Raw genomic sequence first — 63,214 nt, forward strand, 5'->3', positions numbered from 1 at the left:
TACAAACCTGAATGTTAGATTACATTCATTTAGAAGTTGATTTTGTGCTTTTTTTATTCAAAATGTATGTTAGTGTATTTCATTAACTTGTATTTCATGTCTGTTCATCCCCAGGATGACTATTTTGTGACATCAGACCAGACCTGGGTTCCCTTACGCTGGATTGCTCCTGAACTGGTTGATGAGGTTCATGGTAACTTACTGGTGGTGGACCAAACCAAGGAAAGCAACATCTGGTAAGTACCTTCAAAAGAGGCTACAGCACAGAGTAAATTCTTTCATCTGTAGAACATACATCTAGTGTTGAATTTAGGCCTTTATTTTGCAGTTTAAGAAAGATCATACCGCCTCCTAAATAAATAACCTTTATTATAGATATCAAATCATTATTGATTGATGCATGAATTGCTGTTAGTTACCAAAATTTCTCTCTGTACATAGGTCACTCGGTGTAACAATCTGGGAGCTGTTTGAGTTGGGGAATCAGCCGTACCGCCATTATTCAGACCGACAGGTTCTCAGCTATGCTGTAAAGGACCAGCAATTGAAGCTGCCCAAGCCACTTCTTAAGTACCCTCTTTCTGACCGCTGGTGGGTGTCTAATAAACTTTATATTGCTCTTCTTACTCTTTTTATTAACCATTACCTAGAGTTAGAGCCTTGAATTTTTATTTTGCTAGAGCCTTTCAATTTTCTCCCTACTCTTTTCAAGTCCTTGCCTTTAAAACTATTTAAATTTTGTTGTTTAGATAGTTTGGCCATAACACAATGTAGCTGTATTTTTGTGTAAATTTCCAGTTAAAATTTCTAAAAATCCTTGAAACAAAATAAATTTACTCTAGGTCCAACACTGCATTAGATATTAATAGTATACTGTATATAATCGATAAAACCTTATTGTAATATCCTGTATTTGTGCAGTGTTATTTTGATAGAAATACATGAAATACTGAGTCTCTTTTTGTTACAAGATTTTATGCTTTTATTTTTTTTTCACACAATACACAAATATTATGAAACACTTAAAACAAACAAGAAATTGAAATCACCATTAAATTATATGGACACATTGGAGTCCAAACATGTTGTAATTTTGATTTATGTATTTTTGCATTTAAACGTGTAAATATACAAGGTTTTAAATATTTTTATGAGCACAATAAAGAAAAATGTTATAGAATGAATACAATAAATTTACCATTCTCCACTACCATTAGTCTCTAATCAATTATATTGATATATATTGTTTATAGATTAATCTCAATCTGTAAAATGCAATCTATAAAAAAATCTTGATATTATATGCAGTGTTACTTCTCAAGTAAATGTATCTTGTTTTAAGGATGTTTAGATTTCTACTGAAAAATAGATTTAAAAGAAAAGCTCATTAAGTCACTTTGGAAGTGAAAATTTTAGTAACAGTTGCCCTAAAAGTGTATGTTTGTGTTTCTGTATCACCAGGTATGAAGTAATGCAGTTCTGTTGGCTTCAGCCTGATCAGAGGCCCAATGCGGAAGAAGTTCATCTGCTGCTTAGTTACCTATGTGCCAAAGGAGCCAGTGAGGCAGAGGAAGACTTTGAGAGACGCTGGAACTCCATGAGACCAAACACAAGCCATGCTAATGTCCATGGAGCTGGTGCACTAGCAATCGACATGCCCATGTCATCCACCACTTCATCATTCCCCCTACTGGAACAGTTCCCCACTGGAGATGGCTACCATTCAGAATCTGGAGATGACATCTTAACGGTTACTGAAACCAGCCATGGCCTCAACTTTGAGTACAAGTGGGAGCAGGCACAGGCTGAACAACACTACCATTCTTCATCCACGTCAGGCACTTTGGGTCAAGGCAATCCCCATTGTCAGGAGGTCTACTACCCTCCAGGTGGAATAGTGGGGGGCTGTGCTGTTGAAGGACTCACCCTAGGGGTTTCTCCTTCATATTATGAGTCCAAACAAATACACACCCCTGGTGTGGTACCAGTTCTGAGTGCTCACAGTCCATCAGTGAGTAATGAGTACTACATTCGCATTGAGGAGCCAGTACAAAGCAATACTGATATGAACTTCACCCTGTGTGCTTACAGTCCAGAGTTTGGGGGCAACAGTGGAAGCTTTCTAACAGGTAGTGGAGACTCTAGGGAGTGTATGAACTGTCCCCCTGAAGCTAAACCTGACATTTATTGGTCAGCGGATATCCACAAAAGCAGTGCCTATGATTCCGACACCAGTCCTGCTATGTCTCTAACTATGGGGCCTCTTTTGGGCCATGGTAGCCCTCTTAGAGCATGGGAGTCTGGTCACTATGTCTCATACAAAGACAGGGATGGAGGTTACTACTATGAACCATCACCTCCTAAGATCATGGACCGCTACCTGATACGAGATCCAACAGAGGCTCCACAAGAGAGCTGGGGGTCTCGAAGCTTAAGACAGGCACTTGGGGAACTGGAGGAGCCTTTAGGTGTCTCCCCATCACTTGGAAGTCCTCCACAAGGCTATGCTGATCCTTACTTGGAGAGCATTCAAGGCTCCATTATAGTAAAGAACGTTACGGGAGGATATTATGATATGATGGGCTCTTTGAGGAAGACTATGCCAGGTAGCCACTCAGTTTGTATTGACATGGCGTCAGGTGGTGCTATATTTGTAGGACGAGATGACAGCGACTCTGAGGAAGAGGAAGACATCTTTGTGGAAAGGCGAGCAAGAAGCTGGTCCACCAGCAATCCAACAAATACAAACACAAGGACCTTGCGTCAAAGGCAGGGGTTTTGTATCCAAGATTCGTATGCAGATTTCCACTACACTATGCCGATGACTGACGTTGAAGATACATGGCCAGAAGAGCAGACCCTGCTGTACCATATGGCCAAACCGGTTGACTACTTAGAGGCAACAGTCAAAAGCAACACTTGCCTGGTGCATGGAAGACATGTACCTTCAAACCCTTCACCCGAGTGCAGCTCGTATATCCATATGTGCCATGAACCCAGAGAGGCTGAAGTATATCCCGTGCCATGTTGTCAAGCTTTGAGCAGTTCACATTTTGTAGATCCTCTAACAGGAACACTTGTGAGGAACTGCTTCATGATTGACTGTATTCCAGGGAAACCAATGACATTGCCCAAAAAAGACCAACATCTAGGCCAAGCACCTTTATCTGCTGGACATATAGTTTCCAAAATAGAGCCATCAAGGGAAGGTGCCAAACAGTTTGATGTCTCACAGCAGTATGTGGATGTTAGGGTAGGAGAAACAAACTTGAAGCAAGAAAAAGCTTTGCATGAAGATGTATCTCTAATGGATCCCAAAACTGAAATTATTGCCATCACTCCACAATTGGAGAAATCCCAAGCAGAGTTACCCAAATCAGAGCCAGAGTCAGACTTAAGCAAGACAGCGGACAGCGGTGTGGACCATGGACGCTCTAGTATCAGTCTGGTGGAGATTGATGACTGCAGCGACGATGACATCACTGACGTAACCTCAGGGATTTTTGGTGATTTCACCATTGAAGTAGAAACTGTTGACTACATCAATCCAACATTCAAGTCATTACAAAAGCAGGTTGGTACCCCAGACTCCATGGACTCGATTGACATACCATCCACAGCATGTTCCAGCGAGACACTCAGTCCTGCCTCCATCCATCCGTCAAGCTCTCCCAAGACAGTGGACAGTGGATATGACACCGAAAACAATGAATCTCCAGAGTTTGTCCAAAAGGAACCCCATGAGCTACAAGATTCTAGGGTTTTCATCCAACCCTTGGGAAAAGTGATATCTGGGTCTAACTTTGAACAAGAGATTATAAGCGCAGAGGATGAGAAGCTAGAGGACAACGTTGATACTGTAATGGCATTGACAACATCTGAAAGCAATGATGGAGAGCTGAAAGCACTGAGTGATAAAACTCCATACAGAGATTCGGCCTACTTCTCTGACTATGATGCCGGGAAAGATAAAGAAAGCGAAGAGGACATCGATGAACTCGAATATCAGAAAGATGGAATGGAGGAAATTATAGATAAAGAGGAGCTACTTCCTCCAAAAAAGGAGGCAGATGAAGATGAATATCTTTTGCCATCTACAAAGGAAAGTGAAAAAACTCCTGAAAACTCTCATGATGCAACTTCAAATGTTCCATCAAAGATCAATGAAGGTATGTCTGGTTGTGACACAATCAGTAGTGTGTCTCTCTCATCTCCTGATAATGAAGTGTCTACCATAAAAGGTCATTTTGGCCATAATGAAAATCTTGGTGTAGATTCAGATCTTTCTGCAGAACTTGTACCATCAGAATCTGAAGGATCTAATTCAGATGCTTTGCTTGGTCCCGACGTAAAGCAAGAGGAATCTTTCAAACAAGTAGGCAGTGAAGATAGACTGTCTCTCGACCAAGTAACTTCTGAGGGTGATGTTGCAAACACCAATATTCCAGAGGTCCTTATTGATGAGAATGAAGAGGGCATAGTCAAAGATGTGAGCTGTATCATTTTGTCCGAAGAGGAACTAGCATCTCAGAAGGAAACAGCAGAAAGGAACTTTTCCCCTACACATGAGGGACTGGAATCCAGGAGTAAGGACTGTGAAGAAGGAGGACGCAAAAGAAGCTCCACACGTTCTGGCTCTCCTCCCCCTCCACTAGAAGGACGGGTATCTCCCACAGATGGAGAGGAGGCAGATGAGGAAGATGGCGACTCTGAGGATAGCGATGAGTCCGATGAGGAGCTGCGCACTTACAGTATCCAGGAACAGAGCGAAGAAAGCGAGGACGAGATCTTGACCGTACCTATCATTGTGAGCGATTGCAGTGATGCACACAAACTCAGAAGTCTCCTTAAGATACCAATGCTGCTCAGTGATTCACTGTCTGACGAAATGGAGAACAAAAAGAAAGTGGTGTCTTTTTTCGATGATGTCACTGTCTTTCTGTTTGACCAGGTATTTATTGTCCAGTTATTTCAAGAGGCTTTCAAAGATATATTGAATCACATTTGAGTACTTTTGAAGTTTAATATAAAATTATGTCAACCCCACCAGGAAAGCCCAACCAGAGAGCTGGCAGATCAAAGTTTTCCCTTGGGTGGAGAGTCAAGCAAACCGAGTGCAAAGGGTAAAGCACAAGACCAGCAGGAAAAGATCAATGCCTCTGATGACTCTTCTGATGGAAACATCTCAGAAGAGAGTAAGATACTTTTTCCCTCTTTTTTGCCCATCTTTTTTCAAGAAATTTTAACACTAATTATTTACCGTCCTGCTTTCTCTTTGATCTAAGGTGCAGGGTTTGAATGGGAAGATGATTTCCCATTGTTGCCCCTTCCCACATCTTCTAAGGGGTCTCCACTGGACATCACTCCAAAGCCGAGCCTAACGAGTGGCAGTACTAAACCTGTGGCACAGGTCTCCCGTTTTACCGTTTCTCCATCCAGTGTGTCACGTTTCTCCATCACACACATCTCAGATTCAGATATGGATTCTGCAGGAGGTGAGACAGCACATGTTTGAAGCAGTGTTCTTATAATAAACTTTTTCCCCATCAGCATTTTTTTTTTTTTTAAGTTGCAAGCCAGTACCACCATTTTTGATCATTTTCACAAAGTTTTCATGGTCCCTAGAATATTTAGTTGTATGAATATCTGAACATGCGATATATCAAAAAAAGAGTTTTGTGCTTTTGTCAAAGACTACGCATGTTAGCTTACATGTGTGCGAGCAATGCTTCTGTTGCTTGTTTTTGCTTCTTCACTTGATTTTGCATCTAGAGATTCTGTACTATTTCAGAAGATGCACAATAGCGCCCCCTAATGTATATCAGTGAAAACATGGATTGCCAGAACATTCTGTCAATGGTTCAATTTCATGACTCCTAAACAAGCTAAAATGAAAATGTGCACAAATTAATGTTAGTTTTAAAGTACATTATGTTTTGATTTTTTTTACGCGTAATATATTTCACATGATATTGTCTTCGAACAGATTTGTTCTACAGAAAAATCAGTTTTTATTTTCCAAATACTTTAGATACTCCTGTGATAATTTTGCATGTTAATTAAACAAAGCTAATATAAATTTGATGTTTTTTCCCTGTTTTAAAGGGAGCAGTGAAGATGGGGAAAGAGAGTGAATCACCATACTACTGCCAACACTGAGCAGCACTGGCAGACACTTATTTATTTTTGTTTATTTTTTATTTTTTTTATTGAGTAGATCACAATAAGAAGGAGATTTTGATCTCTTTGGAAACCGTTTTGGATCCCCTTAAAGACAGTGCCTCTTAATGTCAGCAAACACTTCAGAGCAGCCCTTTCAAAAGGGTCCCAGAAGAAAAAAAAATATGTGGGAATGACTAAAACATAATAGGAAACAAACAAAAATTAAGCGTATTATAAATGAAACAGAGTTTGGATGGATCTGCTTAGTTTATATGGACCTACTGGAAACTGACTGTGACTGTTTACAACATCAGATACTCTGTTCAGCAGATTGTCAGATACAAAAATTGAATGAGCGAAATGTAACAAAACTAAACTGAACTGATTTTTACTGTGAAATATCAATGCAGTGTTGTTTGTCTATAAAAGGAGGAGTTTTAAAAAGGAGAGGTTATTTAAGTGTTTTTATGACTAAAATGAAGTTCACGACACACAGCTGCCTTGTGTTTGTCACCTGCCTGAGAGTAGCATTGTGTTATGGTGACATGGCATTCTGAAACCACTTTTATGATTTTATTAATAATCACACTAGGATTATTATTATCGATTCTCTTTCTTCGTGATTTGAATGCTTAGTGTTTTAGATCATTTTGTTATTTATTTACTTATTCAGTGCTTCAATTTAAATCAGTTTGCACATGATATGATTATTTGTCATTGTTTGCTATTTCCGTTCATAGCAGAAATCATGTTTCACAGTTTGACTTTGAATATCTGCAGTTAAATCCATAAAATAATAACAAAAAAGATGACCTTTTTTAATAGTGAAGTTTTAACATGCAGTAGAAAAGTAGAAAAACTACTCAAAATAATCTCAAAAATAAATATTAAACCATATGTAATTGACAACCTATTATGTAATGGAGGATTTGATGATTTGACATATATTTAATAATGTATTTAGGGTGACTACTGGTGAAGAGGGACACTTAAACTCAAGCATCATCATTAATATATTGTAGCCATTTGAATCATATTATAAAACATGATTACAAATGATCAGAAAGTGTTCCAGTTTACCTGTATTCACCCTATTAAATGATGCTGTACATGCTTGCTACCTTTGAAGATTGAAGCCAGGTTGTATTATGATCAGGGTGTTAATCATATACTTAAAGAGTGTTATTTATTAGTCAACATGTTTTATATTTCCTTGAACTTTGAAGAACAGATCAATGCTTTTCAGCATTGCAAGCTGCAACGCGTCATGTCTAGTTGTTGGACTTTATAAAAATTTACTAATAGGAGCAATTTTAACTGCTGAACAAAATGGACATATGATATTGTGATATTTTTTTTTCATATGGTTGGGAAACAACAAATTGTACGTGATCAAGGAGGACGAGCCTGCTGATGTGACTGAGAACCGTGTACAGTACAGAGGGACTCGATGCTACCTGCACACTTCTGTGTCCGACCAAGCATAAATCTCAATACGCTACTCTCCATATGTTCTGTTCGTTTGCCTGTGAAGGCGTTTATTCTATGTAATCGTCTAGCTTAGATTGAACTAGACAACAGTCTGTACTATTTTTGTATTTGATTCAACAATTTTAAACTGCTGAAAGATCAAATGGGCACTTGGGAGGTAAAGGGAAAAGATGTGTTTTCTGCCAAAGAAATGTATCAGTCGATGTGGCACAAGCCGGATTTGCGTCCCGTAAATCATTCTGATTCAGAGCGGCGGATTCACAGATTTTTCTTGGGGAATTTGCCCTTACGATGGTTTTTAGTCGCAGTATAATGTTAAGCGAGAGTGTATGTAATTCTGTTCCTCAAATGTGTCACAAATTTAGTGAGAAAAATAAAACGATTCTGTTTGGCGGTTCTCTCTTGCAGTTTTTGTTGTTGTTTTAATGTATAACTTTAATTACAACACATTAAAAGCAGATTCAACATAATAAATGCTAGATGACAGCATAACTGTAACATGTCATATTGATGATTTAGCAGGATAAATAAGATACATACACAGGTAACCCTCACTTTTATACAACTGGCTGTTTTATTAGTCTGTCTACACATGTGATTTGTTTAATATGACACATACAAGTACAAAAAACAAAGAAAATGGAAGAAAATACAACTGGTGGAAAAATATATAATTCCAAAATGGATCATACAATTTCTCTGTTTTTCTATTCTCACTCTGTTCACACACAATATTTACATCATATACATACAGTAAAGAACACACATAATCACTATACAGTGTTCATAACTCAAATAGCTTCGTCACGCCAAAGAGGATGCTTACAGAAGTGGGGATAAAATCTTGTACAACCAGGCCAGGAACAGACTAACAAAGGAGATCAGAGTGGCTAAAAAAAACTACTCAGAAAAGCTGAGAAAAGAGCTTTCAGCAAATGATCCAGCGTCAGTATGGACTGGTCTGAGGAACATCACCATGTACAAGACACCACCCCCACAGAATCAACAACTGGCTGACGATCTGAATGTGTTTTACTGCAGATTTGAAAAGGATAGTCTACCACCCCCACATTTATCTAAACAATTACTTTTGTTCCTATACTTCTATTTCTGTATATAGTACATTATTCAATTTTTCTTTTTTTTTTATTATATTAGTGTTATATTACATCCCTACTGTGTTATTCCTATGCATGTCTGCACTATCATGTATGTCTGCACTATGTTTGTACTTTCTTCTACACTGGAAGCTCCTGTCGTCAAGTCAAATTCCTTGTGTGTGTAAACATACTTGGTAATAAAGCTCTTCTGATTCTGATTCTGATTCTGATAAACAGTGAGTATTGCTACATATTTTCATTTGGAAGTTACTCTGGAAAACTTTTTCTTTCTCAGTTTTCTGGTGCTGTTTGGTTCATACAACCCACTAATTAACTAATTGATGTGGATTGGGCTAATGAGTGAACACAGGTGATACGTGTTACTGAAAGGCTTTAAACCCCTCAGTTTGTGGCACGCATATAGAAGAATTAATGAGAGAATAAGTGAGAGTGAAGTTGTTTGTGTGGCAATGTTGAAGGAATGCGTGTGGTTGTTAAGAAAGTATGAATACCGAGTGGATTTGTGTTGAAAAAAAAAGATTAGGGAGGAGGCCGTGTTTGAAGAACCATCTTTGTAATAGACAGTTTAATTGAGATACAAAAGAGAGGAGAATAGCTTTAAGACATCCTCTTGACCCTTTTTATGAGATCTTGAAGTTTTGGTATCTGCAAAAATGATATCAATAAGTGATCTTGCTTGCTACATTGGAAATGTGGCTAAAAGAATATGCTCACTATTGCCGTTTAGGAAAGGCTGCCAATCTTGGCTGTTTGCTACTAAAAGTGCAGATTACAATGTGTTAAAAAAATTGAAATTTCACTGTTCTTTAACGAATCACCTCTTCGTAAGTTAAATATGTTCATGACGCTTGATGTGTGTTTTTCTTGTTCTGTGGAATACAAAAGTAAAACATTTAGCAGACTTTGCAAACCATTCTTTTACCTTAAAATAAATACTCCAAAAGGAGAAAAAAGTAGAGCTGTTGTATAGGTCTTCTGAAGCCATATGGTTTACGTCGCATTTAAGTCATTACTAACCAAAAAAAATGGCACCTTTTGCGTTTGACACGAACAAGCACCAGAATCATGATAGTGATATGAAATTACAATCTCTACAGTAAGATCTACAATCTTAATACTTAATATATCATATAAAATGTGTTTATATCAAGTGAAGAGGTGCATTTCTGTTCAAATATAAATTCAAAAGTTGTTTCTCTCTTTTTTGGAGGCTGAACCTTGATTCAAAGTGCAGCAGACCCTAAACAAATGTATGGTAGCAAGAGGGCAGCAGATTTCTACAGAACCTTACATATATGTCTTGAATGAGACAAAAACACATCAAAGAAAAGAATCATGCTTATATTTGGTCATTTGAGTAGTTTTCCTCAATGGACCAAACAGACGTTCTTGAGGTCTTCCAAAAGTAAAAAGTTCTTACTAAATGTTTTTACATTTGTATATTTTTATATATACAAAAAACAAATCAAGCTTAAAATGGATCATCAATTAGTAGCAATGGCGATACTTGAATGATCAGAAGCTCAGAGCATCGCCTTCTGTTGCTTTGACTGAGGATTGTGGGTAATTTGCTGTAAGAAAGTTCTGTACAGTATAGCTCTAGTCCATGTGACATGCAAAAATGTGTTTGAAACATTGATGTCCTAATAAGGGAGTCGAGATCCTAGGTCTTCGGTTATAATGAGTTTGGGTTTCTGCTTGCTGTTGGAATTGCTTTGTCTTTGGCGAGATGTGAGCGCAAATGTGGTGAATTGGAGAGGATCCGTCACTCTAAAAAATAAAAATACAAACCATAACATTATATAACGGACTGACGTGCTGTTCTTTTTATGCATGCTTAAAAGTTGTTACCAAAAATCTTGGACAATATAACATGCAGCATGAATTTTAAAAAGGAGGTTTGAAGCCTAACATTTGAGGGAATAAAAATGGAAGGAAATTAAAATTTGAGATTATTCATGCTTTAAAATCAGTCGTGCTGATTGTAATTCAACTTCAGTCTCTTCCCTGCGTCATTTACACACACATGGCTGCTCAAAAGATTCATTTCAGAGTCACTATATTGACAGTCATGTCAGGAAATGATCACATCATATTCTGCATTCAAATATGAAATTGTGCATGTAAATTGAATTCTTTAGAAAGCTGGAGCTTTGTCACAGACTGAGGAGGAAAGAACCTGAAACTGAAGTAAAATCAGGCCTAGTTATAAGTCTGACGTGCTATACATAATATACAGAGACCCAAAAAGCATTTTGAACACTAATGACTGAATAATTGTACAACCATGAAGTATCACAATACATTTTATGCCATATTGTTATATATTTAAAACTAACAAACTACTCTTTGCTTAAAATATTACTACTAAAAAAATGATACGCATTTCCATTTGAAATTAAGATATTCAATTAAGTCAGAAGCATGCGATTTTCTTTCAGTTTTTTTCCGCTATACATTAAAATGATACATGATCATGGAGATAAAACCATAGTTTACTCACTCAAAAGCGTTCAAATTCAGGAACCACACTGAAAAAATGAGAACAGGCCTGGAATTTGGCTATTTGCCTTATTTAATGTAAGAAACTATACTGTAAATGGTTATATGAATTTAAAAAGAAAAGAAAATCAGTAGCCACTTTCACAGAAAATGGTACAAAACGGTACAAGATCATCAACTTCAGAAGGACAAACCAAAGGAGAGCAACTTTTTACAGTGAACTGAACATCAGTTCAGCAGATTGTCAAAATTATGACATCTGATAGTTTCAAAAATGCTTCAAATTATGGGATCAAATACATTTGTTAGATTTTTTTGTAATGTTAGTGTTGTTAAAAATGGCCAGTTATAAAATAGCACTGACTACACTGTAACAAGTCATAATAAATCTACCATTTTGCAAGTATTTGTAAATATTTATTATTGAATTTAGTTCATCATTAGGCAGTATTTATTCTTTAAAAAGTACTAAAAGAAATACGAAACCGGATTCATGAAATTGTTTTACAATTCCTCTCCCTAATTTTGTGCCCATGTACATTAAATATAATGCGGGAACAGTAGTATGTTAGTATGTTATTCTGAACATTTCATTGACGTATAATTCAAAACCTGACCATGTTTAATAAGAGTAAAATGAGTAGCACAGTGAAAGCTGCGTTCTAAATGAAGAATGTAATAGTATTACATTTCAGATTGATAGTGTCTGCAGTGATCAATCTGAGCATTATGACAAGCACAAAAACTGCACAGATATTACACAATTACAGATCAATTTAGAGACAAATGAATTCAATTGTCGACAATCTCATATTCTATTCATGGCAATAACCATAAAGTCACAAAATTCAAGCTAAGAAATGACTACACCGCTTTAATCTGAAGAAATGTTTATTCATCTTTTCAAGAGTAGAAAGTCACATGGTCATTTAGCAACATTACACTGTTCTGATGTCGCCCAAAGTACATGCATATTGGAGTGTATATACTTCGCTGTACAATTATTGTACTTTCTCTCCTTTCACATCCAAAAAGTGGGCATTCCGGAAGAGAACGACATAAATATCATGACAGAGGTGGAGCTCTCTCTGAGTGTCGCGGCTGTGCCATGGTCTTTACTCTAGTGCAGAAAGAAACACTGGCACTGGCTTCCAGTCCTTGACACCTTACTGCGTTTGTCTCTAAATTCATCAAAACAGAGATGGAGCGTGTTGGCAGAGCTACAGCAAGACGTTGGTTTAGTTACACACAGAAAAAGACAAACAGTGCAAAAGCAAAAAAAAACTATAGCCGGAGGAGAGACAGACAGACACAAAGAACCTGGCAGGATCTTTGGTGCGGGAAAGCATGAGAAAAGTGAAAGCAAGTGTACAATCTGGACGTCTCCACGCATACTTTGTGGTAATAATGAAGGTGCTTTTTATTTAATTGTGCATCACCTTCATGTACAACAATAAATCGACTTTTCAAGCACAATACAGAGAAAATATAGAGCAGTGCACCTTTAAACAATTACTAGACCAGACAAGCAATGTGGTGTTTCTATCACATCAGAGAAACATTGTCTCTTTTATAGCTTAATCATAAGCATTTTGTTTCTATGAAAAAGGCTATTTCAAAGCATTTAATCAGTTCCCTGATTACATTACAACACTGGAACTAAAAGACTTCAGCTTTCACTCCTGTGAAAAAGGCTAAAAAACTCACACAAGTGGTGTGTAAGTGAATTATAAGCATAAATGATCATATTTAAATTGATACTAAACCAAAAAGTATGGTATCAAATTTGATTATTGCTGTTTTTACATATGTTTCGAATCTAAAAGCTGTACAGGGATCCGCAGGGATCTTGTTGAACCAAATTAAACAATGCATCCATGTCAAAGAAAAAAAATCAGAAATACTCCTGTTTGCAATTTAACATTCGATTATCAGTTATAGTATTTACAAATATTGTGTGCTATGTACAAGGCACTGGATCACATGGATTATATTAATATTAAGACTCGGCACATCATTAATATGGATGAATCGCAACACAAACATCAGTGGATAGTTCCGATTCTAAAATCTGATTGGATGAGCTAAACATTCTACATTAATAAATTTGAGATGTCTCTTGGCAACCGTAACTGGCCTAGACCAAAACTATATTGTTCATTCCTTTCTGTTTTTATTCATACAAGCAATGAACCGCTCGTTACCATGTGTTACAGTGATTTACTGTACCATGGTTAAGAGGGATACACCTCTCATGTGTGGTGAAATCACTAACACACAGCTTCTCACTGCTTGTTGCTTCACTCGTGGATGGTGATGAGACATGGATATGTAGGTACCAGTTGTCTTTTCTTTCATGCATGGACCATGAATTCCAGAAACAACCCATTTTTGTCATTTATATTTAAAGAATTTGTTCCAATTCAACTTCCAGGCTTTCAAACGCAATCTTCACTTGAGACCCAGGGAAGGTCAAGTGTGTACTGCACATCAGAATTCACCGTCCTGATCTACAACGCTTGATGCATTTAGAAAACAGATACTTCATTGAAGGGACTCCAGGTGAGATATTATGAGATCACAGAGACCCTTTACATCAGCGATATAAACAATGAAATGGAAAAACACTGAAAGTTGTGATTAATTAATTACATCAGTTTCATTCAATTGTACAATGTAAAAGGAATAATTAAAAAAAACACCTGAATATATATACTGTATATATTTTTAAATATGCAAACTTACCAATGTACAGAATACGGTCTTTCTCAGCTGAGTTTCATTATTAACAGTCATTTATACTTGGATAAACCCACAGGTATTGTTACAAACAATAAATGTAATCATATTACCACATTGGTTTTCATTTAAGATTTTTTGTTCAACAAAAAAAAAATGTATTTACTCGCCTTCGTGTTGTTCCAAACCTATACAACTTTTCTATTTTCCACAGAAACAAAACAAAACAAAACAAGAAATTTAGATTTCTGAGCTGTTCTCTTCCCTCAAGTGAAAGTGAATGGGGTCCAGTTGCTGTCAAACTCCAAAATGACCCAAAAACAAAACAAAACAAAAAGCATTTTGTTCAGAGAAAATCTGGTCACCATTCACTTTCATTGCAAGGAAAGAAAATACTTCTTCGATCTCATAAATAAGTCTTTTTGTGTTCCATAGAAGAAAATAATATAATAAAATCATGTAAACAACAGAATTTTCATTTTCATGTAAACTATTCCTTTAAATCCGTGGACCCCTGGATGGCAAAAGTTATGCATTTATACATTGTTGACATGTACATGCATGAAAGACAGGCAAGAGATAGACAATTCAACATGTTTTCTAAAGTAAGTTCAACATTCTCATGTTAGGAGCGTATAATGAGGAAGGTCAGCATGGAATACTCAGCATTCCGGTTCCGTTAGGCTGCTTCCGACTGGGATAAAATAAGGGAACTAGAAGGTGGGAAGGGTGGATCTAGATCCTCTTCCTCTGAGGGTGGAGTGAAGGGGGATGGATTGTTGAGAGATAAAGGAAGACAGGGGAGTGTGTGTGGATGGAGGTGAAGGTGGTGTCTCTGTGTTTGTCTGTCCTCTCACACTGTCGAAATCAATTTGCCCTCCGCACTGTGGAACAAAGAGAGGGAGATGCTGCCAGGTTGGCTTTGGACACAGACACATTGAAGCACAAAGAGCATAAAGCACTGATGTTCAAGGAATAGTTCACCCATAAATGAAAATGGTCATCATCTACTTATACGTTCCAAACCTGTGTGACTTTCTTTATGTGGAACACCAATGTACTGGTGCTCTCTTTTTTTCCCAGGTTCATTGAACGAGGACTGCAGCTTATCGGGCAAATTAGTCCATACGACTTGTGCACTATACTGCAAGTGTTCTGGATCCAATTACGTCAAGTTTGGGTGAGAAACAGATGGAAATTTATACTGTGCACTGATAACCTTTCCCTTCAGAGTTGAACTCAAGAACCAGATCAGTCAGATTCATTGAATAGGGTTCAAGAGATTTATGAATATAGGAATTTTTTATTAATTTTTTTACCTTTTTTGTGGTCCCAGGAAGGGTAAGAGTAAAAGATAACTTTTTTTTTTTCATTTTTGAGTGAACTATCCCTTTAATATTACTGCTAATACTAATCTCTATTAATGGACGTTACAAACAAGTGATGGGCTGCATTTCCTACAAGTCACGTGTGTGTGTGGTTCAGAAGTAAAATGTAAACAATTCAAATGTGTTCTAATCAGAAATCAGAAAAAGCTTTAAAACCAAACCACACACATGTATTGTGAAAATGGAGCCCATTGTTCTAAATGCATCATGGGGGTCAAATCTAAATGGTGTACAGCAAGGTATAAAGTGAACTACAAGTATTGAAAATATTGGGGGTAGCATGTGGAACACTGCTTCTCATGAATTTCCCTACAGGAATTAAAATGGGAAAAAAAGACACTAAAAGACTAATTAAAGGGGTGGTTCACTGGGTTTTTTCTAGGCTTGATTGTATTTATGGGGTGCAGTCTAACATGTGTTAATGCTTAGTTAAAAAAAAAAAACGCATTATTTTTCACATAATTTACCTTTACTCCACACAGCTCTGTCCCTTCTCTGAGAAATGGGCTGATCTTTTCCTGTTTTTATGAAGCCCCTCCCTCAGAAATACATGATGGGCTCTGATTGGTTAGCTAGCCCAGTGTGTTGTGATTGGCTAAACCGCCTCTAGTGCGCGTCTAAGTGTCCCGCCCCTCACCTCAGCGGCATGTGCTCTGGTTGTATTGTAAACAAAGGCGTTGTTAATATCGCTTATCAGTTTGAGCCTGATTGAGAAGCAGAGGATATTATTGAAGAGGATCGTGCAGAACCTGTGCAAGCAGGGCTTTTAATGTTAGGCCTATGTTTTTTGTTTGTTGTTGTCTCATGCTTTTAGATATGCTGTTATTTGTAAATGCTACTGCTTATGTTAGATTTTAATATAGGGTTTTATCTTGATTAAAGCTTTAATACAGTACGGCAACTGAAAGCGCGTCCATGTTTAATGCTTCTCTTAGCTATGTGAAAATAAGTGTATAATTGGAAGTTACAGTTCTTTGTTGTGGAGCTGAGCTGAATGAGAGAGAGAGAGAGATGCAGAGCAGGGGAACGTGAGGAACAGTTTTGAAAACCACTGCTTTTGAACATTGATTTTGAAACCTGTGAATCCATTAGAATCGTTAGAAGACAGAATCGCGATTCATATATGAACAGATTTTTACGTGCACCTCTAGTTTTCTCTTCCTCTTCTCTAAAGCAGCGCAGCATGGCATCGCCCCCTTTGCTGCCTTTTCCCGAGGGCGGGGTTTATCTGGGTTTGTGATGTCACGAACCCGGGAAGTAACTTGTTGTAGTCCCTACCAGCCGTTTTTGTAGGCATTAAACTGCCAGAATTTTAAAAGACGATATCTCCGTTTGCATTTAACTTTCAGCTTCGTAACTTTGCAGATATTGTTTATGCTCAAACAGCAACATTACACACTAACTAACGTTAAAAAAGTGAAATCGCAATGAACCACCCCTTTAAGACAAACACACATGGACAGCAAAAGCAAGAATGGAATGGTAACTTAAATGGAAAAATAAAACATTTTAAAATATTTAATCTATATCTACTTTAAATTGTGATGCTAAAGGAATTTGGAATAAAAGCTGGGAATGGTCTTCCCCATAGATGACCCAGAAGGGTTTATTTATTTATTTATTATAGTGATGTCACACAAGGTGCTTTGTACAATACAAAAAAAAAAGTTCATTCAAATTGATAAAGTATGGCTACACCATGTTCAAGAGAGTAGGTATGGCTCTCATCTATGGGAAAAGACCAAAAACGAGTAACTACAGTATATTATTGCGAGGTTTATGAAACCCATTTAAACAATCAGAGGTTTCTGCCTTGTTCAATATGGGTTTAGGTGCCGTTTGGTCACCCGCCCACCTTATGTTTGGGCTAGACCTTCAGAAACGTCAGCTATGTTCGTCTGTTCCGGCTGCAGGTCAAGCAAACAAGACTTTTTTTGCTTGCCATAATCAAAATTCAAAATATGTGGGATTTTTAAATTCAAACAAAACCAGAGAAGAATAAGTCAAATAAAAAGAAAACAAAGAAAGAACTTACAGACAAACTAATATGCTTTTTTAAATACTGTTTCTGTTCAGTTGGCAGTAAAAAGTAAAAATTTAGGTCTTACCTCGTTTGGAATCGAGACTCGTACTCCTCCAACCCTTGCTGTGAAGAAAAAGAGAACATCTTTTAGTCATCTACTTTTCCTCAAATGCCCAGTAGACGGCAGTAGAAGAATGCATAACACTTATGAACTGCAGTATTGATGATAGTTAAAGCATTTTGCTGTAACCAGGAATAAAAAAGGAGGTCATTGAGTGCATCCTGAACCGGAACCAATTGAGCACTGACTCAGAACAGAGAAACACAACAGACATACACAACATGTCCTTTTTTTCCCCAATCAAAACTTAATTAATATTGAATGCACTAAGGAGGGGACCCGGGGGTAAGGATGAGAGAGTTGAGATGAGATGTTTGTTGCTGGCTTTGTTACATAACAAAGCCCTACTTCTTTTAATACTAAAAAAGTATTTGCATGCTTATTCATGCATATTTAAGTAATTGCAAGCCATTGCAAGTATAATTATTTCAGTGAAGTGTAGTACACAAACATGTTTTTCATTCAAACCATTCTCAAAAATAAATGATGGTTTTAAATGCCAAAGACAAACACTAGATTTTGTTTGTTTGTAACTCCATGCCAGCTTCTATAGCTATTTTCCTGGTGAAATCCAGGTTGAAATATTGAAACAAATACATTTGAAAAATAGCTTAAATGTTCTAAGGCTGCTGTATGTATCTGTACCTGTATAAAAATGCATTTAATTTAAAGTGAAGACCTCCACAGACAAATACCCGCTCTCTCACTGCAGTCGTTTCTCTTTGTTCCCACTCCAAACCCATCTATTTGTAAATGTCCAAAATGGCCTCTCAAAGGGAAGTTTAATCAAACAGGGCAGGTCTTTTCTAATGTGGGCTCAGGCTGTTAAAATAACACATGGTCACAGGTGGAAACTGATCTCGGTTTAGGGTAATGTCCTGGAACGTCCTCTATGCAGTTAGCTGGAGATTGGGCTGCATTAATCGAACTGTCGCCCTGCTATATTTCAGCATGTCTGATAAATGTCTACATAAGGTGATTAATGCTTCAGTACTATTAACATTTTTATAGAAAGCTATACTGATAACTCCATACATCTATCAAGGTTAATCATTTTGTATTGGATGTAGAATGACACTGCATTAAGAATAGGCAGGATGTGTGTGTGTGCATAGCCTACTTGTGAGAATCCTGGCACTGCCACGCTGTATGGTCTCTGTCGGCTGTGTGGTGTGCTCTGCTGCTGGCTGAGGAAGCGTGTGGGCATGCCGTAATCAGGTGTCGGCAACGCCATCTCTCTCTCCAGAAGATTTCCTGTGCTGCTGCTCCTGCTATGCTGCAAACTACAAACACACACATATACACACTATTAGTTAACGTGATTTCATTTCTGTAACGTGAAAAATTTAGGACTTTATTTTATCCATTGGGAATGACTGGATCAAGAAAGTGGGCGTTGTGTACTAGAATAGAGCCAAACGTAATGCACAATTGCTCAAATTTGACCTAAATAGCTAATTATAGCATTATGACAATATTAACATCATCCAAGTGACATTAGTAAAAAAGGAAAATCGTATCAGAGGAAGAGCAAGGCATTTTATTTTGAATTAAAGGTTACGAAGGCTGTTCTCTTTGGAATAATATGCACTGATGAATCAATCACAACAAGACTATGCATGTGCATGAATAAAGTAAACAAGGTCAGGTTTGATTGGTCATGTCAACAGTAAAGCCTTTCTCAGTTGCATGCTTAATGGTGTTATGCAGCTCATGACGTAGTTCTCTAAATGCATTTCATAGGTTGTGCCAGCACAATATTAAATGGCATTTAAACATTGAACGGGCTTTTGTAAACGCATTAATATTCAAACAGACTCACCTGACGTGGAGTTTATTGCTGTCTGGTTCAGGAATCACGCGGGTATAGGAGAACGGGAACCAGCCTCTCCTGATAGGACACATACAACGTGGAATTTGAAGCAGTTTCTCTGGTTCATCAAATTCTTAAATTAAAAATGTGCTTGTTTTTCTGTATGCATGGACAAATTGTATTGTGAAGTTAACCACAAGACACGTACATTCTGTTTTTCTCGTTTTCGCCGTAGTGCCAGCCGTCCCGGGCTTCAGGCACCAACAGTGTAATGATGTCTCCTTCCATAAAGCTGAGGAGTGTGCTGTTGTCCCCGGCGGCATGAGAGAAGAGGGCCTGAACGCGTGTCCGTCCATTTCTCTCCAGCTCAGCTGCCATTGAGCTAGACCTGGGGAGGGTCTGTGTCTCTGCTGGGGTCAGAGATTAGAAAACCATAGTGAGCAATTTTTTATAACTATGCAAGAAGAAAAATGACAGAAAAATTACGTACATTTCATTCAAAACGTATCGTACAATCCAATAGATTAAAAATTAAATATTGGACCTTATATTTGTTGTATTTTTGCATTTAGAATGTTTGTTTTAACATAATAACGTCAAACTATTGGAATCCATTTAGGACTACTTGAGTTGCCTTATAAAATTCTACCTAAAGGTCGTGAACGCCGCTCATTAAGAACTTCGTTTCCGCTCCTTCTTAAAAATACTTCCCTCGAAGAGAAACTATACCCTTCACCTATTTTCTATCCATTTTTAAAGCTGTCCTCTCTATTCCCACCTGCTCTGCCCTGTTTTCATTTCCAGCAGTGTTTGCCCTGTTATTGTCCACTCACTAGAGGAACACTCACTTCTTTCACAAGGAGAGAGTGAGAGAGAAACGCACAGGTGCACAGACACTGACACAGCTATAAATACAGACGGCGGATTATTAAGTCATATAGAGATTCTGGGTATTGAATAAACAGCACTGAAATCTTCCAGATGTCATGATCAGAGAGTTACTGTTTGCATTGTCGAAGGTAAGTCCCTTAACTTACCCAAAGTATTCTTGGGCTTTACAGGCGCAACTTTGCGGACAGGCAGGGTGTTGGAGAAGGTCTCTCCACCGTGTCTGTGGGCCGGTTTCTCGTGTGCGGCTCTGGTCTCCATCCAGCGTTGGTAGTCTTCTCCCCCATGGACCCCTGAGCCATTCACCATGGGAACACCATCTACTCCCATCATCCTCTGCAAGATGCAATTCACATTTTTAGGAACAAATAAGACACCTAGTTTCCATTTATACTTGTATAGTATACATGCATTTCTCTGCATTTTGAGACAAGTAAAATAAAAAATACCATCAAGCATTAGTCGCACTACTCCCAAATGAGATTTAAATGAATGTCCTTCCTTATAAGATGCAGCTTTTTTTTTAACGCATGTCTTGTACACAGTTTTAACCATTTGTGACTTGATATAGTACAATCTCTCCCATGTAAATCAGAGATTTGGTCCTATGCAGTTGCAAACACAATGACAGAGAAAACTTGCAGTTATGCCATCTGCCACTTTAAATGCTCAAGCTCTTTAAAACAGGATGGATTCTCATTGGCTGTCAATATTTTGATCATTTATTATTAGCTGGAAAAAAATATTTTGAAAGCGATTCCATTGATATCGTTCCTCTGTGCTGTTATAATTAGGTTGTGGTGTGGACTAATATTCTTTGAAATGCATAATAATTGTTACTGCACTGTGATAAACTGTAAACTAAAGAGAGCTGTAAGTGCCAGCAGGTTTCTGATTATTCTTTTCACAGCATTGTGGTCATTATGGAACTGTATTTTAATGACTTTATATCCATCTATACTAAATTTGAGAACTCTCTCATTCCTATGGCCGTGAGTGCGCCCCCTACTCTACAAAGTTGAGTACATAAGATGTAATTATACTCATCATTAATGCAACCATTTACAAATTATCTTGCTGAAGTTAAGACACTGTATTATTTTGTGGCTCACATTTTTTTTTATTTGGGTCGGACTGGGATTCTAACTCACCGTCTGTTGGTTCCCCATGAGAGCTGCGAGCTCAGGTGGCACAGGAAGTGGCTTGGCCCCAGGGATGGGGTCTGAGATGGTCAGGCTAGATTTAGAGGTGTGGTGGACACTGGGTCCCAGTGTCCCTGACGCTCCTGAGCCCATTTGCTGAGCTAGAAGCATTGCCCGCTCTGGGAGTTTATTTGGATCGGCACACGCTTGTTGCCACAATGGGATCTTTTGCGTCAGCAAGTCTCTGCCCTAAAAACAAACAAACAGCGCCACAACTAGTATTAGCACCTAGCATAAGTGATGCAAGCTTTACACAACTGCGAGAGAATAATTTAGATTAGTCTAGAAAACCCATGTTGGCAAATCAAGGATAACAGACCAAATACAGACTCTCTCTGTGAATATATAGCTGAGGTTTCAGGGGTGAGCTCTTCAGTTGATGGACTGATAGGGAGAGGGAATGCGATAAAGTGTGATAAAGTGATCCCTCCTCACCTCGCGTTCCTCTGAAGCTCTGAGACATCCCTCTCTATCCTGACAACCTCCCCTCCCTGTAGGTTGAAGCCTGAAATTGCCTCATTACACTGCCCTATGCACAGGCAGTGAGCCTGGCTGAGCTCTACGACCAGTAAGAGAGATGAGGAACGCCTGGAGACCTCTGAATGTAGAGCACAGGAAGTGCAACTTTATCTTTGAACTCTTTTCTGTAATTCAGATCATCTGTTTGAGCAGTACATGGATGCTTATTTAAAAGACCGAAGAGCCAAATTTCAAATAGATGTGACAAATGAAAAGTTAATCAACAATTTGACGTGTTGCAACAGTTCACCTAAAACTTACACTAAAGGTTACGCTAAAAATCTACCTAAATCCACCACATTTTGGTTAAGTGCAAAGTTTCTTTAACATAAGTGTGGTAAATGTACTACACATTGCATTGGATGAAAGGTCTTCTAAATGCCTACACCCTTGTAACATGCCAAAATCTTTTTTTCATCACTCTCCTTTGCTCTGTACTTATAATACCTCCATAGTCTGTTTTTGACTGGCACAGGTCAGTACTACTGAGCCCCTACGGTCCTTTTCTAAGTCACAACCACATACCACCCTACACAAAGCAATTATCACCTGCCTGCATGTCTGAGCACCTGCAGACTGTGTCACGACCTCATCGGGTTCATAAAAGCAGAAACGCTAACACTCTTCATTTGCAAACTGGCAAATCTTAGTCACCATGAAATTAAAATGGACAATTCTTATTTTTATGAATATTGCAGTGTTTATTATAAATTAAATATCCGTGTACATATTTTTTAAATATAAAATTAACTGCCCTTGTGATAAAAACAAAAAATTCTCCTCCCCTTCGCTAAGGCATGTCTTCTCTGATGATGTGTGCACCGACGCAAAAGGTGGGACAATAATCTCTCCCCTCTAGCAACCCGTCACTCACATGAGATCGCATGATTTTGCAAACAACAACAATCCAATCGATTCCTAATGGACAAAATCAAGTCCAACCCTACATTTTTTTTTAAGAAGCCATTTCACTCTGATATATACGTCACAATAGAAAAATAAAAGATGAGCGCAGTTTGCGTTTCATCCGGACTTTATGCTGATCCAAAAGTTTCAAGAGTAGCAGGACAGATCATGTGTATAGTCATAAGATTCAGTAGCCACAGCTTATTAAACTACTGAAGCCAACCTGAAGCATTTGCGATTTTAACATTGTTTTGAAAGGACAGTTTAGCTAAAAATGAAAGTTCTGTCATTATTTACTCGGTCACATTTTGTTCCAAACCTGTATGACTTACTATCCTTGATTAAACACTAATGTATACTAATATTAAAGACCCTAAATATCTTGTTTCTAGCTCAAACCCCTCAAACAGTAATGCACTTGATCTCAAGTTGATCCATGAGGAATGACCCTGCAATAAGTGCACAGTGAATTACTTTGGATAAAAGCATATGCTAAATCTTGCTAATAGGCAGTTAGCAGTGGTCTCTGAATTGCATTTGTGTGAAAGGGCATCACACAAATGCAATTCAGAGACCACTACTAACTGCCTATTAGTTCCCGAGAAATCTGTGAACCATTCAAACTTGCAAATTTCATTAGGTGTTTAAAAGGTTTCTTTTCAATTTTCTTCCCAGTGGTAAAATCTCTTAGTCATCTGAGCATGAGAGAGTTTTTATCCTCTCTTTGTTCCTTCTGCCATCAGTTGCAGACGAGTGAGTGAGTAAGTATCAAGTACCATGACTGTTGTGGGTGACGGTGTTAAGATCCAGCCATGACAAACTCTGGCAGATGGTCAGTTTTGTTCACGTCACTTCACTCTTCCTGTTCTCACAAAAGTGGATAATAAAGTAGCACTACATAGACTAAACCCCAATTTAATTTTCCACTGTGAGGTAGTGCCTCTTTGTCTTTGTCTAAAATATTTTTGCAGTTGCCTGCAGAGAAATTTCTTCAGTATGAGTCTTCCTACACACATACATGAAAACAGTGATTATCATCTGAACAGTCTGTTCTTGTAAAAGTGGGCCATTCTCTGCCTGGCCCTCCCTTTTTCTTCTGCTTCTCTTGCCATCATTGCTCCCAACGCTCTGTCTATCACCAACTCTGAAGCGTGGGCGTCACAGTAGAGGAGTGAATCTCGCTTACGCGGGAATGACTGGTCTTCTTCTGCATGCTGGTGAATCCACCAGATACCACCAGATCTCTGCTCTATTTTTGTTCAGTGTGAATGTAATGTTCTAAAAAGAATAATCATCCTTCACCCTTGTGTTTTATATATTGGTGGCACCACCTTGATTAAATCTCTTTGATTCAATTGATAAGCAATCAAATGTAGTCTTGGTTATAAATCATTTTGCATTGTATACTGTACAAAACACAATTGTACAGCACAAGCATTTACATACAGTGCATTTTAGACCCAAATTAAGAAACTTTCTCAAAATACACAGTATAGCACATTCTCTAGCAAGCATGGCGGAATGATCAGCACTGAAATGGAATGAATGACTGACTAAATGGGACTTGGGAGCAGAAACAACTGAAAACAAAGTATGGAGTTGTCCAAGTATATAATTTATGGATACTTATTATTTATAGTATATGATCTGAATTAATACATTACATGATTGATGGTTAAAGACAACATGTAATCAAAACTTATATCTTTGACATAAGGCTTTATCAATTTAACTGACCAAGTCATCCAACCAAATTTGTATTAATTATTAAATATGTCATAATGTGAAAGCTAAATATGTTGTAAATGGCATTTCATGTTGTCTTTAACACATTTAAATGTGCAAATAATGGCTAAAATGCATGCTTAACACAATTTTTACTTAAATTAACTGAATTTCAGTGTTTCTGCGACCCAAAATTTCTTCAGCATGATGTGAAATCTCACCTTGGTGTGGTAGGCGTTGCTTGTTTTGGCCAATGCACATTGACGGTCAACGAGGAAGCAATACCTCCGTCTCTCTTCGGACAGAGCGTTCTTGTAGCTCTCAGAGATGTAGTTATCCAGCTCATTTTGTTTGCTGCTGATGGTCTCGACGTACTGAGGGACAGGGAAGGTGGCGTAAAGCAGACATAAAAAAACGACAAACAATGCCCCAGTTTGACGCAGCCTGATGTAGTGACGACCATGCTAGGAGAAACCGTACATTTCAAATGACAACCATGTAGGCTTGCTGTTACTCTCATTGTATGAAAGCAAATGGGAATGCTAAAGCTCAATGATCCATAGCATGCAAAGCTGGTGAGGGCTGAATTTAACCGGCCTGTTTGTTTTGATCAGAGAATCCAAGTAACAAAGAAGGTCATGTTCATCATTTAGCATTCAATAGTAAAATGATAAAAAATCCAACTCAAGTATGTATCACAACATAAAAGCTACCAAGGCTGCTGCCTCTGTAAAGATTGCGCCACAGCCAAAACATCATCTAACAAGGACATACACCTTGTAGGAACTGGATGTAATCCAAACTGCACGCACACAGTGACACTCCGTAAGGTTATTCAACCTGTGTAGGTATCGTGGTATCACAGTGAGTTATGCTGATTCTTCCTACCAAGTGTTAATGAACAAGGCTGGAATCACTGCTTGCAAGTCTATTATTAGTCTCAAGTTAGAAAAGGTCATTGCATCATGCAAAAATGTGTTATGGGTTCACAGTAATGTATGAACGTGTACAATATGTTCACTCAGACTCTCAGTCTTTGCGTTTCATGGGTTTTGTGCCTTGCACAACTGAAATGAATAAAGCAATGCTTCATCCAGAGTTTAAAACTCATTTGGTACACATCTGGTCTTAGACACCAGTACCAGAACACATAGTTTTGTAGGTTTAGTTGCTCTAATGTACATCAGATAGACTTGTTTGTAATACTTTTGCATTAAACTCATGTGGGAAAGAATGTGAGAGATGAAAGAGGGGAAAAAACAACAAAATGAAGAGATTCTAAAAACGCCTCAGCATTGAAACAGATGTTGTAGTGTCAAATATAAAAGCAGGTAATGAGTTCTCAAGCTAGTTTAGATGTAATAAGCCTGTAGGTAAAACACTAGATGTAAAATGTAGCATTTCCAGGATTCTCTCTGATCATGAGTGGGAATTTGGACACACTGCTGACAGGTAGCATGATCAGCACACCAAAACAGCTGCACGCTAAATATTTTTGCACATGGCATCAACCCAAAGAGTGAGCCACATCATTTTATCAAGCTTGAAAAACTTCTGCTTGTGACTTGTAACTAAAGTGAACTGAGATTTGCTTAGCAAAAATTCTAGGTGACAAGAAAGAAAACACTGAGGTCAAAGCATGGTGGTTACACTTCTCCTCTGTTATTTCCAGGATCTTACAAAATTAGAAACTACATACTTGGCAAAAAAGCCATTATGAAGGCATTTCTCTTCCTTTTGGAGTTCAGTTCTCAAGTGTAAACACCCTTAAAAAGCAACTTAAAATGACTTTTTAGAGACAAACTAGCATATACTGTACATTAAAAGTTGCAGTCAGTAAGATTTTTTATTTATTTTTATTATTATAACATAACTTTTGAATGTTATATATAAGCTGTAATTGTAAGCAGAAGTAATTTAATATCTTTTTAAAATTAATATTTTTCAACTTGAACATCATCGTAGCCCACATCCGCATGTAGACTGCGTGTTTTGTGCGCTAATGGATCAGATATGACGTCTGTCTTATTCTTTCTGGATAATGACAGCACTATATTGCAGGATCTTCTTTGTATTTAATGACCCATGGTCAGGACCCCTTTTCTACTCCTATTAAATTTTTTTCAGTGTCCGAGTCATGAAGAGTACATTTACATGTACAGTTCATGTACAAGTCACATGCTAAGATTAAATGTTGAGGTCCAGCGAGTGCACTTACACAACTGCAGACGTAGAACCAGCGCAAGTCTGTTGCCAGGTACGAGTATAAAAATATGTTGTCGCACAGGCAATACTCAAATGTATAATGTATTTCTGCATCTTACAATTACCAAAATGACCCTACACTAGTTACACATTGTGCACATTCAGTAGCAAATTCTGGTAGTAATTTGCTTTATTTTACCTACTTGTTGGATGAAAACCAATGTTTTTTTCTGTCAGCTTTCATAGATATTTACTGTAATATGGCCTGAGGCAACAGAGGTTCAGCAATGATTTATTTAAATGACTAAGCTGCATAAACTATATTTGTACCATCAGATATTACAAATACAGGAGCATGGCAAAAAAAAACAACATCTATATTTACAATCTCCCAGTGATTCAGGTAATGGACAAGCAGCATGATTAGCATGACGTTAAGTACCACTGTGAAGTAGCAGACATGATCATACTCAACTAAGCAACAGTAAACACTGTCAGGCTAAAAACACTGCAACACACAGGTAAACACAGGTTTACACTAGAGTTGGTAAATAGTGTGTTTGTATGCTGCAGTGTGTTGCCATATGGCTCAGTTTGGTGGGGTAAGGCTAAATGGGTTCAGAAATCATATTTAGATAGAAATTTCTGCACTATGTGCCTTTAGTTTGGTATCCAAGGGGAATACTAATGTACATACACATACACACACAAAAATGATGTAATGTTATCCTATACTACTGCAGCCTGAAATCATAAGTGACACTCAATCTGCCTGCCCTCCGGTTGGCCTCATTTTAAACCGTGCTGAATATGAATGTAGGATACGACTGAAATGCGCCATAATTTCTGTGCATTGATTCCTCAGGGAAAAAAAGAGAGAAACGACTGCATTACATTGGTCACGGTATTAATATTGGCATCAGTTATGCAGGGGATCTGGAACAGACCTGCATTTCTCTCTAGTAATCAGGGAGGAAACTGAAACAACAGTGTTTCTTATATAAAACGAAACATGCAATGTTTTAACAATTGTGAAAATGTTTGCCTCCTCTAAAGCTCAATTTATCTTAATCAAAAATATGGGAAATTACCATGTACAATTAAATATCTAATACTGGCCAATATATATTCAATATCTCTATAACATTATCCATAAAATAGGTCAATAACCGATATGGTACCACTATTCACGCCTTTGAAAGATTGTCCTCGGCTTGGTGTAGTGAGTTTTGCAGTGTTCTGCTCATGCCATCTCTAAAACCAGACTCTCTGCAGCATGACGCACAGCAGGGACCATGAGCCCCACATGTAAAATTCATCCACGGTTCATACTGAGCCGCTAAGTGGAATGAACACATACACACAGCTATAAATAATTGACAAAAGCTATTACAGAAAAAAATTACATTCATAGAAATCTGACATTTAAGAAATCTCATGAGAGAATTGCCACATGTAGGGAACCATGGGAAGGGTTTACACATACACAGTGTTTTCTCAGGGGTAAATCTAAGCTTTCACAACTAGTAAACTGCTCAAAAAAATAAATAAATAAGTAAATAAATAAAAAAATCCTGGGGATTGTCTGGGGTATATGAGCTGAGGCCAGAGACGTATTAACTGACAGTTCCAAATATCTTTTTTTTTTTTTTCCTGAAGCCCCGTGCCACCCAGAGCTGTGAGGCACAAGCTAAACTAACAATCAGAATGTGATTTCCATCTGTTTTCTAAATGCACTTCCCATATCAGAGCCGCACACTGCATCAAACTTTTGACCTTTGATCATAAGTCAAGAAAACAAGTGCATCTGAGCCTCTGTTTCTGCTTGGCACTGAATCTGTCGAGGTCTATGGAAGGCCAAGATTTAAGACATAAAACAGCGTATACAGAACAGGCAGTAGAATTCCAATGAAATTCAAAGAAATGCCTATAACTGCTGAAAATAAATATTGCCTTTTTAGCATACATATAATTTAATCTAGCGTTATACTATATTTTATATAATTAAAAACAATATCACTTAATTACCAGGTGAAAGAACACCAGAATATTTTTCCTAATTGTAATTTTCCAGACTGCTTTATTTGAACAACATGAAGCAGCTTCATTTCTTTGAATTACAGTTCAATAAATTCATTTTCCTGTCATTCCATTTTAAATTTCTCAACTCAAACTCAACTTCCTGTTAAGCACAATTTAATTCAAATTTACACTAATGGACTCAAAGGAAGCAAATTCTTAAATTATGGATTTTGGCCAACCTTGATACAGAATAACAAATCAATCATCTCTGTTGTTTGGTTCACTCTGATCCTCCTACAGTTTTTGTTAGACCCCGGAACAGTTAGTTTAAGTAATTCATTTAAACAACCCACTCACGTTCCTTCTCTGTTTTCTTTTATACACACCTGTGGAGTGCGTTTAACAAGCAAGCAGAGCCCACTGCGTTTTATGCAACAGCACGTTCCTACGCCACTATGAGGAGCACACCTACTGCTAATGGCATGAACTGACCCCAGGTCAGCACACAGCACAACACACCCACTTCCCCATGACCTCACTCCTGGTGACGACAGTAGTGAGTGGCGTACATTCAAAACAAACAGCGGCCCCGACAAATCAGCCCCCGTACAATGAGGCCTCGATGAACAAAACACAAAGACACTACACAATGAAACCCACACAAAACAATATTAGTACAATATTGTATGAAAGGACTTCAGCCAAACAGAGTGGGATTTTCTTTAGCACCTAAAGAGCCAAACAGACTAAAACTGGAATAATTTTTTCTGTGTTCAGTGCAATGCAGGTGCATGAAAAGAGCAACATCATATCAGATTATAAAAATACACCTTTATCCAGAAATAAGATAATAAAAACATTAATAAACCCTGTAGATCCATAATGTGTGAAACATTCTTGTAAAGATTTTAATAGACTCTGAAAAAAGCTTGTGAATAACCATGTTGTCTGCAAATGTTTTTTAATTAGTCTTTTGACTGTCAAATAATTTTTTGTTATAAATCATACTGCAATTATAGCAAAGCAAAAATATGTTGTACATTTTGTGTGAATAGCCATCAGCACTGTAGCCAATGATAAAGTTTTAACATTCATGCTCATGTTTAATTTTCTCATTCTCTCTCTCAAGTGTGTTCAAAGGTGTATGTTCAAACAGTGAAGCGAGAAACAGGGATTTATAGAGATTATTTATAGAAACACGGATTTAGGAATTCCCACAATATTTCATCCCAGCATGAAGTCTCAGTTGGATGTTACGAACTGCACAAACATCACAAACAAATTCAATGCTCAAGTTCTGGAGCATCCCAATCTACTGCCAAACTCAGAATGCACAGACATAACATTTTCAAGACTTGAATTGATTTATACTTATCTTCTGTACACTGAGAGAACTCTTAAAGAAAGAGTTCATCCAAAAATAAATTCTCTCATCATTTACTTTAGAGAGATAAGATGTTTGGATCTTTGGGAAAAAGCAAACAATTACAGGTGCATCTCAATAAATTAGAATGTTGTGGAAAAGTTCATTTATTTCAGTAATTCAACTCAAATCGTGAAACTCGTGTATTAAATAAATTCAATGCACACAGACTGAAGTAGTTTAAGTCTTTGGTTCTTTTAATTGTGATGATTTTGGCTCACATTCAAACCATCCCCATTTGTGTTACACAAAAGGTGGTCGTAAGTGTTTGGAAAGATATGAGGGTTGAATAAATGGTGACAGAATTTTCATTTTTGGCATAACTTGTCCACCAAAAAGTTTTGTTTGTTGAAATTTGAAGAGCAGCACTGACTCACCTGCATCTCCTTGTCTCCATATTTGGAGGGGTTCTTGCTGCCTTGACTCTTCCTGCGCAGTTTCTTCAGCTCAGCCTGGCACTTCTCCAGACTCTCTCCTTTATTTTTGTGTTCCATCTGGTATTTCTTCAGAGCTGCCTGCCATATGAAATAACACCGCTCTCATCACAATCAACCCTAACAATATCCAAACGGACAAGACGAGCAACTTAATGTTTGTATTTCAAAAATTTTGATCAAGCATCTATTCCAGAAAGACCTCAAGTGGATAAATGCCAATGAGATTGGGCTCTCTCGTAGTATGCTTTATTTATTTATTCTCAACATATCCTGAGATTTAAAGCTTAGAATAAATGTTCAGTCGACTGTTTCTTAACAATGTTTAACTGACCTGAACCCAGAATTTAAAAGACATGAAGGTCATCACATGTTCTTCTTTACTAATGGGAACTTCCCAATCAGGTCTTTCATTGTGCTTCCCAGAACCCCCTGCTTCACAGATTCATTGTGTTTCAGACCATGCATCTTTGTTTTCACTAGCCTTCACTGCCAAAGCCTTCTGCTACATTTGACTGAGCCTGATGTGCCATCCTTACTATGTGTGGAACAGAAAGCATGGGAGCGTAGTTAATTTCCGTCAATTCTGCAAATGAGTGACTGAATAAATGTGGATTTGATTTCTTGCCAAGAAGCTGAGGGTCAATCTAATGCATTTACAAACAAGCCTGTTAGAGACCCCGGGAAGAAGACTTCTTAATCTTTGAAGCTGAAAGTCTCATTTCAGATGCACAGCTGATCTTTCATGCATGTAAAAAGATTTCTCTCAAGTAAAAAGGAAAAAAAACACTTCCCCTCATGCAGGCGAGAAGAGCCTTTTAGAAGACGTTGGTGTAATGCCGCTAATACTCTAGCTGTCATTACATGCAGTAAACTCAATTATTGCTTTTAAAAGACATATTATCTGGAGGTGGATAAGGCCAATTCAGTAAAATTAGGAATCAATCTAGTTGTTATAGGACGTGACTGTATGTGTTTTAAAACAATTAAATAAAGAAAAAGAACAGAAACAGTGCTTAGTTAGGTAATAGAAAAATTCTGAAATGGGAAAAAGTTAACATGCTGTGCCTCCATGTGAGGGAGAAAGATTTCCTCTTGCTGATTTCACAACTGGTTCAACTTGGTTTGCATTGACCAACAGTCTCCAGTTCTGTGAGCAGTTCATTGTGGAATGATTTCAGCTGGAAATTACAGTAGACAAATATAGTTTATATTATATACACAAAGCAATTTTCCTCTCATATGACAAGAGAATTCTGCATCTGGTTACACCAAACACAACTAATCCATAATGTACTCGCTAACAGACGTTTACTCCAGTTTCTGCCCTGTTATCATTATCAGAAGGCCTCAGATACAGTTTGTTTAACATCTGCAGCTGTGTCACACAGCACAGGAAAGTCTGTGCTTTGTCTGAGGTGCTGTGTTTACGCATGTGACCGTGGTCTATTGTCCTTGATGTATATACGGAAGCGTCTGAGTCGATGTGACATTTTGAGACACCGCTCCCTTCCACTTCCTTACCCTGGAGGCTAATGGAGCCTCTTAGATACAGCCTGATTGATTCAGTCATGTTGTGAGAAAATGTAATGAGAAAATGTGAGCCTATGAGGCAATACGATCTTCATCAAGTTAATGATACTCACCATGTCCTCTAGCTGCATCTGGATCTGTCTGTGAACCTCCGCCATCTGAAAAAGCACATCCCCTTGAGAGAGATAGAAAGAGGAAATAGATTAAATTGTCACTGTAATGCTTTTGCACCTGATATCAGGACACCATGCAGTCTGACAAGGGTGCAGGGAAGAGAAGAAAGGAGGTAGAGAGAAAAATGAAAACAAATGATGAACAAGATGGGCCGACAGTCAAGCTAAAGGTGCAAGAAAGTATCTGATGAACACAATAAATTAAATAAAAACACCACAAAATATCAAACTATATTGGTTAATAAAAAATAAAAATAAAAGATCACACAGAAAAAAATATTACTGAAATATTCTTCCATGAAGATGCATACCAAACAAAATAAAACAAAAATATTCATGGGAAACAGTGAAAGCATATTGCAAGTGCATGTTCAATCAACATGAGAAAAAAATCAGAAAAGATGTCAAAAACAAAATGTTGTTAGCACACAATGTTCTCATATCAACATCATTCTGTGGTACAAGAGAGAAAAAAGACAAATAAAGAGTGAATCATGCAGCCATTTCAGGCGTGTGTGTTGTGTCAGGGTACCTACATGCTGCCTCTTCTGATTAGGCAATGCATTGTGAAAAAAAGGAACAAAAGACCTAGTTTGAGCAGGAGCAAAAGTACAGAAGACCTTAAGACAGTGTGAAAGAGAGAAAGAGTGAAAAGCTACCCAGGGTGAATGAGTCAAATCTCAAACACCAAATGCATAAATAACACAGGGCAGAGAGCTGCAGTAGTCTCATGAACACAATATCAAATCAGTGTTTCCTACACCGCTATTTGCTGCTGAATCCATAATGCCACAGTAAAAGTATGAGCCACACAGCGCTGTGATTTACAGTGATTTTATAACACCCACGTTTAATAAATAAATAATAATTATTTATTTATATGAATAATATAAATAATACTAATAAAGTAAATAAGAATTTAAATATTACATTTTTATAATTAGAATTTTTATCATTTAAAGTACTATTACACTGACGGGAGTAAAGGCTGTTTTACATATATTATTACTATTACTTTTTAATATTACTATTTGATTAAATAGTACCTTGCTATTTTACCACGGGTATGAATGCAGCTGATCCAATCAAAATTTAGAGCCTGAAATATCATTTTATAACTTTTGAGTTGATAATATTTTGAGTTGCGAGCTTGCAATCTGAATTGTCTTTGCTGACTCCACGCAAAAACAAGCATGCATTATAATTGTAGTTGAAATTAGGGTTGGGCCGACAGATGATGCCATCGTCCATCGCCGATGGCTGATAGACACCCCCCCCCCATTCACCCCGCATCCCAAATACCGTGTTTGGAAAGAAAATGACGTGTAGGCGGAACCCCTAAAGGGAATAAATACGAGATGGGAGGAAAATATATATTTCATGTTTAACTGTAGACATCGTCCGATGCCAATTTTGTAGACATCGCCCAACCCTAGTTGAAATCACATATTAATGACTCTTACAAGGCCATTTTTTAAAATCATTTTATTTTATAAAAGTAGTTTTCTTCAATTTCATCTTATCAGCCACAGTGGGTTCAAGTACAAACATCTTGCTGCTGAAATATTACTTATCTGTAAGTTTTCCTAGTGCACAAATCAAGTGCAAGGGTCATCGGAGTACGTACTTGTACGTGCTTGTAGAGAACATTGTAAAGTCATATTAAGTTATCAAAGCTGCCCTTAAAACAAAACTTCCATTCATTTAATTAGTAAGTCAATGCACATTTCCACAGGGACAGAAATGATTACAGAGTGCTGAGACACCTTCCTTCCATCCATCCATCAAACTCTTGTCTAACTCTGCATTAACCAGGTTTAAACTGGCTTAATAAAATAATGAAATAAAATAACAAAACACACACACACAGTATGTAACACAGAGGGCAGCATCAGCCGCAGACACTTTGAAAAGACAAGGCACTTACACAACTTTTCTGCTGTAAAAGAACAATGACAGACGTACATGTACTCGCATGACATCCAATGGGCATGACGTCTCTCTACCTCCTGAACTGGTAATAAACGCAAGGCATTCTTCATGTACAGGGGTGATTAAGTCAAGGCAATGTGAATGATACCTCAAATTGTGCAGCCTGTTATTTTCTATATCACTAGATATTAAGTACCTTCAATACACACTCATTCATATTTGAAATCCATGCACGTCCCTCATAAATCTGAGCTACTGAGCCACACTGTGCGTTTCATAAAGCGTGACCCTGCCTGTCTTTGAATCCGTCATGCCTGACCCAGGACAACTGCACCAGCCTGCAGTACATATCTAATCAAGCCATCCTCTTAAGCCCTGCCTTCTGAGAAATAGAGAGACAGTCCGTTTTATACAGTCGTTTCAGTTCAAGGTCGGCAGAGGCCATCCAACCAGTAACGTCCATCGAAAAAGAGATTAATAAGGGTGGATATACTCACACACATTACATCTTGATGTACCCAAATTCAGTAATTTTCATAACAGCAAGCAGAAAAGAGTTTAGCAGGAAAGAGGGAACAGGCATGAACATGACATTTCTGAGATACCAAACAAGAATACCCACTGTTGTCCAATAGGAAATCATTATTCAGGAAGAACTTTATTAGATATGATAGTAATGCACATAATATCAGTTGTGCAAGAGATGTTGTGATTAACAATGTAAAAAAAACGGGAGGAAAAAAATACAGAGCTCTGTAGTTGAATCTCACATTTTCAGACCTTTAGCTGAATATTCAAAGTAAATTGTATTGGTTTCTCTAAGTTATTTTTCATTTAAGTATCTCAGATGCTTCCCCTAAAATTCCTTACAAGAAATAAACGAGGCAATTGTCTACAGTAAAGGCCTGTTAACATCAAAAACGGTTACTGTAATGATAACTATGGTGTTCACATCAATGCAAAATAATGTTCTGTTTATTGTAAGTGCACACTGCAGTTATGTCATCTGTCACTTTAAATGCTTGAGCTCTCTAAAGCATTTTGGATTCTGATTGACTAGTTATCATTATAGTTCTTGTCCTTGGTGTAAACTTGACTTAAGTATGGTTGCAAAAGGGTTGGAAAATATGCCTTTCCGTTAATTTCTGGAAACTTTCCAAAATTTCCCAAAAATCCTGGAAAGTATCAAAAATTTCTGGAAAATGTATGCCACTTTGCAACCCTAACCTTAAGAGTATAGAGATATAGGCTAAAATGAATGTGGATATATGATTTGGCCTTTGAGAAATGTTCATATTGAGTTAATCTCTAACTGCCAAGTCTGCAGTCACATCTGAGCTCAGTTTCATTGACAGCTCTTCTGAAAGTCTATGCACATGTGAGAAACACCTGAGATGTTAAATATCATCTGTGATATTTCTTTCCTATGGGCATCCATCAGGTCTACATAAAAGTGTGTATGTAACACAGAGACCCCTTCTGCTGCTGTCCATGCCCTGGCCTCACCCTGCTGTCCCCGTCCAGATCTCGTCTGTAGGTCGACACACTCTCATTTCCTGTCTAAGTCAGCACAATGGTCTGACAGCACTCCCCGTCCTCATCCAGCATTACAGTGGTAGAATTTGTAAGACACTGTAGAGTCTCACTGGGTCAACCTAAACTTTCCAGGGTAAGATGAGTCCCATAATGCGCTCTCATCAAAGCGAGAAAGCACTAGAAAACCTACTTTCTGGAAGGAAAGATTTTTCCATTTTTTGTCTCTTTTCTGTCTCTTATTAAACTAGCTCAACTCTCCCCCCTCCATCTCTTGTTCTTCTCAAATTATTTCCCTCTTTCTGTGACCTTGGTAGAAGTAATAAACATCAATACTGAGGGAATTATACAGCACACAGATGGATGTGATAAACTTAAGCACATTTGGACCGAAGTCTCCTCCAATGAATTCTCTGATGCGCTTTGCTGCAGAACTTTTATCATTAAATATGACATAAACCTACAGTTCATATCTCTTTCTTTCCACCAAGCTCACAGATGGCTGTATATCCATAGGTAGAACAAACAAAACAGTCAAAATGATCCATATGCTTCAATATAATCATCCAGTCGTATCTGAAATGGTAAAACTCAGTGAACCAAGACGAAATGCTGTGATGCCTCATTGAGCTCGAAACCCCAAAGCCTAAATAATTCTTTTGTGGTCATTACTTTGTGGCAGAAGACTGTATACATAACTATTAGAGAGCAGCTGATGAGGTCATAATGGCGATTGATTACTGCAGCAGAACAGATTCAGGGAGGGGGGTTGTGGGTTGGATGTGCTGGGCAGCCAAATTAATTTGACGATCAAATATAGAAGTAACACTGTTATCATTGTCCATGACTATTGAACTTCACTGGGACCTACAGGTGGCAAAATAATGAATCCTACTAATGTGAAGTCATTGCTCATGAATATTAATTATGAAGCATTTATCTCTGTTACAAAACCAAGTGAGCAAGTAAAATGGAACCTCATAAGTAACTAATTTATAGCATTTTATGTAGGCAACAACTGTGTGCACAGGGGACAACTAATTCCATTTCATATTGGCATTAGCATGTTGCAAAGCTAACAGCATGATAGTCTAATGAGCATAAACACAATGCATTCTGGAATTGTCATCTCTGCAAAGAATGCATGTAGTGCTGCCTTTGATTCTGGCCAAAAAAGATGTATTTTAGACCTCTTGAAGCCTCTTGATACCTCTTGTTACCTGTTGCCAGCGTATACGATGGCTTAAAACTGTCTAGGTTTGGGAAGCCTTACACAAATGGATGTACCAAAACACATAAATACATTAATATTCATGAGCAAAGCCATCTCTAAAGCACGACTCAATAATTTGCCTATCTGTGAGAGTATGAAATGCTTTTACAAGAATGTCCTCCAAAAGCTGATCTGATGTAAGTCACAGTCGTGCATCCATTTCCAAGCGACTCTTCTGTTTGCAATGGCATTTGTAGCAGCGATTATCAGCTCTGTGATTTATTCCTCAGAGGTGTTTGAGCCATTTGCCATTTTTGTATGTGTGCTTTGTTTATGTGTGGAGCGAGAGATACCCAGAGGGTGAGACAATGGCTTTCAGTGTGGTGAGGAAACACTCAAACCATGTTATGACACTACAAATCCCACCTACTTGGAGTGAAAATGAAACTTTGTCTGTGCCAACCTGCTGCTGCGCTCCCAACATCAGGATGGAGTCAATCACATAATAAAGTGCTATTCCTACGCTTCCTGTGGTGAGCTGGAATTGAAGGCTTGAGAACGGAGAGAGAGAGTGACAGCCGAGAAGAGTATTTCCACTGTTTATAAATGTCTTGTTGAATGTTTATTTGGTTTTATTTGTATTTCCCTGTGGTGTGACAAAATGTTAGCCTATACATTATAGTTTTAAAGCTCTTTTTTAAAATCTTGGCTTACATAAATTTATACATATGCCATGTCATGCCATAGCATCATTAAACTAGCATCTAACAATGGACAAAAGTTTTTTGTGAAATTTTTTTTTTTTTTTTTTCTCTAACCCATGGTTCTCTAACCATAAAGGCTGCTGTGTAATTTGCCCCCTGACTAAGCATTTAAAGAATTTAGGGGAAGCATTTAAATAATCCTGTGAATGCACTTAAAGAATGCAGAATCGAATCGTTAATCGAATCGAATTTAATTGTGAATCGAATCGAATCGAATCATTCTTCATTTGCAAAAATCGTTCTTGAATCGAATCAAAAACCTATGAATCGTGAATTGAATCGATTCGCTGTCTACCCAAAGATTCACAGCCCTAGTCAGAACACATCAACCCTAACTACTGATTTTGAATTCATTTTTTCAGTCATTTTTTATCGATTTAATGCATCCTGTTTTTATTGTTTCTATGGCTAAAAAAATTATCGTTATTCAGCATGGCCTGAAAAGGCTAATAGTTTTGCATACAATGTCCCATTTATCGTCACTGTAAATTAATTTAATGAGGGGTTTAGCCTTCGGGCTATTCTCCAAACATAAAAAAACACATGCATTGTGATGTGCCACACAGTAGCAAAGAAGCTAAGCATATAAATTCTAAATGTTTGTACTGGAAATCTGATCTGAGGCATATTTTGAGGGATTTATTTGAATAGCTTATCAAAAACGAGACCGGATGTGTTGCTGGAGCATTTCAGTTTGCACCAAGATTTGCCAGCATTAATTATTCAGACACCCCAGAGTTATTTTGTGACTACAGCGAGAGCAAGATGCTTGCAGATGCAATTAATCGTGTTTAGTCAGAGAACACAGTTGCCTTTCTGCAAATATTTGTGCTTGAGCGAGAATATCCAGGATTTAGACTAATTATCAGCATAAATGGTTGTAATTTGATGGAAAACTCCCAAAGCTAAAACTACAAATGTGAGAAGACGAGGACCTACTGGTATCACACATCCATGACGACTGATACCCATATTTGGGCAGGGGGAACAGGAAGCTGTTTAGTATTCCACACACTCATGCAGCATTGAAGAGGCAGACGAGGGAAGCTGTTTTTGTAAACACTGACATCACCAAGGAGGCATTCTGGGACTCTAAATCCACAGCACGGGCCGCATTCACATTACTCTTGCTCTCTCATTCTCTCTCTAGCGGAACTTCTCCTGTTAAGGCAAGTGTTTCATCTATTTTTAGCTCACGGCTCCCTCTCTCTCCTCGGGCCGGCTGCGTTCCTGCATCAGTGCGTGGGCTGACTGCAGGCGGTGGGTGATGCGATACGCACAAGTGCTGCATTGAAGAATCACCGCGCATCTCTTCACAGCAAGAGACTGCAAGTTATTCAGAGTTGAGGATGCGATGAAGAGGATGATAACGGAAATTAATTAAATTTGTATTACTTCCGCTCATTCGATTTTATAACTGGTCACGTCCTGAGATTTGACATCATTAGAGGTGCTAATTTAGTCCTGTTTACACTTGGTATTAATATTCATCTCAGGTGATTCAAAGTGTTCAGAAGAATTACAGTTGACACCGGGTTGTAACCATTTAACCAGTCAGTTGACATCATTTTGTAAATCAACTAGTCAGTGGGTTCCTTGAATGACAAGTTGACTTATTCTTAAAAGGATATATCACCCCAAAATGAAAATTCAAACATAATTTACTCAACCTTTAAGTGAAACAAAAAGATACAAAAATTGTGAATTTGCACTTTCATTCAGTTCGTCTGCTTTTTTATGCATTAGTCTCAGTAGGCAAATTGCACATAAAATTTTGACTGAATGTTTTGTTCCTATTGGTATGAACAGGCCTTCAGTGGGGTCCAATGTTGTTTAGATACCAGCGTTTTTCAAAATATCATCTATATGTGTTCTGCAGAAGAAGGAAATACTGTACATATATGACATAAGGGCAAGAAAATGGCAGATTTTTTTCATTTTTGGGTGAACTATCCCTTTAAGAAAATTCTGTATATTGGGCTGGGCAGTATCTTAGGCCATGTCCACACGTACACGGGTATTTTTATAAACTGAGTTTTTCCTTCTTCCGTTTAAAAAAAAAATCTCAGTCCACATGAAAACGCAAAAGCATGCTATGAAGCACTGTCAAGAGCATGCCAAACCAACAGGTGGCGATATAATCTCAACCGTAAAGCCATGTTGGCCAATCAGAAGCCTGAAAAAGTTTCCAGTAGGCGGAGATAACAGCGCATGCTCCGACGTGACAAGCCAAAATCTCCGGTTTCTCTGTCTACACGATAACACTGCAACTGGAGTTTTTGAAAATCTTCACCCTGGCAGGAGATTTCAAAAACGTTTGGTTTCAGTGACCTGGTGCTGCGTTTGCATGTAGACAAACGGCCAAACCGCATAGAAAAAGCTGCGGTTTTGAAAATACCTGCGTTTGTGTGGACAGGGCCTTAAACTGCATCTTAAACTATCAAAAAACAGTGTGTGTGATGTGATGCAACTTGTTATGCGATGCAACGACAAGATTAAAAAATATATTTTAAAAAAAATGTGAAAATATAAAAACTAAATATTAAAATAAATACATATAATATTATATAGTAATAAAATACAAATACAAATAAAAGAAACAGGCCTATTCCACATGCATAAGTCAACTGCACTAATAAACTAGGTTGTTGGACAACAAATCAACATCCATAAGCAATAATATAGCACAGGGACACAACAAGTGCACACACACCTCAGGCATGTGAACTGTGCTAGCCATTAAGCTTCAGATCTTACATTATTAACGCACATGTGGCCGCTTTTGTGCAACATCCTTTAAAACCCTTCAGTCCATCTTAGAGACATGCTAACAAGTCAAAGAAGACAGGAACATCTTCACGTGGGGCTGACTGTGACAGGCAAAAGTGTTTGACTGAGATTGTGTGACTGATTTTAAAGATTCATGGCCATCATCATGATGGTCTAAGGCCAGTGAAGCCTCCCATTCACAGAACTGCCTTCCTTATAACATACAATTAAATTAAATTAAAGCCAGAAATAAGTCTGTATCAATTATTAACGCTGGGCTAAGACCTCACTTAAGAGATTTATTTAAGCGTGCAGCAATTGGTTGGGTCCACATATCTGATGCCATAGTCCCCACGTGCTTAAACACACGCACCCTCACCCATACAGTCTGCATGAGTATAAATTCATAACACAGATTCATTCTGCAAGTTGGATAAAAGTTTCCACTTCATGCCACTGTTGTCTTGCTAGCTCTTTCAAAGTCTCTGGATCTAAATAACACTGACATTAAACACACACTTACAGAACAACAAACAAATCCTAACAAAACCTGTCACTCAAAAATTAACACACACTTCTTTGTCTTGCTCATGCAAATCAATCATGTACTCACTCAGAAAGCAACCAGACAAAGGAACTGGTATGTTTTGTGGTTATGACATGCATCTGGAATGCTTTCGGGCCATGTGAAGACAAGAACGAGACTCAGGGAAACAGAGACACATGCAACAAACTGTCAACAAGTGTAAACTTAAAGCACTGTTGATTAGATACCTGTAAAATCTAGGGATGCACCAATATTTACTCTCTGGCTGATGTTTATGTTTTGGCTGTACTTTATATCCAATATCTGCTGCTTCTATAATAAAAAATAAATATGATATATTTGCAGATATTGGGCCAATATGCTGTCGATATATTGTGCATCCCTAGTAAAAGCTGCATGATAATTCTAATGCACATGTATTTCTTTTAACTTGACATTCACTGCAAAAAAACAGGCACAGACAGATGACATGAGCATTACTGGAACAGCTGTAGAAACATAGGACAATCAACACATGCATGCACACATTAATTGCACTGTTGAGAGAGGGAGGAGCATAATGATATCGGACTTATGTAACATTTGAATACAAAACAACTTAAATAGCAACTTAAAACAGCAAAGGAAATATTAGCAACCAAACAACTACTTGTTTGGAACACATCCACTTCTGTATTTTAGTATTAATCCATGTTTATTTCTTGTCACTGCCATAATAACATAAATCATTCCTGATATCTACCACAATAGCAGTATAGTATTGATGGACACATTCTAGTATCGGAGCGGAATAAATGTCATACCATCCAGCCTTATACATTTTTGAGGATTAAAATATATTTTCTGCATAATCACAAAGGTACAAAACAAACACAGACATGCTTTAATTTGTCTAGTGAAGAAAAAGTCTCGGGTGAAAAGACTTAAATCCTCATAAAACTTTTCTCATTAAACTTTTCATACCCAGATATTGCTGCTTTTTAACAATGCTGAGACAGCAACACTCTAGAAATATCTCTCTTGCAGACTAAAATATAATCTCATAAAGACTCCAGCTCCGCCTGGCTATACTGTTTAGATATTGAGAAAACTGGAAATCAGGTAACTTATCTCAGGATAAGATGAAGCTGAATTCATTCAAATAATAGCCTTTTACTGATCAAATTAGAGCTGGGATTGTGAGCTTCATTGAAAATGTATTCAATGAGACACCAACCAGTGAAATGAAAAGATGAATGCTTGTAAAATGTTTCTGAGATGAATAATGGAAGTATAACCAGCTTTCATGTCCCTCTGTAAGCCTCTCCCCTCCAGTCCTCTTTAAAGAGAAAACTTCTTCTCATATTTGCTGCTGTGACTCTGATGTGCTTTTAGAGAGGATGAGATTATGCTGCAGATTCAACGGCCAGTCCCATCAAGAGTCTCACATGCCACTGATGTCTGACTCAAACTCTAGTGATGCACTGAACACGCAACCGGACAACAAGACTTGTTTGTTTGAAGTTAAGCATTGAGGCTCAAACCCACACTCTGATCAAAAAACTTGCCTAAACAGATTTAGGCTAAATCAAATGATATACTGATATAAAAAAATGCTCTCTTCAGCCGGATACCAATAGAACAGTACAACACTTCCTGGAAAAGTAAATATCAAAGAGTTATTATTTGTATATTCTGATAAGTATTTGGTGCGCCCATTTTATCATTGGTTGCTATGGTGTTTACTTCTCAGTTAGTCACTGCTACAGTAGCTACAAGGCACAGTCATAAATAATGAACAGACAGCAACACTAGTGAGGGAAAAAACATACTTGTTCTGTGACTTCAGATGTGTTCTCTGAATGTCATCTCTAAAAATGTTTGCATATGAAATTTTTCATGTTATGCAATCATTTGTAGGGCATAATTCATACAAGGGCTGGAGAAAAACAAATGATTTGCAGATGCTTAATGCACAAAATTAACATTCATTTTAAATTCATTGAAAAAAGTATGCAAAACAAAACATAAAAACCTGTTGTAGTGTGCAAAAACTGCCACACAATTGAAATATTTCAAGAACATTACTAAAGCCATTTTACGCAACAAAGATGCAGGAAGGATGCCATCTGAATCGGCATATATGCTAGAAAATACATAAACTTTTATAGCATTTACACAAATCACAATTAAAAATGTATTGTTTGTTATAATGCACAGCAGAATGGCAGTTTATGGTTGTGAAAGTGCAAATCGAGTTTTTGCATATTTTACGGCAAAGGAAAAATTAATATGCATCGAGAACCATTTTATAGTCTCATCACGACTCCCTAAATCTAAATTCTAATACAGATAGATGATTTTTCATAGAGAGACACGGAAATAAGACAACAGGATAGATGAACACAATGCAACCAACCACCAATAAGCAAATGAGTGAATCTGCAGAGTGTGTATGTTTGTACAAAGATAGTGTGTGTTTTATCCAAAGATACAGTCTTAAATATGCTGTACTATGTGCTCATACATCCAAAGCCATTCACACTGAAACCATCAAGTTATTCTCTTTTGCAATCCCCCTCCCAACCATAGGGGGCACTGCAGCTACAGTCTATAACTCACCAAGATCCTTAGAGCCGTGACTCTCGCTGGCCAGCTCTCCCATCCGCACCAGTGCGTCGAAGTAGCCTTTTGCTGCAAATGTCACACCTGGAAACATGGAAGCATTGGGGACATAAGAATCGGGACTGTGCTAATGTGCTAACCCGAAGCTTCCCTCAACCCACAGGTGCCGCATCTATGGAAACAGGAGTGGTGGATGGGAAAGCTTTAAGCTCTATATGTTCTATGATGGCTCAGCCAGAGAACTGGGGGAGGTGGGGGTGGAGCTTGTGATTGGTGAGCGATGAATAGCAAAAGTACCATTACTTTAAAATAAAAAACAAACAAAAAAAGCTTGATGCCCTCCAAAACTTAACATTCACATCAGATAGCACATTATTGAGAGCAATCACTCGTTTTGTGTGAGGTCCCACCACAGGGACAGCTGTGACTCTTCTGCATCACCATGGCAGAGAAGGGCTGGCTCTCAATCAGGCTCTCTCGGAGCCAGAAGATCACGGCAGTTTAGTGAGTGCTTCTGACAGTGCCAAGAAGCACAAAGTGTCTTGGAACTTAGGACCAGAAGGTACTGAGCAAGTGGTTAGCAAAGGTTAGCATGTTCTGCCTTGAATTCATCATTTTAAAACGGTTAAAATCAGGTAAGAAACCAACACAGCATATTTAATTTGATGCAAATATGAAAGGCTGTGAGGGACAGAAGTACATCCAATTTGTTGTGGAATCACATCTAATACTCAAATAATGTTTTTTAGAGTTTTGAAGTACGCAAACAAAGAAATGTGTTGCTTTGCACATTTGTTTCGTGCATTGTTGCATTTCAAAATGCTGCAATTATAGGAAAGCTCTATCTGTTCCAATACTGGATTACCAAGTATTGGAAAAGTAATTTTATTCTTAAATTTTAGATTACATTTGTCGCCATCTAACTTTGGTATTAATCATTAAAACAATAACATTTAATAACACTGTAAAACACTGTAATCTTTAGCAAATTTCAAAATGAATATCCATTTTTTATTACAGTGTACAGAAATGTTATGCCTAAATGTACTTGTAGCATTTGAAATAATTTATTTAGACAAAATAGTGTACCATTTAATATCAGCCATAAAATTTAAATCGACTTGTCTGTATCAGAATGACACAATTCTGCACAAGAATTTTAATAATGGTGCATCCCTATCTATTTCATTACATAGTGAAAGTACACAAGCATTGCATTCTCAGCACTGCCACATGTACTTGTGCTGTAAGATCTGCTTCTGGCCTCTGACATTTTGAATGGACTGTTGTATTCTATCCCTAACAGCCTTGTTGACATTCACATCAAATTCAATATGCTGTATGACCATCCCAATTCAAGGCAGTGGGAGTGTTTGGGTGAAGGTGGTAAGGCTACACCAATGGCAGCCCAATCACGTATGAATGTGTAGACTTATTTACAAGTGTCGGCACAAATCCTAGGCTCAGGATAAGGTGCGTTCTGGTTGTGAGGGATTAGAGGGGGAAATCTGGGGGCTTTGGTGCTCCAGCGGTTAGGCTGAGTGGTGAGGGGTAAAGGAACGAGAGAGGCAGCAGAAGGAAAGAGGATTACAGAGGTCTGAAAAATAGGGCAGAAAGTCTCTCCAACCATCTCTGAGGAAACATTGATCAGTCACAAGAGACAATCTGAAGTTAAAAATTACAGAGAAGCCCAATCTAGACCCAGTTATCACATTGCAAGTTTGTGTGTGATATCCTCTAGCTAAGTTGCTGACAGAAGTCTCCATTAAATATAGATATTAAAGTCTTTGGTCACTAATTATTCTTATCCAAATTATTTTTTTAACCTCCTAACCCTTTTAATCCTTCATTTCTAAGAGTCCTCCAACACTTCCAAGGAAAAGTTAAAGGAGGGGGATGCTTTAGGCTTAACAGCTGCTTATGCACAACACATCTCAACATAATCATCTACTCTAGAGCATGCAAATGGACCTCCAAAATCTCTTTGTCCTCTAGCCACTGTTGGACAATTGCAGCCAATGTTTCGTTTTTGTACTATGACATTTTAATGATCTATTAATTTCACTATTGGTTTCTTGCATTTGCCAAGCAGCCCAAAATCTTGCAAATGCCCAGTGGCCACCATCTGCACTATTCATTAGTGGGTACTGTGGAGGGTTTCCACTTTGCTGCCTGCAAGACCTGGCATATTTACAACTCCAGCAAATCCCCATGATGGATTCTGCAACCCTTCGTAGCTGCAGCCAAGGCTGATCTGCAAGGATGGGAGCGCAAATCTCACTCGAGTTGGGTCTATTTTCAACCTTATCTATCAGACTTCACACTCTCGCACACATACACACCCTCTAGAGCGTTGGTCTTTTTCTTGTATTTTCTCCCTCATAAAATATTAGATGAAGTCTGGAATGGTGAGGAAAGTGATTGGTTCTCTGCAGTACTTGGCACAGTGCAACTCTACAGGGATTCAATGCTCATCCTAAAGCTTCTGCCTTGTCCGTGGAGCTAAACTGAACACAAGAAGGGACAAGTGATTTAAAAGTTCTCTTTCATATTAATCAGAATTTTCCTAACCAGCCACGATCACGACTTATCTGTTTAATCTGTTGTTGTTTTTTTCTATTTCTACGGCATCCCGCCAAGTAAACCTCACCCAGAGTGAAATCTCACTGGACCGAAATACTACTCCTCATACATACAGTATTAAACATCAAATATGAATGAGGAGAGACTGTGGAAGTTTAAAATCAGATTTTATATTGGATATTAAATAACAAAAGGAAAACCACAAAAAGCATGAAAATACTAGCTTTGTGTTCTTAGTTTTACACTAGAGTGTTCACAAAATTAGTAGAACCTGTAGTAATTGGCTGCGTTTTATGATCGATTAGGTCTCATGTCTGGTTTTCGAGTTCGGTATACAAAGATAAACTGTTTGTCGTCTTGTTGCATCGTACCTGGTTAGTTTTTTTCAAGAGTGTTACATGTTAAAAATGATACATTGTTAGTAAATTGTTATTCTCAGAATAAAGTATTGTGAAAGAAAGAGGCAATGCAGAAAAGGACATTTAATCGATGCCCTGAACACCAGATACCTGTGCTACCTAGCGTTGTATTTGCCATACTCAGTCCTCCTTGTAGTGACATATCATTCTTGTCCTGAATATACATCTTCCCTGTTCCCTTTTTTGCTCCCTCCGTGGGACTGTGTCTGCTCCCAAAGCTCTCTCTGGCCTATTTATGCCTGTCCTCTGTTCCATTTTACTCTCCCTTCCTCCCAGTGCATATTTTTGCTCCGAAACACCTACGTCCTTGTCCTTGCCCTTGCCCAGTCAACATCTCAAAAACACACATGAAGGTCCGCACACATAACAGAAATACATCATCGATTGTCATTGGTTACATGTATGTCCCCTTTAACAAACATTCAACAAACATTTAAACAACATTCTACTAGAGTTCAATGCAAGAATTTTGAGTTTTTACATTAGCAATAACAAATCCCAGATGCTAGTCACAAAGGTGTATGCAACCAAGGAGGGGCGCTCTCCGTAAGCATGAATTTCAAGCAATTTCTTCTCATAAATTAAAGCAGACCTATGAAACAAGAGCTGGCTCATTGCCTGCGAGAGTGATAATGAACAAGCCACTGATGTACTCACTAGAGAGGGCCTTCTCGTAAGTCTTCCCCATGGCAACAAAGTTCCTTAAGCAAGGGTTGAACTGCTCCATGATGGACTGAAACAGAAATAACACAGCTTTAGTCAGCACAACAGCAGCAGTCACCATTTAGCGGTCATTCTCACCACTACAAAGAACACCAATGGGACAACAGATAATTAAACAGGTGAACTTCTTTTTCTGTAAGTCTATATTACAAATAAAGTGTTTGTCTTTTGGGGATACCAAGAAAAGATGGATGGAGAGAGAGAAAGAGCGAGCCAGAACTCTCACGCCCCCACCTTTCAGAACATTCTCATTAGTGGGACTTGGAGGGCATCATGCCAGCTGGGATTTGCCGTTCCTTTGTTGCTGGTGGGCACAGGATTGTGGGAGTATGTGGAGATCTACCCACTGCCTGACTCACCTAATCCAACATTAAGAGTTGCTCTTTAAAATCTATTAATTTCTGCTGAAGCTCCTCATTGAGGAGACCTATTCCTCTTCTCAAAAGAGCTGGTCCATTCAGAGTAAAATTGCTTGCTATATCTTGACTTGACAAATTAGTTCTGAGAACATTTTCCCCAGAGTCACGTTGTTTCTAGAGGCTTCATCACGGCTTTGAAAATAACAGGGCAGCATATAAAGGGACAGAGGAAGGGTTCTAAGAAAGCTGAAGAACAGAGGATGTACAAAAAAAAAACAATAAAGCATTGTACAATACAGATACTGTGGCAGCTGTGGAGAGAGAATGAAGCTATATGAATGAAAGTCTCTACTCGGTTTATCAGAATTGGAGTGGAGTTTTTTATGAACTCAATTAAGGTCGACGGTAAACTGATTGCTTGGGTATATCCCCAATCCCCCCACCCTGTGCTCCAGTTACAATGAAAGCAGGTTTCCATTGAAAATTAGGACAAAGACAGACTTCTTCAATCTGTAGGCCTATGTGTTGCTGCAATGCAAACTGAGATTCAGAGGTCTTTAGAGAACATGCAATTAATAAATTTTTGTTAAATCTGAAATGTTTTTATTTGCCAATATGAAATTAGAATATATATTATACTATTTGTACACTATTTATAAAGTTTGTCCTCTGTGAGATTTTTGTGTTAAAAACAGCAATCTTTTGAAATATTTTGTCAGCTTTGCAAGTCCTCAGTGTCACATAATCCTTCAGCAATCATTCTAATATGCTGATTTGGTTCTCAAGAAACATTTCTTATTATTATCAATATTGAAAACAGTTGTGCTGCTTAATATTTTTGTGGAAACTAAGAAACATTTTAATTCAGGATTCTGTGATGAATAGAAACTTCGAAAGAACAGCATGTATTTTGATTTTTTTTTGTAACAATCTCTCCAAACTTTTGAAGAATAGTGTATATTTATAATTATTATATATACTTATGAATATACAAATGTAAGCTAAATACAGTATTGATAAGCTGAATAATGAGAGCAGAAGCAGACAGGACAAGTAAATCAGCCCCAAATAAATCATTCATAAACATCCGTGTCTTTCTCTCACTGTCACGTCTTATCTAACAACATCTCAACTCACAATTATTTCTTATGTAATTCATCATCTGCTGCATGCAATCATACAGCGGAGTCTGTCCAGCGGAACTAATCTTCGTTATAAAAGCCTTATAAAGCAAAAAGAAAATGCAGACCAACAAATAAACACCAGCAGAAGAGATGAGAAGGAAATAAAGGCATTGGAGAAATTCATGGTCGGGTGCAAACACAGCTGGCATGTTTTCATCAAGGAAGGAATTACACAAACATAGTGTGATAGATATTATCAATATTGAAAACAGTTGTGCTGCTTAATATTTTTGTGGAAACTAAGAAACATTTTAATTCAGGATTCTGTGATGAATAGAAACTTCGAAAGAACAGCATGTATTTTGATTTTTTTTTGTAACAATCTCTCCAAACTTTTGAAGAATAGTGTATATTTATAATTATTATATATACTTATGAATATACAAATGTAAGCTAAATACAGTATTGATAAGCTGAATAATGAGAGCAGAAGCAGACAGGACAAGTAAATCAGCCCCAAATAAATCATTCATAAACATCCGTGTCTTTCTCTCACTGTCACGTCTTATCTAACAACATCTCAACTCACAATTATTTCTTATGTAATTCATCATCTGCTGCATGCAATCATACAGCGGAGTCTGTCCAGCGGAACTAATCTTCGTTATAAAAGCCTTATAAAGCAAAAAGAAAATGCAGACCAACAAATAAACACCAGCAGAAGAGATGAGAAGGAAATAAAGGCATTGGAGAAATTCATGGTCGGGTGCAAACACAGCTGGCATGTTTTCATCAAGGAAGGAATTACACAAACATAGTGTGATAGATCTCACTGCACCACATTCCTGTGAGATGAAAGCACATGATCGCATTCATGAGGTGAAGTATACAACTGGTATTCATACAACGACCAGGGTGCGTTTTGCATGTCAGGTTTGGTAAAACATAATGCTGAAGTGTATAATTTCTGCACATTTTAATGTCCACTAATGGTATCAGTATAATATCATAATGTCCCGCATAAGTGCTGTGGTTAAACATGACCAGAATGCAATGCGCTGCAAACCTTAAAATCTCATCCATTCTATATGTACATGGGAAAGACTAAAAATCACTAAGCCAATAAATTTAACCAAACTATTTTCCTCTCCCCAACAGTTTCCAGAGAGCTCTGTCCTAGAGAAATCAGCATTATGCATGAACCAGTGCCAAGCTGATGTCCACCCAACATCTAATCATTAAAAGCATTAAAAACACTCCACTGGGAAAACTCTCGTTCCTTGATTAGTCCCTCAGCAATCAATCTATGTTTAACAAGCATGAACGAGAGCAACCAAACCCCCGATTAGGTGTCATTTTCATCTCAGTGCAGCTCTGCCAGACACTAAACACAGATTACCATGTCATTTTTCAGCACTTCATTACAGACATGTTCATTAGGACATAATTAATAGTCTTAACTAATGAGTAAGATTTCATATTGATGCATATTCTATCAGCAGGACCTCGTTTAAAAACAGCTGGGGGAATTTCACGCTCCTCCTGAAATGAAGGTGCGCTCACATATTACAGTATCAAGTACAGCACTAAATATGAATGGTTTTATTAGATAATGCAGGCAGTCACCGAAGGAAATGTATAATTTTCCCTTTTTTATAAAATAGAGCAGAGGACCAAATGAAGCACCATTTCAACAGTCTGTTAACAGATATCCAACTATGTCAGCAGAAATATGCGGCCATTTATTGAACTTTACCCTTAGAATGTCTTTGAGAATATAAATGAGTCCTCGACAGATTTTCTGTATTCACATGCACACAGTTTGGCTTCGTCATGGTAATACATTGAGAAATGGGAGAACGGTTAGTATTTGTTGAACTAGCAGGGTTGTAAACATGCCTCATTTACCACAAACACACCCTTAAACATCAACACCTACAAACTTGGTGCTACTGTATATAAACCTGCTACAACACAAACCTATGATGTGAAACTAATGCAGCTGCAGTCTCAGACAGCTTGGAAAAGATTGATGAATGTAAGGTGGGTGTATGTGTGCCTGTGCGAGTTCACCGTGAACATCAGCACTGTGTGCATCCCACTTCAGAGTGAGCTTGGAGAGGTGAGATGGAGAGAGAATTACTTCCTTGCCCATATATGGTTGTGTCGGAATTCCCCCCCACCCCCATTACTCTCTGCTACAGTGCATTCCTATTCCCTGCACCTTTGGATCGTACCATCTGATTGCAGTAGGAGGGGGAGTTTGTGCAGCTAGAGCTTGTTACCTTTGACCGAAGGAACACTGTGTCCCCCTCCATCCCAACACCTTAATTCATTCACAGAAACACAGATGAGAAATGAGTGAATCACGATTTCAATTTCAGTGAAAGGAGACAAAGATGAATATGGCTGAGATGCATGTGCTGCTACATGTGTATAATGAATGCATATAATGGGCCTGTGTGTGTGTGGGTGGGTGAGTGTGTATTACTGCACAGTTTCATCTCTCTGCTGGTGTACCCTCCCATGAGATCTCGAATGAAATGTCACAGCAAAGATTCCAGCATTTCCCAGTTATCTCCTCTTGTCTCAAACACACAAATGCGTCAAACCGTTCCCCTTCCTCTCACCTTCGATCAGTGTCTCTCATTCTACTGTATTCCTCCTCTTGCCCTCTCTAACTGTGAAAGACACCAAAATGAAAAGTAAATAAGAAAATATATTTTGCATGCCTTTTTTAGGTCCATTATGATTTTTTTCCATTGTGAGGTTTTCATGACAATTAAATTCTCCTTACTATAATGCAAAAAAACTCTTATAAAAATTATTGTTATAAAAATTACTGTAATATACTGTAATATAGTTAGTAATGAAAACCATCCTGTTTATAATAATTTTAAAAAGCATGAATTAATTTCAGTTCAACAAATACTACCATGACATGCAGTTGTATTGTATATACAAATTTGTTAGATTTACTTATTTATCAATATAATTTATTGATAATGAATCATTATTTATTCATTTTAAGTATGGTATATTATTTTATAATATTTAGATTTTTTCAGGGATTCTTTTTCCACACTTTTTTTTTGGAAGCTATATAAATAGAATTGGAAGCTATAGGCTATAAATTGTATGCAAAATATAATTTCATTTTTTCTTTTGATTTGTGCCTGAAATATGAGATGAATATTCCCAGACATTTCTTGACAATTCACATGCGATTCACTACGCTAGACTGCTACCACATCATTTGCAAGGTGAATTTGCAATTCGTGGGATGATCAAAACAAATATAGAATCTCACCGCTGTAACCCTACATGTTTGTTCATCAGAGATATTGTAATAGGTTTCTCTCATTCCTTGCCAATTCCATCCTCCGTTCTTACACTGGTACCCACTCAAACCACTCTGCCTGGCAGGCATGACAGTAGTAGGCCCTATGTTTGCCCTGCCAGTGTCTATTCATAACAGGCATGACAATTATAACAGGCAATCACATTATATCCATCATGGCTGCCAAAGGACCACATTAGCTCACATTAGAGTGAAATGAGGTGGGATGGCCCAAAATATTGTCACATAAGCAGATCTCCTTTGGGTTTGAGACAAAGATATATCACAGCCCTGTAAATAAATGTCAAAAGAGATGCACTGAAGACATATCTAAGGACCAAAATACTAAGACATCTAAGCGTTTTGTACAATTAGATATTTTCTATCAATACACCTGTAAGAGATACAAAATGTTATTTAAGCCATTGTTTTAATGAATTCCTTTATAATCACTCAGACGTTAGAGGCCATTAAAGTATAATGATTATAAAAGAATTCATTAGAGCACACAGATGTCTCTGTTTAGTGCTTTAGGAATGTATCTGTGTGATTTTTATGTGAAAGTACAAAAACATTTTGTGCCTGTGAGGACACAATAATCTGGTGTGCTGCTGGCAAAATAAAATCTTTCCCTCCTCTTTTTCTCTCTTTCATCATCACTGACATTCAAACAGCTGGCCTGCCTCTCACCTACAAATCACACAGACAACAGTGCAGTCTCTCTCTCCATCTGGGTGCACACATAAAACTCTTTAATCTGGTTACTACTAACCCTTAGCTTTAACCACAACACCACACTAACAAAAATACAATCTCATGTTACATTAGAGCACTAACTAAAAGCTGTTTGACATCAAAAATTATAACTATATTAGTGTCTACTACTGTCTATACCAACTCAAGATAATGTTCTGGTTATTATTAGCATGCACTACAGTTTTTCGTCTGCTGCTTAAAATGCTCAAGCAATGCAGGATGGCTTTTGATTGGCTGTCAATGTTTTCATCATTCATCAGCTGGAAAAACTCGGTCTAAACATGATCGTTATTGTCGTTCTAGTTATTGTCCTTGGTGTGAATGACACTTAATCCTATACATGGAATTACTTGACTTAACCATTTAATTTGTCATAAATGCCAGTAATTGCTTAATGGCAGGTCTGCATGTAAGGCTGCTGCAAATGAGTGCTGAAGAGAATGACAATCATACCAGGAGCACAGCATGACTCACGTCTTATTTCATAAATTATGTTATTATAATAAAATAAGAAGTACAAAAAACTGCTGAATTTAAATAAACATTTATTTTGAATTAGATTATAGTTTGAATGACAAGATCTGTTAACTGGCCAGTCAGAAATTGTTCACGCTGATCCAGATTAATTTACCTACACATTAGCCAATGTATGCAGTAGTCATTACTGGTTAGAACCAGCCACATGGATTCACAGCCAATACACTGCGAAAATGTATTTTCATTGTAAAAAAGCAACAACACAGGTCACTGTGGTTTTCAGCAAGAGTCCAGAAAGCGGGACATAAATTAATAAATAAAACATGGCATAATGAAGGAAGGTGGCACACTCATAATGCGGCCATCTGTAAGTCCCAGGTTTCTGCATAAAGTCGTAAGCTTTGCCCTTTACGGAGCTGTTATCTACTTGTCTCTCTCAACTAAGAATCCCATTCCCTTTAGAGGTACACAGACAGTCAAAAACACAGACGCAAACACACAGTCCAACAGCTTTCGCCCAACATGCTGTTAAGCTACCATCTGTCTTCTATCTGACAGCTTACAGCACAAAAACAAATTTTTTTTATTTAGGACGGATTTTTAATGACATCTATATTCTTTTAAGGCTCTCCAGATGACTTGGACTAAAATGAGAGGAAAAGTTGAAACTAGGACTTGTTATATAACGCCAAAACCAGGGCGCAAGGGGACACATACTGTGCTTTTTTAATTGCTATGAATATGAATTGGGAAATCAAAACACACTTTATGAAAGAAAAGCCAATTGACCTCACCCAAAACTCATAGCAAGTCTACAAAGAAATCCCTGTTCCGCCCTTAAAATCCACTTCATTTTATTGAGAACACACACCTGAAGACAAAACAAACACACACAGAGATAATGTTGATTTTAGAACAAGGTAAAGATCCATCAAACAAAGGAACTGCTCTGGGTGGTAACAAAATTTCGTTGTCATTAAATTTGACTTAAAGGTGATTGTTGACAGTAAAATTGTAGCAAATTAAATATTGCTTTTGCTGAACTACCCCCTCATCACCATCTGTTTGGAGGGGAAAAGGGACAAAAATATTCCTCTTTTAAGAAAATACGCATGAGCATAATTCAGCCTGATATCTACATCAACAGATGTGCGGCCCAGTAAGAGGCCAGTTCAAGCGTGGACATGTGGTCAAGGTGTGGGCAGTGCAATGTGGTACGAAGGAAACTGCCTCCAACAGATGACAATATCTTCGAGTGTCCTACTCACCGTGGGCACACACAAAGCTGAACTCACTCACAACCCCTACGCTTCGGCAGAGGCACATTCTCACAACCAGACCGTTCGGTCTGCGAGACACTACCCACACACACACGGAGACAGAGGCACATGCACGTACTGACACACATACTCCATTGGCCCGTGAGACACTGCCCACACACACTGGCAGATGCAGGCTGAGTCACTCGTAAGTGCAGACGGGTGGATTTGAGCTCCCAAGGTCCTGTGGGATTACTAAGCAGCTGCTAGGCGTACACACAAACATACATATCGACACACTCCCAAAATCACACATGAAGTTGGACAAAGAATTGCCAACAGATCGAGTTGCTCACAGAATTCCATTGAAAGAATGGCAGAGTTGTCATTCAAGCTCTACACATGCTTTGCACCTTTCGTGTTTGTTTATTAAACAGTTCTGCTACACTTAATAGTGTACTGCATCTCTACTGAAAACATTTCAGCGAGTTCTTTGTAGATTTTTGGTTTTTAAGATTTTCCCCCCAAAATCAGTGCAGAAAATGCAACAAACATGAGCATTAAAAAGACAAAGCTGCCAGTTATATGAATATAAAACCATATTTCTCAACTAGATTTGTATAAGGACCTAGTTTTTACTTTGGACATCAAGTAGCAACCCAATACAGTAGGAAAATTGTTTATCATACAAAAGTAACCACATAAAAGATTGAAATTTAATAGACCCAACAATATGCAAAAAAGAATACTAGTTCAAATGGTTTAAGACCAGTTTATGTGGAACATGGCATCTATCAAATTTGACTACTTCCTACTAAGTAACAGATGAATTTGTGGCAAAAAAAAGAGTGATGAACAGAAAAGTTTTTTTTTTTACCGAAACCAAAAATTTGGGTAATTGGTTGACTGAGTCATTTAACTTCATATGCTGTACAAGTAGCATATATTAAACCAGTTGCAAGAAATTTCAAGCCACTTCTCTATATTTTACTGACACAAATTTTTTGGTTTGTTCACAGTGCCAATTATTGCTGATCTGTTGTAGCTCATCCATTTTGTATGCACGAAATAAACAATGACATGGTCAAAATTAATTAAAACGTCACCCTTCAAAAGTATTCTGGCCAATGATTGATACTTCGAAAAAAATAAAAAAAAATAAAAATATATATATATATATATACACACACACATACATACTGTATAAGGAATGTCAAACCCAGTTCCTGGAGGACCACAGCCCTGCAGAGTTTAATTAAAACACCTGAACCAGATAATAAAGGTTTTTAGGATTACTTTAAAACTGAAGGTAGATGTGTTGAAGCAGGTTGATGTGTTGGAGCTAAACTCTGCAGGACTGTGGGTGTCCAGGAGCTGGGTTTGACACCCCTGCTGTAGAGTTTTACCAGACTCTCAACCTTTGATGTCAACAACTAAAGATACAGGGACCATTTCCTCTGCCCTTTTAAAAGCTGATAAGCCCATTTATTTTGCCATCTCAAAAATGAATGATAACCTTACATTGTATTTTATGATTTGCATTTTTGTCCTGCTGTCTGTGACAGAACAGACCAGCATTTCTGGGTCACGACCCTCCAGTTGAGAACCGCTGATGTGAAAGATGATGCCTGATGCTGTCAAATGGCCCACTACTTCATTCTTCTATCTGTGAGTGCAGTTTATCGCTCTGCTGCCTCTGCTGTCTCTTTATTTCTTATAATAGAGAACCCCACTGTGGCCTCACAATACCCATAATTATACAAATCACAGAGCCTAAAGAAGCCAAGAGACCCAATGAGGAATGAATATCCTCCCACTTAGAGTCTGAAAGGACAAAACGACCTCGATGCTCAAAGCTAGAGGTAACATTGGTCATGACTTGAGTTCCAATGCTACAGGACATTGAAATAATGATCCCTAACAGAGGTTTAAATATTTTTTTCTTTGAGCAGGCTACCACTGATTACTTTCTAAAGTGTCTTAATATAGGTTTTGAGGTAGTCAATTCTATGGCTTCATCCTACTTACAATCATCCTATCTATGAGAGAACATTGGAGATACATAAGCTTGATGTCTTTAGTTAATCCTAAAACAATCAATCAAGTACAATCCAGCAGGAAAATGTCAACATTTTTTATCAAAGGTCATAATATTGGAAATGGTTTCACTGTAAATACTCTAAAACTTCTGCCTTCGACAAGAAGATAATACTAATGCATGCAAAATAATCCTGAAGGAGGATTATGTGGTCAAGAAACGCCCAGTTATTAAACTAAAGCTTTTCTTTTGCCCGGTTACACAACTTTTCTAAGCTCATGAAAAATGTATCTCCACATTCAAAGAAAGACTTACAGTACAAGGCAACTAACTTCCTTCTTCAGATATTATCATGACCTCGTTTTGACTTCAACCTCACAAGAGCCTTTCCAAGTTAGAGCAACATTCCTGTTAGTTTACATACTGTATGCACTCCTGTCAAATGTGGTTTCCATTTCCTTATTAACACACAGGCACATGTTTGACTAATCACGTTTTTTTTTCTAAAGCCTGCAATTATATACCATACTATACATATCATACTAGATGTATGCTAGCGCACACATAAAAAAAAGTATATATATATACATATATACACACTTTGGGCTAAATGGTAAGCAGTCAACTCTGTCATGGAAAGTCATAGTTTAAAGTTCATTGTTTCACTTGACACCAAAAAAGCACTAAAAAGCATTTTTAAATATATATTATTATATATTTTCTAATATAAAAAAAATTATATAACATGCAGTGTGACATGCATAGTTCATCTAAACCTATTTATTATCTTTTTAAACTATTTTACACTTTCAGACTAGGCTTTTTCAGGCCAACGCCAAAATGTATTTACTGATTATTATATATTCTATAATATAGAAAAATTATATATTATATTGTTTTAATATTAATTTAATGATAATACATACCATTTTATTACCTCATGTTATTTACTGTTAATTAAAAAAAAAGTAAAAGGAGATTTAAAATGAAGAAAATCTTCCCCTTTTTAATCTAAAAAAATTGACTGATAATGTGCACACTCTTAAAAATAAAGCTGTTTCACGATGTCATAGAAGAACTTTTTTGTCTAAATAGTTCCATAAAGAACCTTTAACATCCAAAGAACCTTTCTGTTTCACAAAAGGTTCTTTGTGGCGATAGAAGGTTCTTCGTTTATTTTATACTTTATACTTTATTTTTAAGAGTGCATGATATTTGTCATCCCATATATGAAATGTCTTGCATATGCCATGATGTCTCATTTTCACATATCACATTAAAATATCGCCTTAAATCACATTTGGTTTCAGGCAAAAACACTCTGTTCCCTGCAGTTTTCCTCTGACCCCAAAGAAAACTTAAAAGCTCAGAAAAACGCCGCCCCTGTCCAAGTAATAATAGTGTCCCTTCATTCTCTAGCCAAGGATATTAGCTCCATGGGTTGGAATTAACAGCCTAAACATTAAAGTCCCTTAACAGATGTCTGCAGGATTAAACTAACACGCTTCACTGGGTCAGTCTCAGCAGCCACCAAGGTTTAGTTTGGTGAGTCAGGTGGTTTCAAAGAGGTACGCTACAACAGACGTGAGCTCACGAGGGAAATGCTGGCAGAGAAAAGAAGTAAACGACGTTCGTATGCGTGTGCAGTGGGGATCCATGGAAGTGCATTAGTCACTCTTTCCTGATGGGACTCAGATATGCTCCATCTGTTTTACACAATCAGTTTCATACCACATTACCAACCGAGAACTCATTTAGAGCTAAACAAATCCATGGTTACAAACACACTCACACTAACACATTCTAAGCCAGGGCAAACAGTTATCAATTAAGCTTTTAACAAATTCAAAAAATGAAGGAACTACAAGACTAAAGAACTAGAGGAAATGTACAGAAGTAAACTCTTGAAATGTTTTTATTCTCTACACATACACGTGATGAAATCAGACTAGGCACCCGAGACTCTCGTGTCCCAGGACAGATTCAAGTATTTGGCTAAACTGGTTCTACACTGAAACCAGCTATTTCTGCTTTTAATTACATGAGCCTCTAGTTTGCATTATTTAAAGGGATAGTTCACTGCAAAATCTAAATTCTGTCTTAATAAGTCTCAGTCCCCATTCACTTATATTGTAGGCCTGCTTAAAAAAAAATACAATAAGTGATTGGTGACGGAGGCTGTCAGTCCGTCATATACTGCCTACGATTTCAGCTTGTGTCCCAGAAAAGAAAGTGACACGTTTGGAACAGCATGAGGGTGAGTAAACGATGACAGAATGTTCATTTCTGAGTGAACTGTCCCTTTAAAGCAAGTTATTCATCAGCAACCAACTTTTAAAAAGAAAACCTTTACATTTAAATTTTGTATTAAGTTTACACCACGAATGAATAAATCTGGCACAGAAAACATAGAATATAATTAATGCAGAAAAATATAAATATAAAACTATAAGGCGATAATAATGAAACTCACCTTATAGACATTCTCCGTTATACGGTGCACCTCATCGGTCCGGGACATTTTGGAAGCTTGAGTCAGAACCATAGACGACAACTTGAATTTATACTGCAGGAAAATATTTCCGAGAAAACACAGGAGGAGAGGAGGAGAAGGAGGAGTAGGAGACACTGTATCATTCAAACAGAGAGTGTCAGAGACAGAGGAGGATGCGGGAGCTTTTATATGGAACTCTCTCACTGATGCCCACGCGCAGCCGCCGGAGTGGCGGGAATCCACCGTACGCGTTTTGTCCTCGTCACTGGAGCTGCGCTTGATATTCAAACGGACTCCGCCTCTCCTCTTTCACCTTCTACGCTGCGAGCGAGCGAGCGAGCGAGCGGCGCGACGCGACGCGACGGAAGAGCTTCCTTGGTTATAATAGGAGCTTTCGCGTGGCCACAGAACGCGGACAGTGACAGAGCTGCGAACGTGAGATCATTTACTACAACATTGTGTCGCGTGCTTGCAGTGTATACTGTTGTCGTAATAAGGTTCAAGTTCGGCGCGACGCTAAACTGTGTTGAGGGATGTCAGGAACAGTCTGTTCCTTAACGTTTGTATTCTTGAACCCACTCTTTAGTGGGGGGATTTTTATTCATTTCAATAAACTGAACCTTTGAATCCCCGTACCCCGTTCACTACAAAGATTAATTCACATTCTTCAGCTTACATCGTTCGCCAGTAGGTGGCGACAATGAGCGAATCATTGAATCATTCATTGAACCGATTCTGTAAAAAACACAGTCATTATCCTTTAAAATTTTCGTGCTTACAAGTTTACTGAAAACTCATATGTTTTACTGATATATATGAGCAAAGCAAACCTATCTTTTCTTAATTTTATTCATCAGGAGGACATTACTTTAAACAAGCTATAGAAAATTATCCACAGTAATAGCAGGTGTGATTTCACTGAACAACAAAAAAAAGAGGAAATAAATTCGAACGATTCGTTCACTTAAAAGATTCATTATAACTAGAAAGTACGAATTAATAATATTTAATAGTTAATATTTATCTGTGGATTAATACGTATCGTGAAAACGCCATACAAAAAACTTAAATTGAAAGGAGAGGATGTTAAAACGAAATTATAAGAAAAGACATCATTTACTCATCTATTAATTTCTTAATATTTTATAAACGACTTAGAGACATTTAATAGTAAATTTTTGTGTAAAAAAAAATTACAAAACTATATGTAAATCAAAGGATAGATGATGTCTTTTGTTGTTTTGAGAAACATTGCTTTGTGGTTGTATTCCCAGCATCATCATCACTACATCACTCTTAGTGCAACTATCACCCAAGGACTGGAGGAGGATCAGATGAGATGAGTACAGCAGTGGGCACTGCGCAATTCATGCCTGGGTCTGTGCCTGACTGTGATGTAGGCAGGGATTCCTTTATGTAGCCTATCTCTCAGCAGCTCCTACCCACACCACCAACACACAGTTCCCCTGCTGCACTCTGCCTCACTGTACTATCATATACACAGGATTGAGGGCAGACAATGTAATCATATACGACTCTACCATTGAAAAACCCACACTGATCGACCACAAAACGTATCGCCCACTGAATATTGTGAGTGAACAAGAAGATTTATTCCAAATTTGGTCATATTATTTAACCCTTATTATGTTCTGGGTCAATTTGACCCATTTTGATTTTTGAGCTGTCGGAAATACCAGTTAACCAGTGATTTTATTCTTGATATTTTGTGACTTTTTCTCATTTACAACTGACCCTACTTTAAAACATTTTAAAGTACCATAAATTACCTTTTTATGATGATAACTAAAACGTGATAGGGAAAAAGGAAACGAAAAATAATTTTTGTGACAAAGGTCAGAACTCCTATTATGATGTATATGTTTTGAGGTGCACTCTTGTCATAAATTATTCTATTACTGTTTCTACATAATTTGTAACAAAAACCAGTGGTATAATATCTATTTAGGAGTCTTAGACCTTTCCAACGATATATAGGTTGTCATGATTAGATTAGGATTTAACTGTAATATAGTATTATAGAATATAGTAATATAGAAGTAAACTTCTGGCAGCAGAACGGTAACAGTTAAAGGGTTAAAAAATGTGGTTAAACACATTTTAAAAAATCATACTTTTTGATATTAATTGTTTGTACTGTGTGACAAATACTGATATTAAAATTGTTCCGTTCATACCTGATTCCTTCTTGTTTTTAATAATATGATATTTAGGGAATTGCATTGAATGCAGTTAGGGTCAATTTGACCCACTCCATCAAAATCATACCCAGAAACCAAACATAATACAAAGTCACATATTTATATAGCACTTTATACAACACAGATTGTTTCAAAGCAGCTTCATAGTAATAAAAAGGAAAATAACAGTGTCAATGTTGGAAAGTTAATCAATTCTGAAACAACTTTAATTTCAGCTATAAAGGAGACAATAGCATTATTCAGCTCCATTAATCTCATCCGATAGCCTAGTGTCAATACAGTTATCGACAGTATTTTCTGAATGATAAGTCTTTTAAACTTTGTTCCAGCACACCTGCACGTCATTTTCAAATGATCCCCAAGACCTTGATTATTTAAGATTGTGTTGATTACAACTAGAGCTGATCTCCGCAGGAAGGTAGATCCCGAAGAGCAGGACTGAGCACCCGTTTTAAAGGTCAAGCGAGAGAGTAAACTGCATTTAATGGTTTGTGTGCTCCTTGATTGCAAAGGTCAAGAAATCCAATACAATGGACAATTTCCTTTCTTTGTTTCTTTTTCAGCCAGCTGCACATATACAACTCATGGAGGTTCCTGGCAAATGTGTATAACATTAGAGATGCTTCCGTCTAGAGGCCACATCGATTGATTTCGCATCACAGTGGAGGTCTTATCTACTGAATCTATCAAGACCAAATGTAAAGGGTAAATAAAAAGCAACAAAGCAAAGCAGAGATCAATACAGACACCTAAATCCAGCAACTCTTTAGAACAGCTGGATGTGATTAAGAGAAGCTTTCAGTGTGAAAACATGGAAAACTCACTTTAAATGTGGGATGAGGGAAGGAAATTGTAATTTAATTCAAATGAGATGATGTGAGAAACTGTTCCATATTTCAATATAGATTTTAACGTAAAAAAAAAAAAGATGGATTTTAAACATAATATGTATGTATAATATTATGTAGGATATCTTCCATTTACTGTTTTTAGGAAGCTCAGTTTCTGTCTTTAACATACATTCCCTTGTTCATTGGTCAGAGTCAGTTGTCTAACAATGTAACAGTATGAAACTGCTTCACATTGAGCTCTGGTGAAGCCATTCAGACTCATGGGGCAGCCGCCCTCTCCCATGGTGCTTTGTGTCAGGCAAGATAAGAGCAGCCCCACACAGCTCAAACCGGCTGGTTCCAGACAATGGACTTCCAACTAAGCAATACAGGTACTTAATTTTAGATCAATACCTTTCAAAAAATGGTCTAACATAGGCTTGCTCATGAAAATCTGCACACTAGTGAAATACTCAGTAACCGGTTACCTGGGGTATGCATATAGCTGTAAATCTCAAATTGAATTTAAATTAATGAATTAAAAAAAAAAAACCGTTGACCCCAAAGATATTACACAAATGTTTGGGGTCAAAAATGTTTTTTAAAGAAGTCACTTATGCTCACCGAGGCTGCATTCAATTGATTTAAAATACCGTAAAAAAAGTAATATTGTGAAATATTATTACAATCTAAAATGAGCACTTTCTATTTTAATTTTTAAAAATGCAATTTATTCCTGTGGTGGAAGAATTGGATTTTCAACAGAAGTTACTCCAACCTTCAGTGTCACATAATCGTTCAGAAATCATTCTAATATGCTGATTTTTTTTTTTTTTTA

General features: G+C 37.6%; 2 protein-coding genes across 3 annotated transcripts in view; one reads left to right on the plus strand and one right to left on the minus strand.

Annotated features, from left to right (window-relative positions):
* LOC107755460 (serine/threonine-protein kinase LMTK1-like) overlaps positions 1-7,050 on the plus strand; it is a 49,910-nt gene extending 42,860 nt beyond the window's left edge. For both annotated transcript variants that reach the window (XM_016572245.1, XM_016572246.1), the window contains 6 exons: positions 115-236; positions 442-591; positions 1,462-4,951; positions 5,051-5,195; positions 5,286-5,495; positions 6,106-7,050. In XM_016572245.1, coding sequence (XP_016427731.1) covers positions 115-236; positions 442-591; positions 1,462-4,951; positions 5,051-5,195; positions 5,286-5,495; positions 6,106-6,134 — 4,146 coding nt within the window. In that variant the 3' untranslated portion in view covers positions 6,135-7,050. The remainder of the gene's footprint in view (positions 1-114; positions 237-441; positions 592-1,461; positions 4,952-5,050; positions 5,196-5,285; positions 5,496-6,105) is intronic.
* Positions 7,051-10,341: 3,291 nt separating this feature from the next.
* Positions 10,342-59,561, minus strand: LOC107755398 (brain-specific angiogenesis inhibitor 1-associated protein 2-like). The gene is made up of 15 exons (XM_016572180.1): positions 59,304-59,561; positions 47,412-47,487; positions 43,750-43,836; positions 32,927-32,938; positions 32,331-32,392; positions 31,824-31,865; positions 30,628-30,765; positions 24,822-24,974; positions 21,400-21,639; positions 20,398-20,584; positions 19,569-19,770; positions 19,370-19,438; positions 18,668-18,830; positions 17,512-17,549; positions 10,342-10,544 (listed from the first exon to the last, which is right to left on the minus strand). The coding sequence occupies exons 1-15, from the start codon at positions 59,373-59,375 to the stop codon at positions 10,418-10,420; spliced, it is 1,668 nt and encodes a 555-aa protein (XP_016427666.1). The 5' UTR covers positions 59,376-59,561; the 3' UTR covers positions 10,342-10,417.
* Between the last annotated feature and the right edge of the window lie 3,653 nt (positions 59,562-63,214).

This window comes from Sinocyclocheilus rhinocerous, unplaced genomic scaffold (genome assembly GCF_001515625.1).
Source record: "Sinocyclocheilus rhinocerous isolate Xijiao unplaced genomic scaffold, SAMN03320098_v1.1 scaffold140, whole genome shotgun sequence".
NCBI classification, from domain to species: Eukaryota; Metazoa; Chordata; class Actinopteri; order Cypriniformes; family Cyprinidae; genus Sinocyclocheilus; species Sinocyclocheilus rhinocerous.

What these genes read in the sequence shown, in the direction of transcription:
- LOC107755398 (XM_016572180.1), bottom strand. Translation starts at nt 59,375, where the DNA reads ATGGTTCTGACTCAAGCTTCCAAAATGTCCCGGACCGATGAGGTGCAC. An exon ending in AGATGCAGCTAGAGGACATG is followed by an intron (nt 31,866 to 32,330) that starts GTGAGTATCATT and finishes TGTAATTTCCAG; the next exon opens with CTGAAATCATTCCACAATGA. An exon ending in AGCAATAAACTCCACGTCAG is followed by an intron (nt 18,831 to 19,369) that starts GTGAGTCTGTTT and finishes GTGTGTTTGTAG; the next exon opens with TTTGCAGCATAGCAGGAGCA.